This window comes from Nicotiana attenuata, unplaced genomic scaffold (assembly GCF_001879085.1).
Source record: "Nicotiana attenuata strain UT unplaced genomic scaffold, NIATTr2, whole genome shotgun sequence".
NCBI classification, from domain to species: domain Eukaryota; kingdom Viridiplantae; phylum Streptophyta; class Magnoliopsida; order Solanales; family Solanaceae; genus Nicotiana; species Nicotiana attenuata.
In genome coordinates, this window is record NW_017671283.1 from 228,612 (window position 1) to 300,700 (window position 72,089).

The following is a 72,089-nucleotide window of genomic DNA, read 5'->3' on the forward strand; positions in this document are numbered from 1 at the left end:
GAAATGGAGGAGTTTCCAGGGATCGCAGGTGCGAGGTGAATTCCGCATCTGCGATGTCCACAGATGCGCTAGAATGTTCGCAGAAGCGGTAAAGGACTGCAGAAGCGGGAGAGTTTCCAGAGGTGCGCACGTGCAGGTGCGGCCACCCTATTGCAGATGTGGGACTTGAGGACTTAAGTGATTTTTGCACCTGCGATGGTTTTCTCCCAGGTGCGGTTGAAGGCTCGCAGAAGCGAGTTCGCTGGGCAGAAAAGAGAGGATTTCGAGGGTTTTTGTCATTCTTCACCATTTGAGTTTGAGAGCTCGGATTTAGGTGATAATTTGAAGAATTTTTAGAGGAAGTTATTGGGTAATGATTCTTAACTCGTTTTTGGTTGTATTCCATTAATCCATTATTGATTTCACCATTTAATTAGGGATTTGAGTTGGAAAATTGGAGAAAATTTGAAAAAAGTCCTTAGGCCGAATGTTGGGGTTATGATCGAGATTTTGGTATTGGATTTGAGTAAATTTGGTATGGTTAGACTCGTGAGTGAATGCGTGTTCATATTTGGTGACTTTTGACGTGGGCCCGTGAGGCTTTTGGGCCATTTTTCCAATTTTTGCGTTAGCTTTGATTTCATTAGCTAGATTAATTTCTTGAAGTTATATTTATGTTATGTAATTGATTTAGGCTAGATTTGAACCACCCGGAGCCGGATATTCGTGGGAAAGGTATTGTGACTGATTGATTGAGCTTTGTTCGAGGTAAGTGGCTTGTCTAACCTTGTGTGAGGGAACTCCCCTTAGGATTTGGTACTTTTTTGATATGTGAGCGCCGTGTACATGAGGTGACGAGTACCTACACGGGCTATTTGTTGTAAAACTCCATTTTTCACTAAGTAATAGCCTATTTCTCCTTATTTGAGCTACACTAGCATATGTAACTATCATGTTTAGTTTAGAATAGTATGCCTACGTGTCTTAACTGCCTATCTGAACTCTGTGCAGCATGTTTAGTGAAATTCCTGCTTTTTCCTTAACTTGAACTTAGTCTAAATTATAGGTTTTCTTGTTGTAATTGTTATTTTTGTTGGTTGAGCTGCATATTAACTTTGGGACTACGGAACGGAATTTTGGGAGATCCCCATGTACTGCATATTTACTTTGGGACTATGAAACGGTATTCCGGGAGATCCCCCTGTTCTACATATTTACTTTGGGACTACAGAACGGTATTTCGGGAGATCCCCCTGCACATTTACGTTTGGGACTACAAGACGGTATCTCGGGAGATCCCCGGTTGTTATCTCTGTACTCTTGTTGAATTTTAGTCTTTATTTTATTGCGGTATTTTATTCTATCTTGCTTTATTATATATATACCAGTTGGGCCCTAACCTGGCCTCATCACTACTCGACCGAGGTTAGGCTTGGCACTTACTGGGTACCGTTGTGGTGTACTCATGCCCTTCCCTACATATATTTTTCGTGTGCAGATCCAGGTACCGTTTATCAACTGCATTATCAGTAAGGTGAGACAGCTTTAGAGACTTCAAGGTATATCTGGCGCGTCCATGGACCTCGGAGTCCCTTTCTACTCTTCCTCCTGTCAGATACTTCTTGTATTTCATTTTGCTAGACTCTGGAGTATAGAAATACTATTTTCTTTATGTAGTTTGTGACTTGCGATATTTTGGGTTTTGGGAGAGTTTGTGTACATTTCGAGAGTGATCATTTTATATGCCAAGCTGCATCATAGTTTCTTATTTACAATTTCTTGTTAATTGTTAGTTTATACGTTTTTATTTCATTTTCCGCAAATGTTAGGCTTACCTAGTCGTAGAGACTAGGTGCCATCACGACAGTTCACGGAGGGAGAACGAGGGTCATTACAAGTTGGTATCAGAGCTCTAGGTTCATAGGAACGTGAGTCACAAGTCGGTTTATTAGAGTCTCGCGGATCGGTACAGAGACGTCTGTACTTATCTTCGGTAGGCTATGGAGCTGTTAGGAAAATTTCACATTATTTGATTACTTGTCGTGCAAAATTATTGACTTCGACATTCTAAACTTTTGTCTTCTATTCTCTCATTGATGGTGAGGACATCTGCAGCCGGAGACGACTAGGCACCCGCGCCCCCTGCTAGAGCCGCCCGAGGTCGGGGCCGGGGTAGGGGCCGAGGACGCCCATGTGGTGCAGCCAGAGCACCCGAGCGAGCTACCATAGAGGAGGCACTTGTAGCTTCAGTCGGAGCGTAGGCACCTGAGACGCCTACTACTACTACACCAGCTCTTCAGGAGACCCTTGCACAGTTCCTAAGCATGTTTGGTACTCTAGCTTAGGCAGGGTTGATTTCCCTTGTTCCAGCCAAATCTCAGGCCGGGGAAAGAGCACAGACTCCTGTCGCCCGCACCCTAGAGCAGCGGGTTCAGGTTGATCAGATTCCAAAGGTTACACCGGTACCACCTGTAGCCCCAGTTCAGCTCGAGGGTAGGGCGGCAGTTTCAAAGGAGGAGCAGCGTAGGCTCGAGAGGTACAAGAAGTATGACCCTTGGTCTAGCGTCAGAGGATGCTCAGGGTTTTCTAGAGGGGTGCCACCGTATCCGTACTATGGGCATAGTAGAGTCGAGTGGGGTTTTTTTCACTGCTTTTCAGCTTTAAGGAGCAGCCTATCAGTGGTGGCGTACTTATGAGTTGGACAGTCCGGGTGAGGTAGCTTCCCTTACATGGACTCAGTTCTCGGACATGCTTTTGAGAGAGTATGTCCCTCAAAGCCTTAGGGACGTATGACGCGTGGAGTTCGAGCAGCTGCGCTAGGGTGCTATAACTGTTTTAGAGTATGCAGTCCGTTTCAGTGACTTGGCTAGACATGCACCGGCCTTGGTTTCTACAGTTCGAGAGAGGGTCCATCGGTTTATTGAGGGACATCATCCCAGCATCAGGACTAGCATGGCCCCAGAGTTAGATATGGGTATCTCATATCAGCAGGTTATGAGTATTGCCTGGAGAGTGGAGGGCATGCTTGCTCGGGATAAGGAAGAGAGAGAGGCCAAGAGGTCTCGAGAGTCCGGCCATTATTTTGGTGCCCGTGCCCCAGCTGTAGTTCGTCATGGTAGGGATTATGTGAGTCACCCCATTCATTCAGCTCTTCCAGCCGCCAGTGGTATTCCAGCTCCTCCTAGACCTCAGGAGCCTTATTATGCACCTCCAGTATCTAGTGTGTCTCCTTTATGTGGTGCTTTTAGCGGTCAGTCTAGCAGACCTGGCTCGAGCTAGCCACCACGCCCTCCCAGAGCTTGTTTTGAGTGTGGCGATACTCGCCATATGGTGAGGGATTGCCCCTGGCTTAGGTGGGGTGCACCTCTACTAATTACTTATCCACAACGTGCTCCAAAGGGTTCCCAGGCTATGATTACGGCACCAGCTGCCACTCCACCTACTCAACCAGCTCAAAGTGGAGGTCAGGGAGGTAGTGGTCGCCATAGAGGGGGAGGTCAGGCCAGATACTAAGCCATTCCTGCTCGTACAGAGGTTCTTACTTCCGATTCTGTCATTACAAATAATGTTCCGGTCTGACATAGAGATGCATCGATTATATTCGATCCAGGCTCCACTTATTCCTATGTGTCCTCTTATTTTGCCCTGCATTTGGGCGTATCTCGGGATTCTTTGAGTTGCCCCGTTTATGTGTGTAATCCTATGGGAGATTCTCGTGGACCGCGTGTATCGGTCGTGTTTGATTACTCTTAGTGGTTTTGAGACCAGAGCCGATTTATTATTGCTCAGCATGGTAGATTTTGATGTTTTCTTGGGCATGGACTGGTTGTCGCCCCATTATGCTATTCTTGATTGTCACGCCAAGACCGTGATGTTGGCTATGCCAGATATACCGCGACTAAAATGGAGGGGTACCTTATGTTACACTCCCGGCAGAGTTATTTTATTTATTAAAGCTCAACGAATTGTTGAGAAGGGGTGTGACGCGTTTCTAGCCTATGTGAGAGATGTCAGTATTGATACCCCTACAGTTGAGTCAGTCCCAATAGTGAGGGATTTCCTTGATGTGTTTCCAGCTGATCTTCCGGGCATGTCGCCGGCAAAGATATTGATTTTGGCATTGATTTGTTGCGAGGCACTCAACCCATCTCTATTCCTCCTTATCGTATGGCCCCTCCTGAGTTGAAGGAGTTGAAGGAACAGTTACAGGAATTGCTTGATAAGGGCTTCATTCGGCCCAGTGTGTCATCTTGGGGTGCTCTTGTCTTGTTTGTGAAGAAAATGAATGGTTCTATGCGTATATGCATTGACTATCGGAAGTTGAACAAAGTCGCAGTGAAGAATAAGTATCCTTTGCCTCGTATTAATGACCTATTCGATCAGTTATAGGGTGCCAGAGTATTTTCCAAGATTGACTTGCGTTCAGGTTATTATCAGTTGAAGATTCGGGGGCCAGATATCCCGAATACTGCTTTCAGGACTCGGTATGGTCATTACGAGTTCCTTGTGATATCATTTGGCCGGACAAACGCCCCAGCAGCATTTATGTATTTGATGCATAGTGTATTTCAACCTTATCTTGACTCATTCATCATTGTCTTTATTCACGACATTCTGGTGTACTCCCGGAGTCAGGAAGATCATGAGCAGCATCTGAGGACTGTGCTTCAAACCTTGAGAGAGAAGAAATTTTATGTAAAGTTCTCAAAATGTGAGTTCTAGTTGGATTCAGTGGCATTTTTGGGTCACGTAGTGTCGAGTGAAGGGATCAAGGTGGATCCGAAGGAGGTGGAGGCAGTACAGAGTTGGCCTAGACCGTCCTCAGCTACAGAGATTTGTAGCTTTCTTAGTTTGGCGGGTTATTACCGTCTATTTGTTGAGGTATTTTCATCTATTGCACTACCTATGACCAGGCTGACCCAGAAGGGTGCTCCATTCAGGTGGACAGAGGAGTGTGAGGAGAGCTTTCAAAAGCTCAAGACAGCCTTGATTACAGCCCCAGTATTGGTATTGCCTATAGGTTCGGGGTCTCATATTGTTTATTGTGATGCGTTGCGAGTTGGTCTTGGCGCGATGTTGATACAGGACCGTAGGGTGATTGCCTATGCGTCCAGACAGTTGAAGGTGCATGGAAAGAACTATCTTGTCTACGACCTTGAGTTAGAAACTATTGTTCATGCCTTGAAGATTTTGAGGCATTATTTGTACGGTGTCCCTTGTGCGATCTACACTGATCACCGGAGTTTGCAGCATCTGTTCAAGCAGAAGGACCTTAACTTGTGCTAGCAGAGGTGGTTAGAGCTACTTAAGGATTATGATGTCACTATTCTGTACCATCCCGGAAAGCCCAATGTGGTGGGCGATGCTTTGAGTCGTCGGGCAAAGAGTTTGTGGAATTTAGCATATCTACCAGCAGCAGAGAGGCCCATGGCGTTGATGTTCAGCCCTTAGCCAGCCAATTTGTGAGATTAGATATTTCTGAGCCAATTCGAGTATTGGCTTTTGTGGTCTTTCGGTCTTCTCTTTATGATCGTATCAAGGAGCGTCAGTATGATGACCCCCATCTTATCTTCTTGTCCTTAAGGACACGGTTTAGCAAGGTGATGCTAAGGAGGTCACTATTGGGGATGATGGTGCATTGAGGATGCAGGGCAGGCTATGTGTGCCCAATGTAGATGGATTGCGTGAGTTGATTCGTAGGAGGCTCACAGCTCGCGGTAATCCATTCATTCGGGTGCCATGAAGATGTATCAGGACTTGAGGCAGCATTATTGGTGGCGTAGAATGAAGAAGGACATAGTGGAATATGTAGCCCGGTGTCTAAATTGTCAACAGGTGAAGTATGAGCATTAGCGGCCGGGTGGATTGCTTTAGAAGTTAGAGATTCGGGAGTGGAAATGGGAGTGGATAACTTTGGATTTCGTTGTTGGACTCCCATGGACTCAGCGGAAGTTTGATGCAGTTTAGGTGATTATGGATAGACTGACCAAGTCAGCTCATTTCCTTCTTGTAATGACTACCTATTCTTTCGAGTAGCTAGCTCGAGTTTATATCCGCGAGATCGTCAGGCTTTATGGCGTACCGATATCTATCATCTCTGACCGGGGTACGCAGTTTACATCATTGTTCTGGAGAGTCGTACATCAAGAGTTGGATACTCGAGTGGAGTTGAGCACAGCATTTCACCCTCAGACAGACGCAGAGTCCAAGCACACTATTTAGATTCTAAAGGATATGCTCCATGTGTGTGTGTGTGTGATGGAGTTTGGAGGTTCTTGGGATAAGTTCTTGCCCCTTGCGGAATTTGCCTACAACAACAGTTATCAATCCAGCATTCAGATGGCACCGTATGAGGCTCTGTATGGTAGGCGGTGTCAGTCCCCAGTGGGTTGGTTCGAGCAGGGCGAGGCCAGATTATTGGGTATGGACTTGGTTCAGGATGCCTTGGAGAAGGTTAAGGTGATTCAGGATAGGCTTTGCATAGCCCAGTCTAGACAGAAGAGTTATGCGGGCCGGAAGGTTCGCGATGTTGTATTCATGGTTGGATAGCGGGTCTTGCTCCAGGTTTCACCCATGAAGGGCGTCATGAGGTTCGCATAGAAGGGCAAGCTGAGCCCAAGATTCATTGTTCCATTTGAGGTGTTGCGGCGAGTTGGGGAGGTTTCTTATGAGCTTGCCATACCTCCCAGTCTAGCAGGAGTTCATCCGGTATTCCATGTTTCTATGCTCTGGAAGTATCAGGATGATCCGTCTCACGTGTTGGATTTCAGCTCAGTCCATTTGGACAAGGATCTATCTTATGTTGAGGAGCCATCGGCTATTTTGGACAGGCAGGTTCGAAATTTAGGGAAAATTTGAGAAAAGTTTATAGGCCAAATTTTGGGATTTTGATCGAGATTTTGGTATTGGATTTGAGTAAATTTGGTATGGTTAGATTAGTGAGAGAATGGGTGTTCATATTTGGTGACTTTTACCCGATTCCGAGACATGGGCTCGGGGAGGCTTTTGGCGATTTTTCCAATTTCTTGCATTAGCTTTGATTTCATTAGCTAGATTAGTTTCTTGAAGTTATATTTATGTTATGTAATTGATTTTGGCTATATTTGGCCACTCGGAGTTGGATATTCGTGGGAAAGGCATTGTTACTGATTGATTGAGCTTGGTTCGAGGTAAGTGGCTTGCCTAACCTTGTGTGCGGGAACTCCCCTTAGGATTTGTTATTGTTTTGATAAGTGAGCGCCGTGTACACGGGCTATTTGTAGTAAAACTTCATTTTTCACTAAGTAATATCCTATTTCTCCTTATTTGAGCTACACTAGCATATGTAACTATCTTGTTTAGTTTAGAATAGCATGCCTACGTGTCTTAACTACCTATCTGAACTCTCTGCAGCATGTTAAGTGAAATTCCTGCTTTTTCCATAACTTGAACTTAGTCTAAATTGTAGGTTTTCTTGCTGTAATTGTTATTTCTGTTGGTTGAGCTGCATATTTACTTTGGGACTACGGAACGGTATTCTGGGAGATTCCCTTGTACTGTATATTTACTTTGGGACTACGGAACGGTATTCCGAGAGATCCCCCTATTCTGCATATTTACTTTGGGACTACGGAACGATATTCCGGGAGATCCCCCTACACATTTACGTTTGGGACTACGAGACGGTATCTCGGGAGATCCCCTGATGTTATTTCTATGTACTTAGTTGTTGCCTTCTATTGTTTTATTCTTGTTTAATTTCAGTCTTTATTTTACTAAGGTTTTTCATTCTATCTTGTTTTATTATATATATACCAGTAGGGCCCTGACCTGGCCTCGTCACTACTCGACCGAGATTAGGCTTGGCACTTACTAGGTACCGTTGTGGTGTACTCATGCCATTCCTTGCATATGTTTTTCGTTTGCAGATCTAGCTTATCAGCCGCATTATCAGTGAGGTGAGACATCTTTAGAGACTTCAAGGTATATCTGGCGCGTCCGCAGACCTCGGAGTCCCTTTCTACTCTTCCCCCTGTGAGACACTTCTTGTATTTCCTTTTGTTCTTTCTGTAGTTTGTGACTTGCGATATTCCGGGTTTTGGGAGAGTTTGTGTACATTTCGAGAGTGATCATTATATATGCCGAGCGACATCTTAGTTTCTTATTTAAAATTTCTTGTTAGTTGTTAGTTTTTACGTTTTCATTTCATTTTCCGCAAATGTTAGGCTTACCTTGTCGTAAAGACTAGGTGCCATCACGACAGTTCATGGATGGAGAACTTGGGTCGTGAGAAGTACCTAGTTATAGCCGACGATGTACATTGTTCCATGTATATTATTTCTTTAAAATTATGCCTTTAAGTTCTTGTTAGAATAATTATGTTGCTAAATATGTTTATGGTAGGTGATAAAATTCTATACTATCCTTTTTCTAATTTTATTTACAGTAAGTACTAATATTTTTAATGACCCGATTGGTCGTTTTGAGCTTTAGCGTCTCATTCTGTGGTTTGAGACTTTGAGTAGCTTCATATGATGTATTATGACTTGAGTGTATGGTTGATTTCGGTTTTTGAGTGGTAGATTGATTTGGAAGAATAACTCTTGATTTGGAAGCTTTCTAAGAGGTTGGAGTTGGCATTGGAAGAAAATGCTAAGCATAGGGAAGATAATGATGAACTAAGGAAGGAATCCAAGCAACTCATGGAGGAGTTGAGGAAGGACAAAGAAGCTCATGCTCAGCATATTTGTCACGACTCAAAATACGTTAAAGGTCGTGATGGCGCCGGACACCACCGTCAGCTAGCCAACACTAAATAGTTAATTAAATTCTCATTTTAATATTTTTGAAACCATAAATTTCCTTCGATTTAACTAGTAAAAGATAAACTTTATAGAATAATAATAATGTATTCCAATTTATAACACCGAATATCCCATAATCATCCCAGAACCCGGTGTCACAAATGCATGGGCATTTACTAGAAAACAAAATAAAATACAATAACTGTCCGGAATATAAATTTGGACAGAAAAGTAAATACAAATACTCTGAAGGAGACCCTGCTGGCTGCAGATCGTAACATAAGATGCAGCTCACCTAAGTCCTCGTATCAACCACGCCGCTGCGCCCACAAGGCCACTAGACATACATGTGCATGTACAACATAATGTACATCAAGTGTAGTATGAGTACGAAAACAAAGCATACCCAGTAAGTATCCGGTCTAATCTCGATGAAATAGTGACGAGAGGTTGACTCTGACAATTACTATGGCCAACAATAATATACCGATAATATGTTTAATCATGGATTTAATATAACGACTGTAAACTCAATAACATGAAGCGGGTAAACAGTTCTTTTGTTAACAGGAGAGTTCCAAATTTATTTTTATCTTTTAACAATTTATATCTCCGGCAAATGAGGCCACATCAATTATCAATAATTCTAAAACAATCAATTAAGTCACGCATAAATCATGTCGAGGTCGTACGGCCCGATCCAACATAATATTTAAATTGTGCACGACTGAGGGTCGAACGCCGTGAACCATAGATGCATCTATTAACCTGCCGAGGCGATCGGCCCGCTCCCGTGAGAGTAGTAGAAGTAATTACCCTGCATGCGTATCATACATCCGACATGGTCAAATATAAATTTATCAATAAATCATAACCCTTTCTTGATTCTTTTCGAAATAAGACAATTCAACTTGAAGCTTTTTAAGTCCTTAAAAATCCTCAACTTAGTTCCATTTGATACAATTAACAAATATAATCAAGTAACGGTGTCCACAAAGCATGGTATAAACCTAAAACTACCCGGACATAAACGAATAGTAGCTACGTATGGATTCTCGTCACTTCGTGCATACGTAGCCCCCACAAATAGAAGCACACAATAATTTAGTTCACTTATGGGGTTGATTCCCTCTTACAAGGTCAGAAAGGAGACTTATCTCGCTCCGAAGTTCCATAACCGGCTCCAACACCACTCTAACACCTCAAAACCGATGCACAACGCTCCAAAACTAGTCAAAGAATGCGCAAACCAACGAAAATATACTCTAATACTCATAACAATTCAATTTACAAAAATTCTCAACTCCGCTCGGAAAGTCGATAAAATCACCCTCGGGCCCACGTGCCCGGATTCCGAAATTTTTCGAAGATAAACATTACCCATAACATTACAAACTCAAATATATGGTTTATTCTCAATTTCATGGCCCAAATTCGTGGTCAAAAATACAAAAATAGAAATTTCTAGGTTTTTCTTCAAAACCCCAAATTCTACTAATTTTCATGCTTGAATCCATATAAAATCCTTGTATTTAACTCACAATAGGTACGGATCACTTACCTTGAATTGTTTGATGAAAATCTCCCCTTGAAGCTCTCCAAAATTGCCCAAAGTAAATGAAAATGGGAGAAAAATGGGCCAAGTCCCGTTTTAAGGAAACCTCACTGCCCAGGGACTTCTCGGACCTACGGTCACTTGACCGCTTCTGGTGGTTCCGCAGATGCGACCAATCTTCCGCTTCGGCGGTCATCCCCCAGCTTCCCACTTTCGCCTCCGCACCTTCTCTTCCGCAGGTGCGGTCTCACTTTGGCGGCAAGGTGACCATATCTGCTGTCTCAGCACTTTCCCACAAAATCGCACATGCGCCCCTCTTGTCCGCTTCTGCGGCTCCGCACTTGCGGCCCAAACCTCGCAGGTGCGGTTACACCACAAGGCAACTGTTTCAGCCCTTCTTCAAGTCCAAACTCGATCCATTTACCATCCGGATTCCACCCGATGCCCTCAGGACCCTAACCAATTATTGTAACGCGTCCCAAAACACATTACAAACTTAGTCGAGCCTTCAAATCACAACAAACAACATCAAAATAACAAATCGCAACTCAATTCAAGCTTAATGAATATTAGACCTTCAAACTTCTATATTCAATGATGAAACCTATCAAATCACGTCCGGTTGACCTCAAGTTTCGCACACAAGTCACATTTGACATTACGGACATACTCCAACTTCCGGAATCGAGATTCTACCCCGATATAAAAAAATCCACTTTCAGACGCGACCCCAATTCTAGAATCACCATACGGAGCTATTCCCAAACTCATAATCCTAAACGGACATCGATAACATAAAATACACCTCCACCCCAAATTCATGAAACCCTTCTAAAAATGCAAACTTCCACAATAGGCGCCAAAATGCTCCCGGGTCATCCAGAACTCTATCCGAACAAATGCCCAAGTCCGAAATCATCATACGAACCTGCTGGAACCTTCAAACACCAATTCCGAGGTCGTTTACTCAAAAGCTCCATCTTAGTCAATTCTTCTAACTTATAGCTTTCGAAATGAGAATTTTCTTTCCAAATCATCTCCGAACTTCCCGAATTTCAATTCCGACCACGTGTACAAGTCATAATACCTGAAGTGAAGCTACTCATGGCCCCAAACTGCCGAACGCTGCGCTAGAGCTCAAAATGACCGTCAGGTCTTTACATTCTCTCCCACTTAAACATATGTTCGTCCTCGAACGTGCTAAGAACTGCGGTGGAGTTATCTCAATCACTGGTTAACACCTCGTGCACCCACCCATGCTATCACAACTTAATTGAGCACATTAAGCTAATCTGAAGATAATGGGCTTTAGAGCACAATTCCAACATCCGAGGTTCTCTGACAGACCTGTTTCCATCATACGAACACTGTATCAATCTCCATGCGATGTACCAATACATGATTGCATACCTTTGCTGAGCCCACACTATGCACTTGTAATGACCCGACAGGTCATCTTATGAATTAAAACCATATTCTGTGTTCCCATACCTTACAAACCTCATTTCCGGAAAGCTTTTATGTTGAAAGTTGATAAAAAAATAAGAATTTTTGATTAAAAACTTCATTTGATTTGACTTCGGTCAATATTTTTGGTAAAATGACTCAGATTCGTGTTTTAACAGTCTCGTTGGGTCTGTATTAAATATGGGACCTAGGCATATGCCCGGAATCGGAATCGGATGTCCCTAGCTCGACTTATGAATTTTTGTTGAAAATTGAGAGCTTGAAAATTTAATGGTTTTAGGAAAATTCTTAATGTTTTATCTTGTTGGTATCGGGTCTATATTTTGGTTCTAGAGCTCGGTACAGGTGCAATATAATATTAAACACTTGTTTGTGAAATTTGATGAAAAACGGAATTGGTTTGATGTGATTCGAACGTCCGGATGAGAAAATAGAAATTTCAAAGTGTTCTTGAGAATTTCATTTGATTTGGTGTTAAATTCGTAGTTCTAGGTGTTATTTTGGCGATTCGATCGCGCGAGCAAGTTTGTATGATGTTTTAAGACTTGTGTGCATGTTTGGTTTGGAGCCCCGAGGGCTCGGGTGAGTTTTGGATAGGCTACAGAGTGAAAGTAGGACTTAGAACACTGTTGGTTTTTGTTACAGGCCTCAGACCTCGCAAATGCGAGGTCAATCATCACATTTGTGATCCCTGGAGAGTTCGCATTTGCGAGCTTCTCATAGCAAATGCGAAGAGAAGCTGGGCCAGCTCATGTTCGCAAATGCGAACATTCCTTCGCATTTGCGGTGGGGACAGGGGGAGGCAACCTTCGCAATTCCGATCCTTTGATGGCATTTGTGACCAGCTTAGTTCGCTTTGCAAACTTTTATTTGCATTGCGAAGAAAGCAGGACTGTGGGAGTCTTTGCAAATGTGATGGATTTCTCGCATTTGCGGGCTTCGCATTTGCGAAGCCCAGGTCGCATTTGCGAAGCCCAGGTCGCATTTGCGACATCTGCAGCTAGGTAAATGAGACTTGGACGGAATTTTTCATCCATTCTTCAAATTTTCAAAACCTAGAACACAAGAGGCGATTTTCCAAAGACTTCTTCTTCCCCAAATCATAGGTAAGTGATTCTTAACTAGTTTCTTTCAATCTTTCACTTCATGATTTCAACCTAGAATCTAAGGTTTTCATGGTGGAATTGGGGATTTTTGGGTAGAAATTAGGGATTTCGAAATTTGGGGATTTAGACCTCAAATTAAGGTCGGATTCCAAAATCAATTGTATCTGGACTCGGGGGGAATGGGTAATCGGGTTTTGGTCCAAATTTCGGGTTTGGACCAAGTGGGCTCGGGTGTTGACTTTTGTTGACTTTTTTAATAATGACCTAAATTGAGTCCTTTGTTATCGTAGGTGATTCCTAAGGCTTATTTTGAAATGTTTGGTTAGTAGTTTGCTAGATATAGTTGGTTCGGAGGCGCGTTTGAAAGGCAAAACTGTGATTGAGCTTGAGTGGCCTTTAGTTTGAGGAAAGTGGCTTGCCTAACCTTATGTGGGGGAACACCCTTTAGGATTTGGTGTTGTTTGATATATGGCCCATGTACGTGAGGTGACGAGTGCGTACACGGACTATTTGTTGAAAAACCCCGTTTTCCTTAAGCAAATATGTGTTTTTCCTTTAATTGAGCAACACTAGTATATGTAAATATCCTGTTAGTTTAGGAAAGCATGCCTATGTGCCTTAATTGTCTTAACTGCCTATCTGAACTCTATGCAGCATGTTTTAGTTAAATTTCTTGTTCTTCCTTGACTCGGACTTAGCCTAAATTGTGGTTTCTTGCTGTAACTGTTATCTCTATTTTGGTTGAGCTGCATATTAACTTTGGGACTACGGAACGGTGTTCCGGGAGACCCCCTTGTACTACACATTTACTTTGGGACTACGGAATGGTATTCCGGGAGATCCCCCAACAATGCATTTTACTTTGGGACTACAGAACGATATTCCGGGAGATCCCCTTGCACATTTACGTTTGGGACTACGGGACGGTATCCCGGGAGATCCCCTATTGCTATTACTGTGTTCTGAGCTGTTGGTTTCCATTGAGCTCTATTCCTGTTAGATTTTCATATTTATTTTTACTGTAATATTCTTTCTGTCTTATTTTATTATACTTATACCAGCAGGGCCCTGATCACGCCCAACTATTCCTTATAAAAAGGACTCAGCGGTCGTTGCAAATATAATCCGATTTATAAGTCCGGAGCCGAATCCTATAGAGAACTAAGGCTTAGCTACAACTGTTCAATATCACCAAGAAGACAAACTTGAACAATTCCTAACTTATAGATATTAAGATTCTTATGTTTAACTAATTAACTAACAAATTAAAATAGTAAATTAAAAACTGAAGATACTAAGGGTTAGAGACAAGATTAAGGAGGTCTAGAGTTATGATTTACCCAATTGTCGGAATCCTTCCCCCTACGTTTCCTATAAATTTGCGTAAGTCTTCTCTATCGATCATGAGCACTCTGATTGTCGTAACTCTCTCCCGAGTAATTACAATAATATACTAGACATATTCTCCCGAATTACGCTACCTAGCCTTAGGTACAGCTCACTTAGATTGCACCCAAGGTTTCGTTATCCCTAATCCCACCTTTAAACCCTTCGTATTGATCCCTCATATACGTTAGGAGTGATGTTGTTCAACAACTACCTAAATATCCACTCTCTCCCGAGTAATACACACTAAATAGGCACAGTCGATTGAGAGCTCTTCAACCAACCACAATAATAACGTAGTTGGACAAATAGAGAACATACTACAGCAAATCTATATTAATGTAACAGGAAAATTATCCTCCAATAGGTTCCATCAAAACCCTAGATAAAAAATTAGCAATTCATAATAGTATGCATAACTACAATACTAGAATTCATAACCAATAATGAAACTAGGAAGAAAGAAGTGAAAAACTCGTAGAAGAATTCTCCGCCTTGCTCCTAGTGTGTTCTTTCCTCCTTAGGTCGAATCCCCGGCCTCCACGGTGGCTCCGTGCTCTCCCTATGTCTAAAGTCTGTCCAAAGTATGTCCGCTCCCTCAAAATATCGTTTTTACATATATTTATACCAAGTAGGGTCGGGCCCAGACAAAACACCTTTTCCTACGAGAAATAGGATTTTGGCTCTGTAAAATTTGCACAGGTGTGCGACATTGGGCGACGCACCACGCAGTGTGCTTGTGGGGAAGTTCAGAGAGCTGATTCTGACAGGCTACATGAATTTTCCACAGGGCCTCACCATGTGCCGTGGTAGTGGGAATTCGCGAAAATGCGAAACATAAAAGTTGTAGTCCTTTCAAATAGCTTTTCGAACGATATATTTTGGAGCCCAAACGGAGTTTTGAGCGAAAAGTTATGTGCATTTTACTAGACCGTCGTATGCCCGCTCGATTCTTCGTTTCGTTCTTAACTATCATCTGTTGATCCCCGAACATGATCCCGACTTAATTCCTTGGGATTTTACTCAGACATAAAAGCTCCAAATCACATGAATTCATTCTATAATATCTACATAGCTCGGAATCACTCCTACAAGGCATAAAATACACAATTAGTGCAGAACACTAGCGATTAAAGCTCAAACTCAATTAAAGTGTAGAAAATTAGAGTGTGATATGAGATTAAAATACGCAATTATAACCTATCATCAACACCCCACACTTAAACCATTGCTCGTCCTCGAGCAATCAAACTACACTTTATATTGACACGATATTTTTAAACAATTCTTCTGACTAACCACACAAAGAATATTCAAAATAGACTATGCACAAAAGTGTAACATCTTCACCTCAGGAATTGACTCACAAGTACCACGCATTGTTCACAACTTACTCACTTACTCTAACATAGAGGTCCACAATATTGCCTTTCCTTCATGAATCAAGTGCCCTCACACAACAAAAGAGAGTAGTCCACACACCATAGAAGTTAAGAACAATTAGGAACTCAAGATAGAAAGAATTCACTCACTCTCAGAAATAACATTCATATGCCACAAAGGATGCAACATAGGCTTGCCCGTAGTGTACTACTCTACTAATCGATCTCATTCATTCTAGGATCAAGTAGGACTTTATTTGGTTGTAATGTAGGCTGCGGGCCGGGTAGGATACATTTAGATATAAGAGTGACTACACCTCCCTAAGCACTTTAATACATATACTTTAACATCCAAGCCCATACTTATGTCAAACCATAACTCCACCTTCACATCAATACATATTAACTCCATACTTCTTCAAGCACAATTACATCAAGAGTCACCACTTAGCAAGGAATATCTGCACACAATACAACTATTTCTTTTCATTTCTTTTCTTTTTCAATTCAAGTGGCTCTTGCTATTTCAAATCAGTGCACCTTTCTCTTTATTTCTTTAGTTCCACTAAAAAGCCGAACCAACCACCCCTCACTTTAACTTTTACAAAGTTCATAACAATTCAAGTGCTCATGAGAGGTGAAAAGGTTCAAATAGATTGTTAATTCAAACAAATGAGTAAGGCTTATAATATGGTTGCCAAAGAAACAGGATTACATGCTCAAAGTGGTTAACTACGATACATAACAATTAGGCGGGTAAAATATATATGGCTCAACAAAGAAACACCTATATCACTTCCAAGACTGAAAAAAACTACTATTTCGCTTTGCAAACACACAGGGCAAGTTCTAGACATCAAATGCAATGCATAGAATAACACAAAATCTTACACACACATGGCACATAACTCACTCAGGATTGGACTCATCAAGACACTCTAGTCAAAGCAGTTAAGCAAAGATAAGATCATAAAATTTAAGGTACTTACACTAGAGTCAAAAACTGAGCCTAAGCATCACAACCAAAGTACTCACTATTCTCAAGGCATAACAAAGTTAAGAGATATTGCTTCAATTCAATTCATCTCACACTGGCTCCTACTCCTAAAAAAATAAAACTAACTACATCCAGTTCAAATAAAACACTTGGAAAAGAACCACGACATAAAGAAAAACCAAGGGGGAATTATTACACAACCTAAAAAGAAAATCTTTTTGTCCTTTTTCTTTAGACTTAAGTCCTTCAAGAAAATTGTCTAGGATATCCATCGTCGGGAAAAGTCTAATATTTTTCTTTTTTTCTGAAAAAAACATTATTCGATTAAACTAACACAAGTAAAATAGCATAGAAAGTCACCCAGACAATCTCCTCACCCCACACTTAAAATTGTGCATTGTCCCCAATGCACACTGTAACTAATAAGAGGGTAAAAGAAACTCCCTGGTAGGCCAAAGGCCGAAGCGCTAGCAGCTCATGGGGTACTCAGACTTCTCTCAGGCTTGGTCCTTTGTGCGGGTACCTCACACTTAGTTCCAACCATCTGGTTTGTTGTTGCATCCTTCCAATAGCTTTGTTTTCCATGCTCCTAGAAAATTAAAAATCGACACTACAAAAATAATACAATTAATAAAATAAAATAAATAAAATAAAATAAAGCAGTAAAGCTGGATTGCCTCCCGACAAGTGCTTGATTTAACGTCGCGGCACGACGAGAATCACTTTCTGCCTCCACTTCAAACTATGAATTGGACCCCAAATTTGGCATCACGTTTTCGGTTGTGCTCCAAGGGTGGAGGAACAAATCTAACTGGCCAAAGCAACCAATGTAGCATTCTGCACTTCTTGGCCTTTACATGAGGTGTGTATTCCTGATTTTCTGGCAAGAAAAATTCCAGAATATAGGCACCTTGTTTCTCATCCCTTGACTCCTCAAGTGGCTCGGACGACTCTATTCCATATCATCATCCAAACACAATGTGGAAAAAAGCTTGGAGTGTTGACCAATGCGCTCAACTACATGAACATTTGGATTGTCAACATCCTCAGTATCAACGACACTAGATTCAACTAAATATGTATCCTCAATATCCTTGGTTTACTCTAGTATCTCTTCTACGACATCAGCATCCTCAAAATCTAGTTCGATTGATTGTTGGTGTTCTACTCTGGCCTTCTCCTCTAGCTCCTCCCCATATTTTTTTAAATCCTCCAGTATAATGGTAATTTCTGCAGCCAATTCATGCTCATATTGGCTACTATCCACAATGTCAACTTGTTGCGCTTTACAAGGTTCAATTAATTTATTCGCTTGAGCCTCCAAGTTGTGAATAGTTGCCTCTTGCCTTTGTATCTGCCGTGGTTTCTCATCATATTGTTCCACATGGCTCTTTAATATATCTTTGATCTCCTTTAGGTCAGCTTCCCTAGGTTCTTTGTTCCTGTTATCCTCACAAGAAAAAGTAGAACCATCATAGTAAGGGGTTGGGGGAAGATAAGAAATATAAGCACAACCATGAAAGTGACCATCTTGGCCACCACACATATCACACACATTCCACACATAAGATTGAGTTGGTGCACAAAACTCGCTCACGGGAATATTTTGATAATTTTGCCATGGGTGGTTTCCTCCACAATATGCATAAGGAGGATCAAAAGTAGAATCACCAATCAAAACTCTCATAATTCAAAGATGCCATGTTCTCAAATAAAATTTCAACCTTGAAACCTTGCAATATGTACACCTACAACTACACCGTTGGTTCCCCGACAACGACGCCAAAATTTGATCACGCCCAACTATGCCATATAAAAAGCACTAAGCGGTCGTTGCAAATATAATTCGATTTACAAGTTCGGAGTCGAACCCCACAGAGAACTAAGGCTTAGCTACAGCTGTTCAATATCACCAAGAAGACAAGCTTGAACAATTCCTCACTTATAGATATTAAGATTCTTGTGTTTAACACTAACAAATTAAAATAGTAAATTAACAACTAAAGATACTAAGGGTTAGAGAAAGATTAAGGAGGTCTAGAGTTATGATTTCTTCAATTGTCGGAATCCTTGCCCCTACGTTTCCTATAAATTTTCCTAAGTCTTCTCTATCGATCATGAGCACTCTGAATGTAGTAAATCTCTCCCGAGTAATTACAACAATATACTAGACATATTCTCCCGAATTACGCTACCTAGCCTTAAGTACAGCTCACTTAGATCGCACCCAAGGTTTAGTTATCCCTAATCTCACCTTTAAACCCTTCGTATTGATCCCTCATATACGTTAGGAGTGATGTTGTTAAACAACTACCTAAATATGCACTCTCTTCCGAGTAATACACACTAAATAGGCATGGCCGATTGAGAGCTCTTCAACCAACCACAATAATAACGTAGTTGGACAAATAGAGAAAATACTACAGCAAATCTATATTAACGTAACAGGAAAATCATCCTCCAATAGGTTCCATCAAAACCCTAAATAACAAATTTATTATTCATAATAGAATGCATAACTACAATACTAGAATTCATAACCAATAATGAAAATAGGAAGAAAAAAGTGAAAAACTCGTAGAAGAATTCTCCGCCTTGCTCCTAGTGTGTTCTTGCCTCCTTAGGTCGAATCCCCGGCTTACACGGTGGCTCCGTGCTCTCCCTAGGTCTAAAGTCTGTCCAAAGTATGTCCGCTCCCTCAAAATAGCATTTTTATATGTATTTACACCAAGTAGGGTAGGGCCCAGACGAAACACCTTTTCTTGCGCAAAATAGGACTTTGGCTCTGTAAAATTTGCACAGGCGCGCCGCATTGGGCGACGCGCCATGCGTTGTGCTTGTGGGGAAGTTCAGAGAGCTGATTCTGACAGGGTGCAGGAATTTTCCACAGGCGCGGAGCGCGCCGGGCCGCACTACGCGCCGCGATAGTGGGAATTCACGAAAATGCAAAACATAAAAGTTGTAGCCCTTTCAAATAGCTTACCAACGATATATTGGGGAGCCCAAACGGAGTTTTGAGAAAAAGTTATGTGTATTTTACTAGACCGCTGTATGCCCGCTCGATTCTTCGTTTCGTTCTTAACTATCATCCGTTGATCCCCGAACATGATCCCGACTTAATTCCTTGGGCTTTTACTCAGACTTCAAAGCTCCAAATCACTTGAATTCATTCCATAATATCTACATAGCTCGGAATCACTCCTACAAGGCATAAAATACACAATTAATGCAAAACACTAGCGATTAAAGCTCAAACTCAATTAAAGTACAGTAGATTCGAGTGTAATAAGCGATTAAAATATGCAATTATAGCCTATCATATGGCCCTTACCTAATCTCGCCACTACTCGATCGAGGTTAGGCTTGGCACTTACTGGGTACCGTTGTGGTGTACTTATGCCCTTTCCTGCACATGTTTTCCATGTGCAGATCTAGGTACTAGCTATCAGCCTCGAGTCTAGCTGTGTGGTTGCTGCTTCAGGAGACTTTAAGGTACATCTGTCGCGTCCGTAGACCTCAGTGTCTCCTTCTATGCCCTATGTTCATTTTTCTTTTCCTTAGAGATGATGTATAGAACAGTTAGGACTTCTTGGAAGCTTGTGACATTGCAACATCCCGGGTTTTGGGAAAAGTGATTATTGTATATGCCAAGCAGCATCGTTTCTGCTTATTTACTATATTCGTTAGTTGTTTATCTTTGTGTTTTTATATCATTTATACAATATTAGGCTTACCTAGTCGTAGAGACTAGGTGCCGTCACGACAGTTCACGGAGGGGGAATCTTGGGTCGTTACAGCACTGCATAACTTACATGTCCATAATAACATCCCCTGATAACAATAGCCGAAATTTCACGAATCCGCTGCTCACAATGCACCTCATGGCATATATAAGCCTTGTTCCAACTCTTGCAATACCACCACGACGAAGAGATGTGTAGAAATTCATAACCAACTGTCGAGTCAACAATCATTGAATCTCTTCTCTTGATTAGAATCATCACCTCATTATGAACCAAAAAATGGTGTTTTCTCTTTAATATACTTCATATAATCCGATCGCACTGAATCCAAATCCAATAATCCCGTCTCACCCAGTATAAGTTGTTCAGGCAATAAGCCACCCCACACACGACCAAGAGTCTTATATGATGCCACAATGTGCAAATAAGCTACCAACTTGAATGTGATACATAAGGAAAACGAACTCTGGAAAGGACTACTCAACCCACGTCATAGACAACCTAAATGGTGTTATGAACCTTCCTCAGAAAATAAGAAGCAAAACACACAAGAATAGATATGGGAAACTGTACTCAACTTCACACTATTGCAGTGTGCAACCCGATCCACACATAATAATCTATTAAGGAGATACTTACCAAGCTAAAATGCCCATACCTATGAAACACCCGAATATCAACACAAGCACGTGAAGTGCACAATACAATTCATGGGGAGACAGATAGCGCATACGCTACGAAACTCAAGCACGACTAAGGTGTGATATATGATTTGAATCTCGAGAGCCATCCTGCTCACATAACACCATCGCAACGCGGACCCTCAACACATATGAATTTAATCAAGTTGTTCACAACTCACACGGCACAATATAGTATTACATGAAATAGCCACAACGAAATAGCATCCAATATACGAATACTCCTCCATAAGGAACGCTATGCTGAAGTGAACACATCCAGCCCGATATAGAGCCCACATTCATATTTAGATCCATCCACGGACCTCAAGCCGATTCTGATCGTACCCCACTAGGCTAATATCATTTCAAGGATCCACAATAACCCCTTTTTCCCATTGCACACAAGAGCAGTTGTCAAATCCGGAACAACCTTCCACAACTCACAACCAAATGAACCGAGCGTCCTTCAGGCATCAATTCTCAAATTAGCGATAGTACCGCAATCTCCACACTTGGCTTAAATCTTCAATCAATCAAGTGACTACATGTCAAACTTATACAATATTCCACTGGGACACGCTCTCATGACCCTCCGCACCAGCTAACAAGTCTGCACATCTATACCACCGGCCACACTAATGTTGTAAAGCGGAGTGAGGATCCACATGCCAATACACAAAGCCTCTTACTCATGAAACCGATCTCAGGTGACCTGAAGATAATACCAGCTTGGTAATACTAATGCTCGTCCGAGCTGGTGACATTCTTGTCGACACCAAGCTGCAACCTTGATCCTCAACTTCCAAATCCCATGCTACTCGAGGAACTTAATCATGCCAATACGCAAGAGTACAAGAATTTCATCATAACTCCTGAACCACTAATAGGGTAAAAACTTCATCATGTAGAAACCTTTTACTTAGCTCATTTCAAGAGAACTATAGCAACACGTGATTGGATTCTCATATCCGCAGAAAATACCAACCTCAAGTCGTGGTCTAAGCCACCATAACTCTTCCGGGATACATCTACACATAACATGACGCAATACTTGAATTCTTCCAAATAAAATCAACTATGGCGGCCGTCAAGCCTCGCACCTACCGCCACAATTCGCATGTATAACTTAACACGCTGAAGGAACTGATCATTGCCACCATCATGCCAATTCAACCATTGCTAACTGATCCGACTTCTTCTAATTTACCTTAGACTTGTCTTAGGAATAATGATAGCTTCGTTCACACATAACGAACTCAATCTGCACTCATCCTGAGTGACCCCATTTCACGAGACCATATTGTCTCCAAAACCCACGAACCATCCCATACTCTCCATGTGCGCACATTCGCATCTTCAACTAGTACACCCATTTTGATAATTCTTCTATAAATCCAAAGTTATTTCCTCCCATTCCTCTCATACTACAGTGCAGACCAAAGATAATACAGAACACTCCAAGCCACTTTCATAATTCGCTACAAAAGGTCGATAGTCAACCATACTACGGACTCGAAATCCTTAGGCGCCACACTTTGACTTTTGAATCCACTGGACCGTTGCTGAGAGTAGCCAACTCTAACTTGGTCCTAAATATAATCAACTCCAAGGCTCTGCTAGCACATGAACACTCTCTCAAGGAAGCACCCGGCTGTATCACCTTTCTTGTGAATCACCACTGCACGAAGCATAAATCCCGAGTCTTCCCAAAGCCTGAACATGAATCGTTAATGCCAATTAATGCACGCAACTCTCAAATCCTTTGCTCAAATCACCACTGATGTTTTTTCCCCTAGTCGTAATAACCCATCAATATGCTAATAACCAGAAACCTCACAAGTAGATAACCATACAATCCAATCGTAGGCGGTGGGGATCTCCCACTTAGCTTGAAGCCACCTATTACATAACTCTGGAGACCACTAAGATTCTTTATCCCCCATTGACATGGTCTTGCACAATCAACCCGCCAATTTCCACAAAATCCTTCTGCTAATATTTCACGAACACTATGAATCACTAGCCACATTTACATATTCGACCTCTTACCGGATGGCTAGTAGAATTCTTTGTAGAAGCTTCGTCAACAGCGCGCGACCATTAGCCTGCTCACAGGAGATAACCCACCTGTGGAAATTACACGCCGACATCTTCCAATGTCGCTGCACTAGGTACAATTACTACAAGATCGGTAACCCATCCTGAGCTCGTGCTCATTCACCAGCTATACAAGTCCATTCACTCCTCATGGACGTCAACTAAAGGTGCGATTTACGTTCCAATCCAAGGTCATGTTGCATCCTTCTTCATCTCAAGCAACTTCTCCCCGTCGCATCCAATCTCCCCCGTATAATAGCCAATATTCCAAATTAAGTCCGTTGACCTAGTCACTGTCCACCATAAATCCCAAATCGCTCTGAACTTTTCTTAAGGCGTGTAACTATCCTATCACAGAAACCACATGCTACTTTGCCGCTCTCCCACTTTGGTTAAACCCTCTCCTTTAAGCAACTACTTGACTTCTGCTTCTTCCACCTGGCCTTATAGAAATTTAACCACCGCAAGACATCTCCCACATGTCTTTCCTCATCCTTCGCCACACAGTTATTGCCTTAAATCAAAATCTATCTCTGTAGCACTTGAACCAATAGATCGCTACAAACTTTAAACCTTTCTAATAATCATCTTTCTCGAGCCATCAACACTAGGAACGCCGATTCGATCTGAACCATCGCACACCGCAATCTCTAATAGCCCTTCCTCCAGCACTATTTCACGTTTCGCCGCCCCGAGGGAGATTTGACGAAGACCATAACACCGGCAAACCTAAAACATTCGATCAAGGGCGACGTCACCACATTACTGATGAAAAATTCTCCACGCTCGAGAATACCAAGTCTAGTCACTCCGTCAACCCAAACCTGAACATTCATAGTCCGGTTGTCTTTCCTCCGCCGGAAATAAAATACAGAATCTCTGAATCATGCACTGAGCAAACCTCTTTCAAAGTTATTCACTGCTACGTCACATAGACAAGCATCCTACCATCACATCAGTACTGTGCGATAACCACTCATGAGCATCATAGCAACCTATGTATAGCCTCAAAGCTCTCAGAAGTACAATTACTGAGCTAAAATGACAGAATATCCTTCCGCAAGGCGACGACAATAGTCCAATCAACTACGAAGGGAGAAACATCCCGCACTGCATCTTTAGCCCCCACAAATAGAAACACACAATAATTTAGTTCACTTAAGGGGTTAATTCCCTCTTAAAAGGTTAGAAAGGAGACTTACCTCACTCCGAAGTTCCATAACCGGCTCCAACGCCACTCTAACACCTCAAATCGATGCCCAACTCTCCAAAACTAGTCAAAAATGCACAAACCAATGAAAATATACTCTAATACTCATAACAATTCAATTTATAAAAATTCCCAATTTCGCTTGGTAAGTCGATAAAATTACCCTCGGGCCTACGTGCTCGGATTCCAAAATTTTTGAAGATAAATATTACCCATAATATTACAAGTTAAAATATATAGTTTATTCTCAATTTCATGCCCAAATTCGTGGTCAAAAATCCAATAGGTTTTTCTTCAAAACCCCAAATTCTACTAATTTTAATGCTGGAATCCATATAAAATCCTTGTATTTAACTCACAATAGGTAGGGATCACTTACCTTGAGTTGGTTGATAAAAATCACCCATTGAAGCTCTCCAAAATCGCCCAAACCAAATGAAAATGGGAGAAAAATGGGCCACGTCCCATTTTAAAGAAACCTCACTGCCCAGCGACTTCTCGCACCTGCGGTCACTTGGCCACTTCTGCGGTTCCGCAGGTGCAGAAAATGTTCCACTTCTACGGTCATCCCCCAACTGCCCACTACCGCTTCTGCGCTTTCTCTTTTGCAGGTGCGGTCTCGCTTCTGTGGCGAGGTGGTGACCGCATCTGCGGTCTCAGCACTTCCCCACAAAATTGCATATGTGCCCTTCTTAGCAGCTTCTGCGGCTCCGCACCTGCGGCCCAAACCTCACAGGTGCGGTTACACCAGAAGGCAGCTACTTCAACCCTTCTTCCAACTCCAAACTCAATCCGTTTACCATCCGGATTCCACCCGAGGCTCTCGGGACCGCAACCAATTATACCAACGTGTCCCAAAATACAGTACCAACTTAGTCGAGCCTTCAAATCACATCAAAAAACATTGAAATAACGAATCACAACTCAATTCAAGCTTAATGAACTTTAGAACTTCAAACTTCTATATTCAATGTCGAAACCTATCAAATCACTTCCGGTTGACCTCAAATTTTGCACACAAGTCACATTTGACATTATGGACCTACTCCAATTTTCGGAATCAGAATCTGACCCTGATATCAAAAAGTCCACTTTCGGTCAAACTCCTCAAAAACCTTCAAATTTCTAACTTTAGCCAAATGACCTACGGGCCTCCAAATCCACTTCTGGATGCGCTCCCAATTCTAGAATCGCCATATAAAGCTATTTCCAGACTTGGAATCCCAAATGGACATTGATAACATAAAATACACCTCCACACCAAATTTATGAAATTCTTCCAAAAATGCTAACTTTCCCAATAAGTGCCGAAATGCTCTCGGGTCATCCAAAACCCGATCCGAACATACTCCCAAGTCCGAAATCATCATGCGAACCTGCTGGAGCCTTCAAATTCTAATTGTGAGGTTGTTTACTCAAAAATCCATCTTAGTCAATTCTTCCAACTTAAGGCTTCCGAAATGAGAATTTTCTTTCCAAATCATCTCCGACTTCCTGAATTTGAATTCCGACAATGTGTACAAGTCGTAATACCTTAAGTGAAGCTACTCATGGCCTCAAACCGCTGAATGACACGCTAGAGGTCAAAACGGCTGGTCGGGTCGTTACAAAATTACAACTCGTGTGAAAGCCTTGACCCCGTCTATCTCTCGCCCCTGAACATGGTCTTTATCCCCCTTTTAGTTGTTTCAGTCTAGTGTTCCCGGTGGTGTTCTATCTTTTCCATTTGTGTTAAGTTCTAATTAGTAAGCAGGAATATCTAAATTTTTTTATTTTAATGCTTTTTTTATCAAGGCCCTTGGCTTAAATTGGCACTTCTAATGCATATTCTTATGTTATTCTCCTGCTTCTGACATGGCTAATATCATCAGAATAGTTCATTTTGTCATGATTTCTTTTGTGCTTGCTGTGTAGCCCCAATGGCCATGAATCTTGTATTATGTGTGATTGCTTAGTTTATCTCATAGATATCCAGCTTTCAATGATGCCAAAAGGGGGAAGATATAGTAGGGGGAGGGGGGAGGTTCACATGTCAGTTCACCCATTCTTAATATTTGATGATTGATGTTTTCTTTGATATTGATACTTGACAGTTCTCAGTTCTCTCCTGGTTCATAGGCGTAGTGTTTGTCATCATAAAAAAAGAAAAATTTGTTGAGTTATGTGTTTTTATGACTAACAAGTATGTGCAATAAACATATGCTAAGAACCAGGTTCTCACAATATCTGCTGAAGGTCCTTACAGGGAGTAACTTTTTCTGCAAAAGTTACTACACTGTGATATTTGTAGAAGGTATTCTATTTAGATAAAGGATGCTTCCTAAAAATATCTGCAAATATGAGTCATGAAACTTAAGGAGTCCTTATGATCTTAGGACTTGTAAGTGGATTAGAGTTTGACTATGTCTAGGACTCCCAAAGATCTAGGATCTGTTGCGACTTAAATACTTTGCCCAAGGACTGTTGAAGATCATCCTTTTACACATCTACTGAGCACAAGAAGCATAACATTTTCCAATTCACAATACGCTTGAAGTTTCTGACCAAGACTGTTCGTAAAGTCAGTTTATTTTTTACTTGAGTCAGTCTAGTTCATGTGTATTAGGGAATTGAGTTGTATTTATGTTTTCATTCAAACAATGTTAGTTGAATTATTGCCTAAGTTCGCAAGTTAGAGTAACTTGTAGTTTTCATACAATAAGCAAAAGAAGTCGAAGTGTAGAGGTATATTAGGTTACAAGAGTTGTAATTTGCACATTTGGCTCATTTGTTCTAGTAAAGTTGAAGTTAAATCCTACGTGGTATGTCGTGGTTTTTGCATCTTTGAGCCGGGTAATTTTTCACGTTGAATTGTTGTTCTTTACTTTTCTGTTGATATTTTTTAAGCACAAGGAGTAGGGTAAAGAACCAAGTTCTTTAGTTATTTAGGAATGCACTCAAACTAACATCATGAATTTCTTCGTTACTAGGTGGTTCTAAATCAAGCAACTTTCCCCTCTTCTCAAAATTTTTTTTTTCTCCTGTAAACTCGATGGTTGTTCAACAATTCTAGTCCGCCACATATTTAAATCGAGCCAATGTAATCAACAAATGAAATACTGGCAATGACCAAAGGTTTCTAAATTGTACCATAACAAGAATCAAATGAATAGTGAAAGCATCAGTGATTTTACCAAGAAATAGTACAAACAAATTTGTTTCCTCCAAAGACAACCACAGTTAAAATCAAAAGCATGAGAAGAGAACTTCAGCATACTTTTTGGTATTTCTCCCAAAAGTATACATATCAAATCATCATGACCAAGGGGCGGACTCACCCCTTTAGAAAGGGGTGGCCTGGCACCCGCTAAGATGATAAAAATTTTATATACTTATGTTGTAATTTCTTAAATTAGGTTAAATATTTGATCTTACCACCCGCAGTCATAAACTAGACGAAGGTGTCATAGCTGGTAGAAGATGATCAAAAAAATATTCTACTAGGGGTCCTTAATTTTGACAAGAAATTTGTTGATTTTTGTAGTTACGGAAGTAGAGAAACCATGTAGTATGTGTGTGTATGTGTGTGCGTATACCACCAATAATCTTTATCTATATATTATTAAAAGAAGAGAAAAAAGCCTTCACATTAAGCCAAGTGGTACCTCACAGCAGGCCACTTGGCAATTTAGGACAAAGTTAGTTAGTTTATGTAATAATTTATTTATTTTTAAATTTAAATTTAAAAAAAGTTAAATTATACGATATGTGTTATTCATAATTAGTTACTCTATTTGAATTAACAAATGTGAAGTTTTAAAATTATTTTAAACTAAAAAACAAAAAAAAAAAAAGAAGAAAATTACCAATTCAAATTGGGAATAGTTTCTTCCTAATATGGTAGTATATATCTATAAAAAAAAAATTGCCAATATTTTTTTTTGATAAAGTAAATAATTTGATTTTTAATTTCAGAAAAATATTATTTCGAATTTATAGATAAAAATATTTGAGTTGAGACAAAATAGAAGTTCATATGTTTATGGCAAACAATGCCAACATAGCAATATTTAAGAATATCAATAGACTTGCAACAAAATAGTAAAATTATATGTTTTAAAAAAATCAAAATTATAATTTGATTTTAATATGATCGTATTTCAATTATAAGTAAAATTCAAAATAAATAAAACTAATTACAATATTACAATAAAAAAAATGTACAAAGATAAAACTAGAGATGATATGAGGATATTTTAACATTGAATTAATTTAGAAAAATAAAATAAATTAAGTAAATAATACACAAAGATATAATTGAAACTTTTATCTTTAAATTCGAATTCAAATTATTTTCTTTATCAGAAAATATTGGCAGTTTGAATTGGGAATCTTTTATAGATATAGATTATCACAGAGGGAAGAAACTATTTCCGAGCCTGATTCCACTATCAAGCCTAATTCCACTATTGACCTCTAAATCAAAATCTGGACATGCTCCTAAGTCCAATATCACCTAACGAAGCTAACGGAACCATCAAATTCAAATCTGATGTCGTTTACACATAAGTCAACATCCGTCCAACTTTTCCAACTTAAGCTTTCATTTAAGCCACCAATAGTGCTGCCTCAGGTCCTGGTACATCTTTGCGGCACCCGGATGGATGAAATACCGCGAACTATGGGCCTCCTCAAGAATCAACTTCCGTAGCACATCTACATTGGGCACACATATCCGGCCCTGCATCCTCAACACCCCATTGTCTCCAATAGTCACATCTCTGGTATCACCGTGCTGAACCTTGTCCTTGAGGACAAGCAAATGAGGATCATCATACTGGCGCTCTCTGATGCGATCAAAAAAGGAAGACCGAGAAACCACACTGGCTAGAACTTGACTGGGCTCCAAAAATCTAATCTCACGAACTGGTTGGCCAAGGCTTGAACATCAATGCAAGAGGTCTCTCACCAATAGGAATTAATACAAGACTACCCATACTCACTGCCTTTCTACTCAAGGCATCAGCCACCACATTGGCCTTCCCCTGATGATACAGAATAGTAATATCATAGTCTTTTAGCAGCTTCAACCATATCCGCTGCCTCAAATTGAGATGCTTCTGTTTGAACAAGTGCTGGAGGCTCCGATGATCTGTAAATACCTCACAAGACACACCATAGAGATAGTGCCTCCAAATCTTCAACGTTGAACAATGGCAGCCAACTCCAAATCATGAACAGGGTAGTTCTCCTCATGAGGCTTCAACTGCGTGAAGCATAAGCAATCACTCTACCCTCTTGCATCAAAACACACCCAATACCGATCCGAGAAGCATCACAGTATACTGTATAAGAACCAGAAGCTGATGGTACAACTAGAACTGGAGTTGTGGTCAAGGCTATCTTGAGCTTCTAAAAGCTCTCCTTACACTCATCCGACCACCTGAAAGGAGCACCCTTTTGGGTCAATTTGGTCAAGGGTGATGCAAAATAGACGAGAAACCCTACACGAAGCGACGGTAATAACTAGCCACCCCTAGAAAGCTCCGAATCTCCATAGTTGAGGACGGTCTGGGCCAACTCTGAACCGCCTCTATCTTCTTCGGATCCACCTGAATACCCTCACTGGACACCACGTTCCCCAAGAACGCCATTGAACTGAGCCAAAACACACGCTTGGAGAACTTGGCACAAAGCTTCTCCTCCCTCAATCGCTGCAACACAATCCTCAAATGCTGGGCATGCTCCTCCTGGCTACGAGAGTGCGCCAGGATATCATCAATGAACTCAATAACAAATGTGTCGAGATAAGGCTTAAACACACTATTCATCAGATACATGAACGTTGTTGGAGCTATGGTCAGCCCAAAAGATATCACACAGAACTCATAATAACCATAACAGGTCCTTGATAACTATGAATTTTAGCCTATCTTATGCTCTCTTTTGCTTAGGTTTTGGATAAAAAATGTATAAAAGTATTCCCAAAAACTGACTTATTGTGCTTGTCTGCAAGGTTTAGTCAAAATGAGGCAAGAAAGCCATAATCAACTCATGAAAGAGTTAAGGTTCAGAGAAGATCCGCCACTGAAGCGGCCTCAATTACGTGGTCCGCGGAATTGAGGTTCAGAGAAGGTGTTTTGAGTGCAATAGAAACCGCTGACCACGATGAAAAAGGGCGGCCGCGGAATACCTGACGCGGCCGCGGTAGTATTTCTACTAAGAGCGGCGATCACGGTTCAGAAACCCTGCAAAGTGAGCCTAACTGAGGAGCGCGGTCCGCGTTCAAATTGCGCGGCCGCGGTTGAGGCCGGCGCTGAGGCAGTATCTTTTACGCTATCCGCAAAATCAATTCCAAACCAAGAACAAAAGTGAAGAAATGTGGTCCGCGCTTGTTTTGTGCAGCCGCAGAAGTCCTTACACTGAAGCGCTCATTATTTCGCTAAAAGCGGAACCTCCGTAGGGGTATTTTTGTCCAGTAATTTTAGCTATGTATAAATAGTTCTTTTTCATATTTTTAGGTCATCTTTTGTTTGAGGAGCTCATGAACAGTTGCATCTTACTACTTAGAGTAATTTTAGAGCAGCTTTAGCTATTAATCTTAGATTTTGTTCTTGTAATCAACTTTTATGGCATATATTTCATCTCCATCTTTGATTTGTACCTTGATTATGAGTAGCTAAACCTATTAGCTAGGGTTGTGACCCAACCCTAGTGTGGGTATTTAATGGGTCTTCAATTTTAGGGCTTAATTGTTTATGGGTTAATGATATATATTTAGCTTGATTCATGCTTTAATTGTTGAATTGGTGGTTGCAAACACTGATTCGTGCCTTTATGACTTAGACTCTTCTTGAGAAAGAGGGACTAAGTCTAGGAAATTCAGGCTAACAAGAAATTGGGGTGCGTTCAAGAGATTGATAGCCCCAATTAAAGGGTTAAACCTAGAGATAGTAACACCCGACTTGAGCCAATTTTACTTGCATTGTTTGAACACCCAATTGGGCTGGAGAAAGCCAATTAGGGAAAAGTTACTTAAACTACCGAGAGGTATAGAGCTAGTAACTATGTGTAAAGGTTATATCATGACCCCAAACATAACAAGTTTAGCCTAAATTCTAGACCCCATTAGATACTCACCTAGGTGTAAGTCACTTCCCTAGTGCTTTTTATCAATTGAGAAAAATCCTACAAAAACATTGTACTTAGATTATTTTCAGCAATCAGTAGCATTAAAAGTAGAATAGAAACCAAACATGGTTAGAAGTGCAATTAAGAGCAACACATATAGCTAGATTGGATAGAAACCCAACTCCCAACCAATGTTAGCTCCTTGTGGATATCGATCCCGACCTTTCGGGTAAAAGCTGCATCGACCACTCTATTCCATTTTATAGTGGTATAGGGTTGGAGCCGATCACTTTTTGGCGCCGTTGCCGGGGAGCTAAACGGTTTTGGCTATCTATCTGACTAGTTGTGTGTCTTGTTTTTCTTTCCTTCTATTTTACTAACTTGTGTGAGTTAATTGATTCAGGTACAACATGGCAAATAATGATCCTATTGGAAATGTTCTCCTGGGGGAGGAGGTAGATGATAATGCTGAAGATGAGGTGCCTCTAGTACCTCAAGCTAAAAGAAGAGGCCGCCAGGATAATGACAGCATTCCAGACCCTCCCCCAGCTCCTCCGTGAGTAGCTCCTCGGATGCTTCCAAATGAAGGTTACACAAGTGCAATTATCCCACCACAAATCCGGACGGGCAATTTCCAAATTACAAATGTTATATTGACCTTATTGGAGCAAAGAGGGTACTTCACAGGCGCTCCCCATCAGAATGCATATAAACGTCTAAAGGGTTTTGTGGATACCTGTTGGGGAACTAAATAGACAAATGTGTCGGAGGATGCATTGAGACTGAGATTATTCCCTTTTTCACTTAGATGGAAAGCTTTGGACTAGCTCGAAAGACTTCCCAACCATTCCATCACTACGTGGGATGAGTTGGCCGATAAGTTTATAGCCAAGTTTTTCTCGCCGGGGCATATGGTTATATTGAGAGATGAGATCCTAGCCTTCAAATAGGAACCTAATGAACCACTTCATGAGATCTGGGAAAGGTATCGGACGATGGTGAAAGAATGTCCGAACAATGACATGACCGAAGCAATGATCCAACAAACATTCTACCATGGCATCAACACCACCAATCAGTGTGTAGTGAACCAGCTAACAGGGGGAAACTGTATGAACACACCTTATGTTGAGGCATGTGATATACTTGATGAGATGGCAGATACTTCCTCGGCGTGGCAAAATCGAGCTAATGTACCACAAGGTGATCCCACTGTCATTCACCGGCACAAAGAGCTCCATGACCACGGCCAAGCAATAGCAGAGTTGACTACAACAATGAACCAGTTGGCCAGAGCTCAATTGCAGCAAGTTCAAGCGCTAAGACAAGTGAACGCCATGGAAGGGGTAAATATGATGCTCAATAAGAGGCGACAAAGAGGTCAACAAAGTCAAGGAAATCTGGATCAATATGAGCAGGGCAGTAGTGGTTTCAACCAAGATGATGGGTATGATTATCAAAGTGAAGAAGTTCAGTATATGAACAACTACCAAGGACAACGGGGCAATGCTCCGAATCAACAACAACAGTGGAGATCCCACGGAAATTGGGAGAATCAAAACCAACAAGGAAATTGGAACAGTGGTAACAACAACAACCAAAACAACTGGGGGAACAACAATCAGGACTGGGGAAACCAGGGCAACTGGGGAGGAAACAACAACCAAGGGGGTTGGAATAAGGGTAATCAAGGGAATCGGGGGCCGGGCTTTCAAAGGCCTCTGATGTATCAACAACCAAACATACCGCCTCCATTTCTGTCTCAAGGTCCTAGCTCGTCAAACAATGAGATGGGAAGGATTGAGTAGATGTTTGAGCAAATGATGAAGAAGAACACTGACTCTGATGCCCAGTTGGCATCCCATAATACTTCTATCCAAAACCTGGAGGTTCAACTTGGTCAGATATTGCAATCTTTTAACACTCGCCCTAAGGGGGCGCTACCTAGTGACATGGTAATAAACCCGAAGGGTGGGAACAATACCGGCCATGCAATGGCGGTGACCACAAAGAGCGGTAGAGGTGGTGAAGTAAGTGCCTCCAAGCAAAAGGAAGTTGTGATTGATGAGGTTGAAGTACAAAATGATGATGTTCCAATAGTTGATGAGCAAGTGAGTGAAGAGAATTTGAATGCTGAAGTGAGAATTGATATTCATGACAATTAGGTGGAGACTCAAAATGATGTGAACCCGTCTAGGGAACACGTGATAGATATACCGGAAAAGGTAGTGCCCAAGGCTAAGGCTTCGTTGCCAAGTCCTTCTCCACCTTACCCTCAAAGACTTGCAAAGCAAAGGAATGAAAACCAATTCAAGAAGTTTATTGAGATGATGAAAAGCTTGTCGATCAATGTGCCCTTAGTGGAAGCTCTTGAGCAAATGCCGAGATACGCTAAGTTTATGAAAGACTTGGTGACTAAAATGAGATCTATGGATTGTGAGACCATCAAAATAACTCATCAAGTGAGTGCAATTGTGCACTCGATGACTCTAAAGCTTGAAGATCATGGCACAGTTACTATTCCATATACCATTGGGAGTGCGGATTTTGCAAAGGCCTTGTGTGATTTAGGAGCAAGTATAAATTTGATGCCTTAATCTGTATTCAAAACTTTGGGTATTGATCAACCGAGAGCTACTTCAATGAGATTGCAAATGGTGGATTGAACAATAAAGAGGCCGCTTGGTATTATTGATGATGTTCTGGTCCGGGTTGACAAGTTTATTTTTCCTGCGGATTTTGTGATTCTTGACTGTGAAGTCGACTATGGGGTGCCTATAATATTGGGAAGGCCATTCCTAGCAACAGGGAAGGCATTGGTTGATGTGGAAGCAGGGGAGCTCACCTTCCGGGTGGGTGATGAAAAAGTTGTCTTCCACGTTTGCAAATCGATGAGGCAACCGAATAGTACTAAAGTTTGCTCTTTTGTGGATCTTGTGACGAAGGTGATAGTTGATGACACTAGTGGCATGATCTATGTGGAGGATCCTTTGGAAGCTGTATTGTTGAACCATGATGTGACTGAGGATGAAGGCTTGGTAGAGTATGTCAATGCTTTGTAAGGAATGGGTTCTTACTCCTATGAGCCCCGTAAACTTTCCTTCGATCTTAAGAATAGAAAGACTCCACCAACAAAGCCCTCAATCGAGGAACCTCCGGTATTGGAGTTGAAGCCTTTGCCTTCACACCTCAAGTATGAATTCTTGGGCCCTAGTTCAACTTTACCTGTTATTTTTTCTTTGTGCTTAACTAACGTGCAGGTAGATGCCACCCTGGAGGTGCTCCATAGAAGGAAGAAGGCAATTGGATGGACCCTAGCTGATATTCGGGGGATAAGCCCCGCCTTTTGCATGCACAAGATTATACTTGAGGATGATGCCAAACCCTCCATGGAAGATCAAAGGAGGTTGAATGAGGCTATGCAAGAGGTCGTCAAGAAGGAAGTTATCAAGTGGCTAGATGTAGGGGTTGTGTACCCCATCTCGGATAGTTCATGGACTTCACCAGTACAATGTGTGCCGAAAAAATGGGGTATGACTGTGGTCACAAATGACCAAAATGAGTCGATCCCTACTAGGACTATCACCGGATGGAGGGTATGCATGAACTACCGGAAGCTAAATAAAGTGACCCGCAAAGATCATTTTCCATTGCCCTTTCTTGACCAAATGTTGGATAGACTTGCCGGGCGTGCTTACTATTGCTTTTTGGATGGGTACTCAGGTTATAACCAGATTTTGATTGCATCGGAGGACCAAGAGAAAACCACCTTCACATGCCCATCTGGGACCTTTGCATTTTCACGGATGCTATTTGGTTTGTGTAATGCACTGGCTACCTTCCATCGCTGTATGATGGCTATCTTTACGGACATGGTGGAGGACTTCTTGGAAGTGTTCATGGATGATTTAGTGTTGTAGGTAACTCCTTTGAAGAATGCTTGAAGAATCTTGACAAGGTGCTATCCCGATGTAAAGAGACAAATCTTGTGCTTAACTGGGAAAAGTGCCACTTTACGGTCGAGGAGTGCATTATCCTCGGCCATAAGATCTCAAAGAATGGCATTGAGGTGGACAAGGCGAATATTGAAGTGATTTCAAAACTTCCTCCTCCTACTTCCGCAAGGGGCTTAGGAGCTTTCTTGGGCATGCGGGGTTCTACCGAAGGTTCATCAAGGACTTTTCAAAGGTGGTGAATCCTCTGTGCAAATTGTTGGAAAAGGATGCGAGGTTTGTGTTTAATGAAGAATGCATGAAAGATTTTGAACTTCTTAAGGACAAACTGACAACCACTCCGATTATTACCGCACCCAATTGGAGCTTACCCTTTGAGCTTATATGCGACGCAAGTGATGTTGCGATAGGAGCGGTCTTGGGGCAAAGGGTGAACAAGATGTTTCACCCGGTGTATTATGCAAGAAAAACTATGAATGATGCCCAGGTTAATTATACGGTGACAGAAAAAAGTTGCTAGCCATAGTGTTTGCCACGGAAAAGTTTCGGCCTTATCGTATGGGTGCCAAGGTGATTGTTCATATTGATCACGCAGCACTCCGTTACTTGATGACAAAGAAGGACTCTAAGGCTTGGTTGATGAGATGGGTTCTATTGCTTCAAGATTTTGACCTTGAAATTGTTGATCGAAAAGGGTGTGAAAACCAAGTGGCACACCACTTGTCCCGCTTGGAGGAAGAGGGGAGACCCCATGATGGCCTCAAAATTAATAATTCATTCCCGGATGAACAACTCCTCTCCGTATCTTTGAATAGTATGCCTTGGTTCGTCGATGTTGCTAACTTTCTTGTGACCGGCATTGTCCCGTGTGAGCTCTCTTCTAACCAAAGGAAAAAGCTTGAACGGGATAGCTTGGATTACTACTGGGACAAGCCTTATCTATTCAAGATTTGTAATGATGGTATGATCCGAAGATGTGTTCCGAAAGAGGAGCAAATGAGTATTCTTGATGCTTGTCATTCCTCGCCCTACGGTAGTCATCATGGAGGGGCGAGAACTGCTTCAAAGGTGCTCAGCTGTGGTTTTTATTGGCCTACACTGTATAAAGATGCTAGTGAGCTTCTGAATAGATGTGATGAGTGTCAAAAGAGCTGGTGGAATTGCCAAGAAGGATGAAATACCTCTCACCACTATTCTTGAGGTTGACATTTGATGTGTGGGGCATTGACTTCATGGGACCTTTTGTGAGTTCATGTGGTATGTCATGGGCGGCTTTCCAGCCATGCCCCATGACCCCTTGGTCGCGCCCCGTGGAGTCCTAGCAAACCTCCCAATGCCTAGCGCCGCGGACGGCCCCGTGGTCCTGGCCGCGCCAAGTGACAAGCGCGCAGGTGCCTCTGTCGCCCCACCGATATCCCTCGCGAGCGCCAAGCCGCAGGCAGAAGCCAACAGCGCCGCGCGCACAGACAACGCCGCGCGCGCAGACCGTGATGCCAAAGACACTGCTGCTGACAACGGACCTGCTGCTGCCTTATAGAAAACTAAGTCATTTTCATTGTAAATATAGAGTAGTTTTATTTCATGTACTTCCATTATGTTTCTCTAGCTTAGTCAAGTCTAGTCTTGTAGCTTTGGATTATTTTTTTTAAGTATTATTAGGGGGGATCAAGCAATCAAAACTTTCTAGCAAGCAAGCAATTCTCTGTACTGGTGTCTCTCCCCCTCGACACCGCGTTGCTTTTCTGTAATAGCTTTCATTAATGCAATCAAGCTTTCTTTCATTCTGAATTCTCATTTCTGTTCTCTCAATTGCTCTTGACATTGATTTTCCCGTACGGCACTGACAATCTCGTCTAGCGTACGGAGGGGACCTCAGTTGGCGGACAGCAACTGCACTGACATTAGTTGCCTAGCCTTACGTCGCCCTTCCAAGGAATCTCAGGAAGGCGCCGCGTAACAGTGCTTACATCGGCAGGACATTCAAATGCCTATAAAAGGTGCCTGCATTTTGATTTGCAGATCATCCATCAACTTCTTCTTTCTCTTCAATTAATAAAGAGTTATTCTTTGTGTGGCCGTGGAGTAGGCAAAATTTGCCGAACCACGTAAATCTTGTCTTGTCTTGTCTTGTTCAATTTATTACTTTTCTCTTTTAAATATTTTTTCCTTCTATTAGCCTGACACGCTTCCCAACAATATATTCATATGAATATCAAATTTTGGTGTAAATATCAGAATATCCCATACAGTTCTAAAGTGTTGATAAGCTTTATTCTCGACTGATAAATTTTGTATATAGTCTTCCACTAGAAAGTGACACTAAACTAGATATTTGGGAAGCATGTCAGGCTAATAGAATGGAAAAATATTTAAAAGAGAAAAGCAATAAATTGCACAAGACAAGATTTACGTGGTTCAGCAATTTTTGCCTACTCCACGACCACACAAAGAATAGCTCTTTATTATTGAAGAGAAAGAAGAAGTTGAGGGATGATCAGCAAACAAAAATGCAGACCCCTTTTATAGGCATTTGAATGCCCTGCCGACGTAAGCACTTACGTTATAAGAAAAGAATCAATCTGCCGACGTAAGCGCTTATGTCATAAGAAAATAATTCAAAGATGAATTCTTCTGCCTATCATTTTTCTTCTCTCTTTGACTTTTCTTTCTTTTGTTTTGTCTACTTTTCTTTCTTTCACATACAATAATAGGTTTGCTCCTATCAATCTCCCCCTCAAACCTATGTCACATCAAGAAAGAAAATTAAAAAAAAGGATTTGCTATTCTCTGATGGAGCTTTCACGCTGTCAGTCTTGAAGGCTAACTGAGGCAGTGCACAGGCTCAGTTTGTCAATACCAACAACTTTGGTCAACATGTCTGACGGGTTCTTTGATCCTGGTATTTTCTGCAGGGAAAGAGTTACTTCACTTATCAACTCTCGGATATGATGATACCTCAATTGGATATGTACTTTGATCTTGCATGAAATATTGGATTCTTGGCAAGATGAATTGCATTCTAGCTAACGCTGAAAAGCTCACAATTGTCCTGCTCTTTACCTAGCTCTTTAAGAAAATTCTTGAGCCAAATCATCTCTTTTCCAGCTTCTGAGATTACCATGTACTCTGCTTCAGTGGTAGATAGAGCAACACTTTTCTGAAGTCTGGACATCCAGCTAACAACAGTACCACCGAAGGTGAACACGTAGCATGTGGTACTTTTTCGACTATCCAGATCGCCGTCTAAATTTGCATCAGCAAAACCTTGTAAGATAATATTGTTCTTTTTAAAACGAAGTGTCATACCTGAGGTGCCTTTGAGATATCACAATATCCATTTTACTCCTTCCCAATGCTCCTTTCCTGGATCTAACATGTATCTACTGACAACTCCAACTGCATGGGTTATGTCAGGTCTAGTGCAAACCATATCATACATCAAACTTCCTACTGCTAAAGCATATGGAACTTTGGACATGTACTTCCTTTCTTCATTTGTCTTAGGTGATTGGTCCTTCCATAGATTAAGATGGCTTCCGAGTGGAGTGCTTCTGGTCTTTGCATCATGAAGACTGAACCTTCTTAGTACCTTTTGTATGTACTTTTCTTGAGACAATTTTAAGGTTCCTTCACACCTGTTTCTGTTAATCCTCATCCCAAGCATTTGCTTGGCTGTTTCTAAGTCTTTCATTTCAAACTCCTCCGCCGGTTGTTGCTTAACCATGTTGATCTCATTTATGTTAGATCTTGCAATTGGCATATCATCAACGTACAACAGTAAAATGATATAGGATTCATCAAAAATATTGATATAACAACAATGGTCCATCTCACATCGTGTGAAACCATTGTTATGTATGAATCCATCAAATTTCTTGTACCATTATCGGGAAGCTTGTTTCAAATCATACAAACTATTCTTCAACTTATACGCAAGGTTTTCTTTACCAGAAACTTGAAAACCTTCAGGTTGCTTCATGTAGATGTCTTCTTCAAGGTCACCATGCAAGAAAGCAATTTTAACATCTAGCTGCTCCAAATATAAATTTTCAGCAGCTACGATACTTAGCACTAACCTGATAGTAGTTAATTTGACTACAGGAGAGAAGATCTCGGTGTAGTCAATTCCTTCCTTCTGTTGAAAGCCTTTTACTACTAATCGTGCTTTGTATCTCTTCTTACCATCATGCTCTTCCTTGACTCTGTACACCCACTTGTTCTGCAATGCCTTCTTTCCTTTTGGTAAACTCTGTGAGTATCCATGTTTTATTCTTTTGAAGAGAATTCATCTCTTCTTTCATGGCTAGCTTCCACTTATCAGAGTCTATCACCTGTATTGCTTCAACAAAATACTCTGGCTCACCAGCATCAGTCAGAAGTAAATAGTGAAGAGAGAGAGAGTTAACCTATCTGGAGCATTCGTGACTCTTTTAGATCTCCTTAATGTAGGTTCAAGGGTAACTGATCCCGAATTTGATTCAAGTCCTGACTCCAGATTTGGTTCTGCATTTGATTCTATCTCTAGTTCCGGTTCTGGTTCTGATCCAAATTCGGTTTCTGGTTCTTCATCTTCAATTTCAGAATCAGTTGTAAACCCTTTAGCCACTTCATTTTCTGAGATTTCTTCTAACTCAACTGTTTCAGATGTATGTTTGCTGGTGCTGGTTGGTTCTACTTCAAACTTGTCCTTGTACATCACATTTTCATTAAATGTGACATTCCTGTGCCTTAGGATTTTTCTATTCTGATCATCCCAAAATCGAAAACCAAAATTATCATCACCATAGCCATTAAAGAAACTTATCTTGGCTTTAGGATCAAGCTTATCTCTATCATTAGAGTTTACATGCACATAAGCAACACAACCAAAAAATTTCAGATGTGAGAGAGTTACCTCCTTTCCTGTCCATACCTCCTCAGGAATTTCAAAATTCAGCGGTACAGAGGGTCCCCTGTTTATGAGGTAAGCTGCCGTGTTAACAGCCTCGGCCCAAAATACTTCGGCAATCCAGAATGTATTCTCATACTTCTGGCTCGTTCATTCAGGGTTCTGTTCATCCTCTCAGCAACGCCATTTTGTTCTGGTATTCCATGAACTATCTTGATCATTCTGATCTCATTCTTAGAGCAAAATGCTTTAAACTCTTGACTATCATACTCTCCTCCATTGTCAGACTTCAGACATTTTAACTTTAGACTTATCTAATTTTCAACTTCAGCTTTCCATCTTTTAAAGGTAACAAACACATCGGATGTATTTTTGAGAAAATAGACCCATACCTTTCTTGTGGAATCATCAATGAAGGTGACATAATAGCGTGGGCCTCCCCGAGAAGTTACAGAAGCTGGTCCCCACACATCTGTATGCACTAGTTCCAACTTCTCTTTCTTTGGCGTCCTTCCCGCCTTTGAGAAACTAACTCTCTTTTGTTTCCCGTAAATGCAATCTTCGCACAAACCTAATTCAACATGTTTTAGGTTTGACAACTTTTCTTGGATGCCAACAACTTCATTCCTTTCTCACTCATATGCCCGAGCTTCCGGTGCCACAATGTTGTATCACGACCATGATCAACTGTTGCTATAGTATCTCTCTGTATTGCAGTTGCATACAGTGTTCCCTTCTTGAAGCCTCATGCCACAACCAAATTTCCTTTGGTTATCTTCCATGATCCGTTACCGAATGTTGTTGTATATCATTCAGTGTCAATCTGACCCATAGATATCAGATTTTTCTTGAGGCCAGGAACATGTCGGACATTTTGCAATTTCCATAGCGTGCCTTGTGAAGTCTTTATATGAACTTCACCTTTCCCGACAATGTCCAGAGGCTCCCCGTCTGCTAGATAAACTTTCCCGAATTTTCCAGCAATATAATATGCAATAATTCTTTACATGCTGTAGAGTGAAAGGATGCACCTGAGTCCAGAATCCAAGATTCGACTGGATTGTCTGCACAACAAATTAGTGCATCACTGACTTGTTCAGCAATCACATTTGCTGAATTTTCTTCCTTCTTCTTCTTTGGTTCTTTGCATTGACTACTGTAGTGACCCTTTTTATCGCAATTCCAACAAGTAATGTCCTTGTGATTTTTGGATTTCCCTCTTCTCCTTGACTTTGATTTGCCACGACCATGACTTTGTCCTCTTTGATTGCTTATCCCCTTGCTTTCGGTATTAAATGGAGATCACAGGGAATCACTTGATTCTCTTCGGCGAATATCTTCGCTTAGAACCAAGTCTCTATCATTCAATTTAAGTTTGGTACTTCCCGATGAACTGCTAACTATAGTTACCGTTGCAGACCAACTCTCCGGTACAGATGATAGTAGAATCAATGCCCTGACTTCGTCATCGAATGTTATATTAACAAAACTCGATTGAGTTAATATTATATTAAACTCATTGATTGTTCCGTGACAGATCCACCTTCTGTCATCTTTAAGCTGAATAATCGACGCATCAAATAGACTTTATTTGAAGCAGATGGCTTCTCGTACATATTTAATAATGCTTTCATCAGGCCTGCAGTGGTCTTCTCGGTGGTCTTCTCATTAATAATGTTAAACGTTGCATTTCGTGTTAGCGTCAAACGAATCACTCCAAGAGCTTGGCGATCTAATAGATCCAAATCAGCTTTGGCCATATTCTCTGGTTTTACCTCGATCAGAGGTAAGTATAATTTTTTCTGGTACAAGTAATCCTCTATTTGCATTTTCCAGAATCCAAAATCTTTGCCATTGAACTTGTCAATCTTAAGCTTCCCTTCTTCCGAAGCAATTTTTCACAAAAAAAAAAAAAAATTATATGAATAATACGTGTGAATAGTAACGACGAATACTATTTCGTGTAAGAAAAAATATCCCAACCGTATAAGGTAGACAACAATCACTATTGGTGAATGTACTATTACTATTAATGAATAGTATTCGCAATGATGATCAATAGTGTCGCACTATTCTTGTGAATAGTACATGCACTAATACGTACTTTTCCACCAGAATTACACTGTGTGTGCTCTTATACCAGTTGTTGGGAAGCGTGTGAGGTTGATAGAAGGAAAAATTATTTAAAAGAGAAAAGCAATAAATTGCACAAGACAAGACAAGACAAGATTTACGTGGTTCAGCAATTTTTGCCTACTCCATGGCCACACAAAGAATAGCTCTTTATTAATTGAAGAAAAAGAAGAAGTTGAGGGATGATCTGCAAATGAAAATGCAGGCCTCTTTTATAGGCATTTGAATGCCCTGCCGACGTAAGCACTTACGTCATAAGAAAATAATTCAACCTGCCAACGTAAGCGCTTACGTCATAAGAAAAGAATTCAAAGATGAATTCTTCCACCTATCATTTTTCTTCTCTCTTTGACTTTTCTTTCTTTCACATACAACAACAGGTTTGCTCCTATCAAGATAGTGAGAATAATATAAATAAAATAGCAGCAAATAACTCTAATGAAAAGGAAAACTATTAAGGCAGGATAGAATGGGATAGCATATGTACTGGGATTTTGCCCAAATAATTTCAAAGGACCAGTGGACGGTGGTCATCAAAAGAGAGGTCATTAAAGATCCATTGAAATGCATTCATTGAATGTCTTCCCTCACTGAGGTGCTCTTCTACTATTTTCTGATTACAAGCAGCATGATCATTAAAAAATCAAGATCATTCAGAAACTCACCTATAGCTTCAACCAATCGCAGAACCATTTGTCCTGTGTGAATTCCTTTGACACAGCTGCTCCAATAAACTTTGTAAGCATCAAAGATGTAGACACAACCCTACAAAAGGGAATTTAACTGTATAAACAACTCACAGAACGCGTAAAAATGGCATTATCTCCTTTCCTGATGATTATATGTATTAAAATGAAGAATAAGATGCAAATTAGCAAGGATTAAGCGTATGAACCAAAACCAATGTTTTATGCGTTAAAACACTAGAGAAAGGCTTTTATTAACGAACATACCTAAATAAATAATTGGTCGAGGATAACTATATTGCACTTAAGTAAACTATAGTCAGAGAGTTAACTGATTGTAGAGGTTAAGATAGAGTTGCCCAACAGATGAAGGATAAACAGTACTCCCTCCGTTCCAGTTTACGTGAACCTATTTCCTTTTTGGCCCGTTCCTAAAAGAATGAACCCTTTCTAAATTTGGTAACAATTTAGCTTAAACTTACAACTATACCCTTAATGAGAAGCTTTTATAACCACACAAATACTCTGGGCCCCATTTGGACTTGTTTAGGACCACAAATTCCAAAAGTCTTCATTTTTTCCTTAAACTCCGTGCCCAGTCAAACAGGTTCACATAAATTGGAACGGAGGGAGTATACTATATCTGCAACTTCATTATTTGATATATTGGTGCTATAAGCTAGTGAAAGACTACAAATTTTTGAAATGCAGCAGAAATGAGCACGAATAGGACTTCGGAAATGGATTAGGAATAACAGACTCCTGTAGATACTATGTTTTCTATCGATGCAAGTGTATGATAACTGATCAAGAATTACAAGTATTAATGTTAGTCTGATTCTCAACAAGCCATTTCATCAAGAAGTTTCACATACCCAATCACCCTTTAGCATGTAAAGACCAAATAAAATCTATGAACCAACATCTTGTCAGTTTATAGATTACATATTTTCTAGAAACAACAAGTGCACTAAAGTAATCAAGTTCATGCCTTAAAAAGAAGTCTTGCCGTCATAAATTTAACCAGGAAACACAAAGATATAAACTTTAAACACCTATAGCAGATGATATCCATATATTTTCGTACTTCACATTGAAAAAAATAAGGGAATGCTTGAAGAAGGAATTACATTGAGGAAGCAGAGCAGAGAACCAGACAATGAACCTCCGATAGCAAGGAGTGCGAGAAAACGGAAGTCAAATATCGCCTGCCCAAATACAGATACGCAGTGAGCAATAGATAATATGAAGCATACATCAGTTTTCCACTCATATTAAACAGATGTCAACATTAGAATTCAACTCAGTACCAATTCCTGATACCGCCCCAAAGGATAGACAAACCATATCACTCTCCAAAGCCCAAACCTCAAGAATGAGCTTCTGGTTGACACACTAATATGCTTCGAAAGCCCGGTCACCAACTCAAGCAAACTAGTATTGATTCTGTCTTTGAGCGAATAGACTTAAAACCTCATAATAATACTATAACTCTGTATTAATTCTTTAGACTACCCAAAAAGAATTAAAAACCACAGCATCCTCTAATCATCGAGAATTAGACAGCAAATAAACAAACAAATATTAGTAATAAGTACTATCAAGAAGATCAAATTTGTACCCTTTCAATAGTTGATTCAGTGTGCTGAACAAATCTAACAACTGGGTTTCCATTAGGATTTGCCAAAGCATAGTTGAACCCGTTATCCGGGGTTTTAGAAGACTCAACAAAGGGCACTTTTGGTGGAGAATTAGTTGAGGATAATACATTCCCACTTTGTGTGGATGAAGATGATTCGTGAGAAGGCGTAGCTGATGATGATGCAAAGAAAGTAGGTAAACGTCTGTAATTTCTTGGAACTTGAAGGTTAGAGATAGAAAATGATACGTGCGCTACTGAAACTGAACTTAATGAAGCCATTGAAGCTGATCACAGAGATAATAAAATTGAGATATTTTTGTGAAGAAGAGTTGGAACCCCGTTTCTCAATCAGGCTTTGGCGCGTTGTTGTAAGAGTAAGCCACTTGGTTTGTATTTCTTTGTTGGACCACGTTTCTCAATGAGGCTTTGGCGCTTATATCTCTCAAAAAAAGACAATATCAACCCATCTCAGGTATATATAATGTACCATGTGAATACCGTTCCTAGTTGTTTCTCTTTATCGTGTTTTGTTTTAGTGCTACATTTACTCATTTAGAATTCCTTAACATAGACACCTATGTCTAATACAATACCTTGTTGTGAACTCAACGTCTAACCAACATGGCATACATCATTCAATCATATGATATTTTTCTGAACTTTTAAGGCAACTGAACCTACATTCTGGGTTTGTGGACAATTCTGTACATATTATTAATTAACAACAAAATGCTTTGACATCAATAAGCGTTTGTAGTCCAACGGTTAGGATAATTGCCTTCCAAGCAATAGATCCGGGTTCGACTCCCGGCAGACGCAATTTATAAAGTCTTTTGATAAGTTTCGCAATTCTTCCTTTTTGCTTTCCAATAAACTGTAAATTTTGTAACTCGCGTCCATGTGGAATGTAGTTGCATACAAATTTGTAACCGTGAATTCTTTTGGCCAAATGAAGAAAATGGTGTCTAATTGAAAAATGTTGCCCAAAAAAAATATGTTCATTACAGGTTAATAACTTTATATGGGCGATTTTCCCTGTCTTGGAGGGTGGACAGTGAATTACAATAGTTTACCATGTAAGTTTTCCTTCTTATTCTTTGCCAACTAATTTTTGCAATAGGCTATTCAGCACACTGGTTAATCAAAAGGTCCCTGTATTTGAATACCAATACGGCAATACCTCGTTGACACAGTAGAGGAAAGTGTCGCAACAATACTGTATTATACATGCTTCCTTCTTGTTGGATGTAGGAAGCTGTTTATTTTGTTCTTTTTTTAATCTATGGTAAATGTTAGATGCTGGAATAACTTTTAGTGAACACTGTCGAGCTATATTAGAGGAAGAGAGAAGCATTCTGTAATAAATTTAATGCTAGCTTAAAATTATTGATTACTTGGCTATACATGTATCATCGTACGGTACATGTTAAGTATTACTCCTTGTGCAGATTATGGAGAATATACAAGGAAGCAGAAGACAAGAAGATACACACTGAGTAGCTCAACAGATCAGTACCAGTGGCTATAGTCACCATCTTGCTCCTCTCGAACATCTTGACAAGAAGGATCATGACAATTACATGTCCCACTTTGGTTTTTAGTTCATCGAGCGAACTGATCTTCATCCATTTTGGCCTCTCCTACATGGCAACATCAACTGATTGAAACAGGAGAACACTCTATACCTACAAGCGCACATGTTTCGTGGTTGATGTATGCAAGATGCATCCGTCTTATTTTAGTCTTTTGGGAGATATTCAGAATTTATTGTAGTCCTGAGAGTACCACAATCTTCAGCAGACTGCTAGCAGGGTTAGATGATACAATGAAACTTTAGAAGTTTCATTTGGCTATACTATAGGAGCCTATAAGAGTGGAAAATGATCTAAGAGATTCATTGGCATCTATCCCATCAGAACTCTGGGATTCATTGATATGTGAAGCTAAGTACAGATAAACTATTTTGTTGTAGAATCAAGGCTTCTCTGGGCATTGCTGCTATATTAAGAGTAAAATCTTGTTTGTAAACACATTATGGTCGAAAAATACACGATATTAGATCATGTGAACTGAATGCAATTCCAGCTTAGATAACTCTCTTCTAAATAAAGTAATTTTCCTTTTGAAAGATCACCATCATTTTTGGCATCTACAATTTCCATTCTCAAGTAATCAAACAGGAATGAATAGTTGAATCCACTTAAGAAAGCAACAATGTATAGTGGAAGTATAAGATTGGCAAACAGAAATATGGTATATAAGTGAAGAAGATCCAGAGTGCGACTACCTTCAGAGCAAACATCCCAAACAAGGAAGAGTGCTTGAGGGCACGGTCAGAAGTTGGATCAACATTAGCAGAGGAATTAGTGATAAACAATCCGTACAAGCCCATCCCAAATATGAACATCACAGTCCCAGCAAGATAAACATCTGCATTACAAGGATAATAAACTCAGAAACACAAAACGAAGATATTAAAACATTTAGATGTTGGTATTATATCACCCAAAATGACATTTTAGTCAGAAATTTTCTGAGGTGCTCTTCTGCAATTTCTGATTAGAAGCATGATGATCTTTAGATCATGCAGAAACTCACCTATAGCTTCAACCAATCGCAGAACCATTTGTCCTGTGTGAATTCCCTTGACACAGCTCGTCCAATAAACCTTGTAAGCGTCAATAATGTAGACACAACCCTACAAAAGAGAATTTAACTGCTAAAACAACTGATAGAACCCGTAAAAATGGTATTACCTCTTATGTGATGATTATACTATGTATTAAAAGGATTAAGTGCATGAACCAAAATCAATATTTTATGCCTTAACGCACTAGAGAAAGACTTTGCCTAAAATAATATAATGTACCTAAACAAATAACTGGCCGAGGATAACTATATTGCACCTAGTAAACTATAGACAGAGAATTAACTGATACTGTAGAGGTTAAGATAGAGTCGCACACCAGATGAAGGATACAGTTTATTGTATCTGCAACTTGTTATTTGATGAATTGGTATTATGAGCTAGTGATAGACTAAGATTTGAAATGCAAGAGAATGAGCACGTATAGGATTTCAGCAGGAAAACTCCCGTAGATACTATGTTTTGTATCAATGCAAGTGTATGATAACTTATCAAGAATTACAATGGATTAATGTTAGTCTGATTCTCAATAGGCCATAAGAATTCCCGAAGTTGCTCAAAGCAATAAGTTTCACATATCCAATCACCCTAAAGCATGTGAAATCATATAAGATCTATGAACCAACATCTTGCCGGTCTAAGTCTGTAGATCATATATGGTCTAAAAAATAGCTAGTGCAATAAAGTAATCAAGTTTCTGTCTTCGTACAGACTTAAACACAAGTCTTGCCGTCATAAATTTCCCCCGGAAGTAGTATAACAACAACAACAACAAACCCAATGTAATCCTACAGGTAGGGTCTGGGGAGGGTAGTGCGTACGCAGACCTTACCCCCACCCTGTGAAGGTACTAAGATATAAAATATAACCACATATAGTATATATATGATAACAATATATTTTCATACATCACATTGAAAAATAAGGTTTGCTTGAAAAAGAAATTACATTGAGGAAGCAGAGCAGCGAACCAGCCAATGAACCTCCGATAGCAAGGAATGCCAGAAAACGGAAGTCAAATATTGCCTGCTCAAAAATAAGTAAGCAGTGAGCAACAGATATGTGCAGCATATATCAATTTATTCATATTGAGCAGATATCAATATTAGAACTCAGTGTCAATTCTTGGTAGCACCCAAAAGATTGAAGAAACCATATCCGTCTCCAATTCTCAAGAATTAACTGCTGCTTAACACTAACATGCTTGGAATCCGGTTCAAGCCATCTTGTAGTGATTCTATGTTTTGTGCATAGAGACTTAAAACCTCATATTAATTCTATAACCTCCGTATTAATTCTTCATACAACCAAAAAAAAGAGCTTAAAATCACAACATCCTCTAATCCTCAAGAAGTAGATAGCAAATAAACAAAGAAATAATAAAAATAATAAGTAGTATCAAGAAAGAGCAAAAGAAGTCAAATTTGTACCCTCTCAATAGTTGATTCAGTGTGCTGAACAAGTCTAACAACAGGGTTTCCATTAGGATTAGCCAAAGCAAAGTTGAAACCATTTTCGGGGATTTCAGAGGACTCAACAAAGGGCACTTTTGGTGGAGAATTAGTTGAGGATAATATACTCCCACTTTGTGTGGATGAAGATGATTCGTGGGAAGGTGTAGCTGATGCTGATGCAAATAAAGTAGGCAAACGTCTGTAGTTTCTTGGGATTTGAGGGTTAGATATGGAAAATGATACGTGCGCTACTGAAACTGAACTTAATGCAGCCATTGAAGCTTGATCAAAGATATGAATTTGAGATATTTTTTGTGAAGCAGAGCAGGGAACTACTATAATAAGAGCAAGAGCCAATTGGTTTGTAGTCCCGTTTTGTTTCTTTGTTGGACCACGTCTCTCAATCAGTTTTTTGGCGCTAGCCCTATGAAGACAATAATTCTACTAGCATTTTTTTTTCATTTCTTCTTTAGATATATACCATGTGAATCCCGTTCCTAGCTGTTTCTCTTTTTTCTGTTTTATTTGTTTTAGTTTTACTAGTTTTAGAATACGCGCGTTGCGCATATACCCATATCAAGGAGTATAAATTTTTTAAAAATTATAAATATCAATAGGAAACAATATTGTTTTCTTACTGGCCAAAAAAAATATTGACTTCATATAAATACTTATGAAATTTTTTATATTTTATTTTTACGACTTAATATTGAATTTGCAATGATCGAATAATTTTTATATATTTTTATCACGATTCTTTATATATTTTTAAAAAAGACACAAATAAGAAGTTAAGTCTTTTGGTCTTCTACAAGTTCTGTGAATGAAGGGGTTAGTACTATAGATTCTAAAAAAATTCATAGGTGATAGTGTAAAGTCTACATATGACTAATATTGAGTTAATATTCTACAATAAAAAAAAATTAATATTTAAAAAATAATAAAAACCATTCGTTGGAATGATGAAAAATGAAAGAAAGATAAACAATCACAACTCATTTAGGATATGTTTTGTCTGTTATTATTTTACCCTCCTTCATTCAAGTTTTCTTTTTAACCAATTTAACTCTTAATGCTATATTTATGACCGATTTTGCTATATTTCTTAATTTCATTCACTGTCAATTCTCTTCTTATATAAAAAAGTTCATGTACTCAAAGATTTTGTCAACTTGAAAGTTCTTTTACTTGTATAACGAAATTGAAAATTTTCGGATATGATTCTTTTGCTAGATATTTAATTTAAAGGCTTATTAATCATGTGTTCTCAACACTAAAAAGGGTAGTTTAAATTTTGTTGACTCAAATTCTTACTATGAGTTTATTCCAAATTTTAAATATTTAACTTTAATTATAATTTTATCTAATCAAAATTCTATTTTCAAATGATAATATTTGATCAACATTTTATTTATTGGATCTTTCTATTTGCATATTTGTTATTATTATTGACTTTCGCACCATATTTATATAAAAAAGTATTAAATCATAAAACAACTCCCCATAAAGAGGAACTTTACTATTAATCTATATTATTATAAAAGCATGAATACAATGTCGGTTTACAAAAATAACCTTATAATATTAAGCATAAATAACTCATAATAAAAAGACATAACAGGAATTCTAGATATTAGCCTTATAATCCTATTAGGTTTAGGATATAATACTACGCGTTAGGAATCCTACATGATTACCTTTAGTAATCCTATTAGTATAATTATTCTCGGGCTGTCTAACTCATATAAAATTGAACAAGTAAATATCTTTAGTCATGTAATCCTATTATTTTTCGGATATACTTCTTAAGAAATTCTATTACTAATTTAATTTGAAAACGTATTATAATGTCCTATTACTAATTTAATTTGATAATGTATTATGTTGTCCAAATCCATTTAGAAAAATGAGAGCCTATATTATTATAGAATCATAAACACAATATTAATATATCAAAATAGCCCTAAAATATTAAACGAAAGAACTCATAGGGAAAGGACATAACTGCTATAACCCATTTTTTGGACTACAATACCTTCTATGCTAATTTTTAATATTTAAGATTTTAAATTAATAAAATTTTATCTATTAAATTCTCATTAAAATATGTAGGAAGGTTTAATAAAATCAATTTCATAAGAATCCTTTGTATTAGCAATCAATCACCACTACATAATGTCCAATATGAAAAAAAAATAAAAACCTAATAATTAAATGGACTAGCATAAAGAGTTGAATTGAGAAAAAAAAAATAACCCCACGGTAATATATTTTTATTTTATATTTGAACTATTTTTCTACTCAAATAATATTTTTTAATAATTTTTTCGTGTATATTAAAAAATACCCAGTCATTAAACAATAACTAAGAAAATATTTAAGAATATAAATGTGTGAGAAAAGGGAAAAAATGGTTGGTAAGAGCCAATACCACTAATGATTATACCAACATAAAGATCTAAAAGTGAAATGTCATATCAATCTTTTACTCTTTAAAATTAAATTTTATGGTGGATAAAATTATAATTAAATTAAATATTCAAAACAAGAGATGAACTAATATTAAGATCTGAATCAACATAGAATTAATTATTTTTATGTTAAAACCAAATAATTAAATTTTTAATTATTTATTTAGAAAAAGAATCCAGTCCAACTATTTCTTAGTTCATCATATGAGTAAAATTCTTATTTCAAGTTAAAAAAATCTTAGGGTATAATAATTATTCCATAAAAAGAGCGTTAAAACACAAAGTAAAAGGTTAGTATATTACTAAGAATCAAAATGCTAAACAAGTGTCTGAGGAAGCACAATCAAAGCTAAAATCCTAAACAAGAACAAGCTTTCAAGACTATATTATAAAGAGTCGACTCTGGTATAACGGGATTATTCTTTGTAGATGCCTCCGGTGGAATCGAAATAATATTTCAATGTCCTGAATTACTTGCAAATATCATATCAAGAAGCATGACACTGTTAGCAATAATAGCAAGTGGTTTACCAACAACGATTTTATCGTGAGGTCACCCACTTTAGATTTGATATGCCTCTTCAAACAACTAAAATAACCATCACAAATATATCAAATTAGAGCAATGATGCTAAATTAATAAGGAAAGCACTTATAATTTATAATATGGGATGAATCACTTATGGCTAAGTGTCAAATGATCGAAATAATTGCTCGGAGTTCTAGAGATATATTGGATATTAATGAAGCGTTTGGTGAAAAAATAATGGTTTGGGAGGTGATTTCTGTCAAGTAGTACCAGGAGTTCCAAAATCGATAAAAGCTGAGACCGTAAAAGCTAGCTTGCCAAAGTTATACTTCTGGCCTCAAACGAAAAAGATTCAACTGACAAGAAATATAAAGTAAGAACATATCTAATATTCTTGCTTCGTGTCAGAAACGAAGAAAAGCATCCAATAAAATATTATTTGGTTCTTCATGAATACTTGGTTATCAATCCCAATGGTAATAGTAGTGCATTTAATAAGAGAAATATTTCTGTCATTAGATTTTGTGCAAATCGCATGATAGAATTAAAAAGATATATTAGCTAGCAGAAACGAATATGTTGATCAACTAAATAAAAGGTTGGTTGCAAAATTTTATAGTAAAAATAAAATATTTTTCAGTATTTGACTCAGCAGAAAATGATACCAATAATTACTACCAAGAAGAATACTTAAATACTTTAATACCAAATGGTCTTCTACCATATATGTTTGTTGTCAAGTTTCTTATTTCTTACGTATGTTAGTGTCACCGTATATATAATATACTAAGTTAAAATTGATCTTCCATTGTATATAGGTTAATTTTGAAGAAAAAATATGCCCGTCATGCTACTGAAAAACTTAGATACGCCGAATAGCTTATGTAATAGCACACATGGTATATAAAATTTTTGACAATAACGTAATAGATGCAATAATTATGATACTGGTTAGTGTGCTTCTAAGTATATTCTTATCCATGAATTTAACTTTCGTCTTCCGAAACTAAGGAATATCCATTTAAATTTGTGTGTAAATAATTTTTAGTATGTTTATGTTTTGCACTAATAAATAAAGCATAAGGACAAACATCTTAAATATTGGACTATATTTACCGTAATATGTTTTCTTGCACGTACAACTGTATGTTGCACTTTCAAGAGGGATATCAAGATCGACAACAAGAGTTCTGGTTAAGGCAGAGCAACCAACGCATTAAGAGGAAACATACAAAAAAAAATATTGTCCACAAAGAAGTGTTCGTTAAGATACCATCATACTAAATGCTTTTAAACTATAATATATAATTATCTAACTAACATGACAAGATTGATCGTTTCTGTTAGTTTTGATGATGTGCTTTTATTTTAAATTCATGTATTATGCTAATGTAATATTTTTCGGCATTTAGATGATTGTTGTATTATTATACATAAAATTTCTCTCATTAATTAAATTTTATTGTTCCTTCATATAAATAAATATTTAAATCATCACATATCATTATTAACGTGCAGCGCACGTTCATAGATACTAGTAAAACTTAAATACTTATACTGAGAGATTAATAATCAACATTGTTGTAGATTAAACCACTTAATAATATCACACCTTATGTGCGAAAATCCTACGTATATCATGAGTTTTTTTTAATTATTCTAGGCAAAAGTAATTCTGATTGGACTAAGATACATTTGTGATGAAGAATGTTTTAAGAATATAAAAGACGATAAAGTTATATTAAATGAAGTGTATTATGATTTATGAACGTACTTTAGTCTTCTTTTTCCCTTTTTAAAATTTATTTTTTTTTGTTTAAAATGGTAAAAGGTGTATATATTTCTTATTATCCAAATAAGGAAAAATTTTATATGGTAAAATAATTGATTTTATATTTCTAAATATTGATAAGACTTTTCAAATAAGGAAAGATTTCATAACCAAAATTTCAGCTCATTTTGAAGTTTTATATATTAGGAAAATGGTTAATTACACTTTTATCCCATGTGATATCTATTTTTAAAGGGTAAAAAAGGCGAACGACATTTTGCTAAGGGCCTTCATGCTTTTAATATAATATAGATTTGGCTTTAATATAACCATTAGTTTGATGATATCTGTATGGTCTAAATTTGGTGACCTCGTAACAGCAGATAAACAAGATCGAGGACGAGGTCGACCACGGCACAATAATGGGAGGCCGTCCTCTGGAAGGTTATTGTCAGGGACGAGTAGCTGGAATAAAGAGATAACGGAAAGATAGATTAGAAATAGGCATAAGGAATATTCCTTTAGATATTTCTTATTTTGTACTTTTTAGGGTTTCTTGGAAATACCCCTTATAAATAGGAAGAGAGAAAGAACCACTACTAGAAATCCGAAAAAAACGACCAAAATTTGGCGACCAAAATTGGTCTGTCAACAAAAGCGACCAACGTTGGTCGCTAAACTGGAGAAAATAATTAAATAATTATTCTATATACATTAGCGACCAATGTTGGTCGCTTTTTGGTCACTAATTTGGTCAAAATGTTGACCGGACTGGTCAGACTTGCTTGGTCAAACAAATACTGAAATTAGCGACCAACGTTGGTCGCTAAAGTGGGATCCACTTATAAAATTTTAATAACTTTATTATTATTTAAAAAAATTTATAAAATATAAATAAATATAATTTAAAATTAGCGACCAAAGTTGGTCGCTAACGAAAGGGGAAGCAGATAGAGACCAACTTTGGTCGCTAATCTGGGACACAGTTATAAAATTTTAATAGTTATATTATTATTTTAAAAAAATTATAAAATATAAATAAATATAATTCAAAGTTAGCGACCAACATTGGTCGCTCACTAAAGGGGAAGCAGATAGAGACCAACTTTGGTCGCTAATATGGGACCCAGTTCTAACGTTTAACAATTATATTACTATTTTAAATATTATATAAAATATAAATAAATCTGATTTAAATTGAGCCAACGTTGGTCGCCAATTTTAGTTTCTAGATATTAGCGACCAACTTTGGTCGCTAATTTGAATTTCTGGATAATTAGCGTCCAAAGTTGGTCTCTTTCCAGGTCAACATTGGTATTAAAAATCACTTTTGTATTTACTATCTAAATAATATAAATGTAATCCGTTAACACTTTTGTAATACAAGGGATGAATACACTAAATTATACTCTAACATGCTATATCTTTTGTAATACAAGCGTGTTATACATACATACATACATACATACATATATATATATATATATATATATATATATATATATATATTGTCACGATCCGGATTTTCCACCATCGGGAGTCGTGATGGCGGCTACTATTGGGAGCTAGGCAAGCCAACCTTACCTAATTACTACACTTTCATATCTGTTCTTTTTAACAAATACCAGGCGATAATATGATAACAACGGAATTTTTAATAATTAAGCGGATGGTAACAATAAAATATCTGAAATCAACATCTATTACAACTTCTAAAAACTCAAATACCCAAAATCTGGTGTCACAGTGTCACAGACTGTCTAAGAGTCACTACATACAAGGTCTGAAGAAAATACAATAAACTGTTTCTGAACAAAAGAGAATGAAACAGGGAATAGAGATAGAGGGAGACGCCAGGGCCCGCGGACGCCTGCAGGTCTACCTTGGGTCTCCGGGTGGACTGAAGGAAGCCCTCCAACTACTGTCCGAAAGCAGCTCCGGGATCTGCACACAGTGCAGAGTGTAGTATCAGCACAACCGACCCCATGTGCTGGTAAGTGCCTAGCCTAACCTCGGCGAAGTAGTGACGAGGCTAGGACCAGAATACCAAATAAACCTGTGCAGTTTAAATATATACAGCGGAAAAAGAAATACAGAGATAACCAGTCAATGTGGGAAGGGGAAACATGTTGCGGGGGAGATAACAGTTCCGAATAGAAAGCATCAAGTAAGGAAAGAAACAACATAACTAGAATATCAACAAGAATCAGAAATCAACAATTTGCACGGCATCACCCCTCGTGCTTTTACTCTCGTCCTCACCAAATCAATCATATAATAACAATGTGCACGGCATCACCCTTCGTGCTTTTACACTCTTCCCTCACCATGTAATCAATGAAAATCGGTACGGAATGGTACATCGTACGGCACGGCATCACCCTTCGTGCTTTACACTCTTTCCTCACAATAGCAAACAATGCACGGCATCACCCTTCGTGTTTTAACACTCTTCCTCACCCAAACAACAATCACAAACAAAGGGGCAAGGAATTAAAAATAATGACAGAAATCCCGGCAAGGGAACACAATTAACAATTAAATCCCGTCAAGGGAACAACATCAATAATCTCAACATCCCGGCAAGGGAGATAATCAACAAAGTAACAATATCCCGGCAAGGGAACGATTTAATAACTCTTTCTCTTTCTTTCACTTTTATTTTATAACTCACTTTACCACTTGAGCCAGTGCTCCAAAGGGGTTCAATCATCTCATATACTTTCACAATTTATAATATAACTTGAGCCAATGCTCCTCGATATTCAAAGGTCACAATTTCCTTCCACAAGCTTTTCACAACAAATAGAAATCATCACCAAGGCATGAAAGATACAACGAAATCAAGATATTCACAATTTAAGGACTCACGGTCATGCTGGACACCAACGTTTAGATACTCGTCACCATGCCTATACGTCATACTCAACAATTACCACATAGCAAATAGGACTCAACTCCTAATCCCTCAAGCTAAGGTTAGACCAAACACTTACCTCGATGCCATGAACACAATTCAAGTTTCAATTATAGCTTTACCCCTTGATTCCACCGCCAATTCGCTCGTATCTAATCACAAATTACTTAATTACATCAATAAACGCTAAATGAATCAACCCCAATGCATGAAAAAGAGTTTTCCAAAGTTTTACCCAAAGAGTCAAAAATCGCCCCCAGGCCCACGTGATCAAAACCCGAGGTTCGAACCAAAAACCGATTACCCATTCCCCCACGAACTCAAATATATAATTTATTTTGAAATCGGACCTCAAATTGAGGTCTAAATCCCCAATTTTTGAAAAACCTAGGTTCTACCCAAAACACCCAATTTCCTCCATGAAAATCTTTGATTTTAGGTTGAAATCATGTTAAAAGATGTTAATGATTGAAGGAAATGAGTAAAAACTAACTTACAATCGATTTGGAAGAAGACTTGTTCTTGGAAAATCGCCCAAAGGAGTTTGTGTTTGAAAAAGATGTGAAAAATGACTTAAAATCGGCTAAGTATAGAAAAATGCAGGTCTCAGTTATGGGAAATGCAAACAGGGGTTCGCAATTGCGAACCCCGACCTCTGCAGATGTGGGAAATGCGAAACAGGAATCGCATTTGCGAACCCTTTGAAAATCCCCGACTTTCGCAATTGCGATAAGAACGTCGCATTTGCGACTGGCCGTCCTTCGCATTTGCGGACCAATGGGTCGCATTTGCGATCAGGCGTGCACAGTCCACTTCTCGCATTTGCGATGCATGGCTCGCATTTGCGAGTCTGGCTTCGCAAATGCAAAGCTTGCAGATCAGAAATACCAGCTATTTTTTTAAAGTCATGCACCCGTGGCCTATCCAAAACTCACCCGAGCCCTCGGGGCTCCAAACCAAATATACACACAACCTCAAAAACATCCTACAGACTTATTCGTGCGATCAAATCGCCAAAATAACATCATAAACATCGGATTAAACCTCAAAATCCATGAATTCTTTCAAACTTCTTAAAACATCAAATTTTCCAATTTAGGTCCGAATCACGTCAAGCGACATCCGTTTTTCACAAAATTTCATAGAAACGTCTTAAATCATATATAAGACCTGTACCGGGCGCCGGAACCAAGATACAGGCCCGGTACCATCAGGTTCTAATCAAATTTCATTTCAAAACCTAATAAACAATTTAAGAAAATAATTTCTTTCAAAAATTCATTTCTCGGGCTTGGGACCTCGGAATTCGATTCCGGGCATACGCCCAAGTCCCATATTTTCCTACGGACCCTCCGGGACTGTCAAATCACGGGTCCGGGTCCGGGTCAGTTTACCCAAAACGTTGACCAAGGTCAAATTAATTCATTTTAAAGTCAAAACTTATCATTTTTCACACAGTTTCTCATTTAAGCTTTTCGGCTACGCGCCCGGAGTGCGCACGCAAATTGAGGTGACTCTAAATGAGGTTTTCAAGGCCTCGGAGTCATAGAATTTAATTTAAAACAAGTGATGACCGTTTGGGTCATCACATTCTCCACCTCTAAAACAACCGTTCGTCCTCGAATGGACAAAAGAAGGAAGTACCTGAGTCGGGGAAAAGATGGGGATAATGGCTCCGCATATCAGACTCGGACTCCCAGGTCGATGCCTCAGGAGGCTGACCTCTCCACTGAACACGAACAGAAGGAAAACTCTTCGATATCAACTGATGAATCTCCGGTCTAGAATAGCTACCGGCTCCTCCTCATAAGACAAGTCCTTGTCCAACTGGACAGTGCTGAAATCTAACACGTGGGATGGATCGCCGTGATATCTCCGAAGCATGGACACATGAAACACTAGATGTACAGCTGATAAGCTCGGTGGCAATGCAAGTCTATAAGCCACCTCTCCCACTCTATCAAGAATCTCAAACGGACCAATGAATCTAGGGCTAAGCTTGCCCTTCTTCCCAAATCTCATCACGCCCTTCATAGGCGACACTCGGAGCAATACCCGCTCACCGAACATAAAAGCCATATCTCGAACCTTGCGGTCCGCATAACTCTTTTGCCTGGACTGAGCTGAACGAAGCCTATCCTGAATGATCCTGACCTTGTCCAAGGCCTCCTGAACCAGATCCGTACCCAACAATCGAGCCTCTCCTGGCTCAAACCATCCAATCGGAGACCGACACCGCCTACCATATAAAGCCTCATAAGGAGACATCTGGATGCTCGACTGGTAGCTGTTGTTGTAGGCAAACTCCGCTAAAGGCAAGAACTGATCCCACGAACCTCCAAAGTCAATGACACAAGCTCGGAGCATATCCTCCAAAATCTGAATAGTCCGCTCGGACTGTCCGTCCGTCTGGGGATGAAATGTTGTACTCAACTCCACCCGTGTGCCCAACTCTCGCTGAACTGCTCTCCAGAAATGCGAGGTAAACTGCGTACCCCGGTCCGAAATGATCGATACGGGCACACCATAAAGGCGAACAACCTCCCGAATATAGATCTCAGCTAACCTCTCAGAAGAATGGGAGACTGCCACATGAATGAAATGTGCTGACTTGGTCAGCCTATCAACAATGACCCATACTGCGTCGAACTTCTTCCGAGTCCAGTAACAAAGTCCATGGTGATCCGCTCCCACTTCCACTCGGGAAGCTCAACCCTCTGAAATAAACCACCAGGCCTCTGATGCTCGTACGTAACCTGCTGACAATTCAAACAACGAGCCACATATGCTACGATATCCTTCTTCATTCTATGCCACCAATAATGCTGCCGCAAATCCTGATACATCTTCGCAGTGCCCGGATCAATAGAGTACCGGGAGCTATGGGACTCCTCCAAAATCAACTCTCGGAGCCCATCCACATTAGGCACACATACTCGACCCTGCAATCTCAAAACTCCATCATCATCTAAGGTAACCTGCCTGGCATTTCCGCGCTGCACCGTGTCTCCGAGGACACACAAATGGGGATCATCATACTGCCGATCACGGATACGCTCCAATAATGAAGAACGAGCGACCGTGCAAGCTAACACACGACTGGGCTCAGAAACATCCAGTCTTACAAACTACTCAGATGCATGTATATATATATTAAAAACAAAACGTCTCAACTTATATCAATTAATATGTTATAATTGATTCATCGACTTATAACCTAGTGATGAATGAATGTAATTAGTTAACTCTGTTACAATAAGTCGATGAATCAATTATAACATATTAATTGATATAAGTCGAGATGTTTTGTTTTTATATATATATATATATATATATATATATATATATATTAAAATCCTAAATTTTAATATTCAATATTTAAATATCGAATATATATATAAACTTATATATACTACATACTTTATTATACTATATATATACTATTGAATATCAATTATATCGAATATAGATTTTTTATATATATATATATATATATATATATATATATATATATATATTAAGCTATATTCGATATAATTAAATATCGATATATATATAAAAGTAACTTAATTTTTAAAATTGAATTAAAAGTAATTAATTTTTTAAAAATTGGATTAAAAGTAATTTTTTTTTTAGAAATAGCGACCAACTTTGATCGCTATTTGGTCAAACGGTCAAAAAATATCGACAACTCTTGGTCGTATTTTGGTCAAAGTCAAAACTTAATTTTGCTACCAAATAGCGGACCAAAATTGGTCGCTATTTCTAATTCCAGTGTCAATCGGTTTCCCCTCCATTCTCTTATTTTCTTCAAAAAATTTCCCCAAACTTCTCTCTCAACACATTCCCCTCCCCTTCTCTATTTCCCTCACACAAATCAATCCCCCCCACCCCTTGCCACCACTGTGACCGTGCGCCACCACCGCCGGAGCCGCTGCGAAATCTGTCCGCCGGAGCCGCTGCAGCACTGTCCGCTGCTTAGCACCGTCCGTCGGAGCCGCTGCAGTACCACCACTTGCTTTTTAATCCTCCTTTTGACCTACCAAGGTTTAGTAATCTACCTTATTAGCTTTTTTAATTTTTGCTATATAATTTTATGTAAATTTTTTAGAGTTTTTGTCTATTTAGTATTAGGGTTTTTGGTTGAATTATATTAGATTTATGAACTTAAGGTAGAAATTATGAACTTTTATTCTTGTTATCAATTTATATTGAGTTCAATTGCGAAATGAAACAATTCATATATTAGCAATACCTAAATAAGAAACTTGTCTATTTGTATTAGGGTTTTGGTTTGAATTACATTAGATTTATGAACTTAAGGTAGAAATTATGAATACAAGAACTATGCATTATACCTTAAGTTCTTAATTGACTTAAATTCATGCTTTAAACTATGCATTATACATTTAAAAGATAAAAAAAAATATCGAAGAGCTGCTATAGATTCTATTCAATGAAGAAGAAAAAAGAATTAAAGGGAGGAGTTTATTAATGTATAAATTAGAACCTAAGGTTATATTGGACTTTTAGGATATGAATTGGACTTTTAGTTAAAACTAAAAAAAGATTAGGGTATGAATTAACAAAATTAATTTGTTCTTGTTTTATTTGTATAGATGGAATACGTACTTGGAGTGATAATAGGAATTATTCCTAATCGGCAGTGATTGCGGGAGGATTTTGTAGAAGGGGTGGATGAGTTGGAGTGAATTCCCATTCTCGCTGAAGGAGCAAATTTTCAATCAATTTAAGGTATAAATGTTCTTTTAAGCAATATAATATTTTTATATTTATATATATATATATATATATATATATACATAATTTTAAATTGTATTAAAATCCTAAATTTTAATATTCAATATTTAAATATCGAATATATATATAACTTATATACTACATACTATATTATACTATATATATATATTGAATATTCAATTATATCGAATATAGATTTTTTTTTATATATATATATATATATATATATATATATATATATATATATATATAAGCTATATTCGATATAATTAAATATTCGATATATATATAAAAGTAACTTAATTTTTAAAATTGAATTAAAAGTAATTTAATTTTTTTAAAAATTGGATTAAAAGTAATTTTTTTTTTAGAAATAGCGACCAACTTTGGTCGCTATTTTGGTCAAACGGTCAAAAAATAGCGACCAACTTGGGTCGCTATTTAGGTCAAAAAGTTAAAACTTGTTTTGCTACCAAAATAGTGACCAAAGTTGGTCGCTATTTCTAATTCCAGTGTCAAAATCGGGTTTCCCCTCCCATTCTCTTATTTTCTTCAAAAAATTTCCCCAAACTCTCTCTCAACACATTCCCCTCCCCTTCTCTATTTCCCTCACACAAATAAATCCCCCCACCCCTTGCCACCACTATGACCGCGTGCCACCACCGCCAGAGCCGCTGCGAAATCTGTCCGCCGGAGCCGCTGCAGCACTGTCCGCCGCTAGCACCGTCCGCCGGAGCCGCTGCAGTACCACCACTGCTTTTTAATCCTCCTTTTGACCTACCAAGGTTAGTAATCTACCTTATTAGCTTTTTAATTTTTGCTATATAATTTTATGTAATTTTTTAGAGTTTTTGTCTATTTAGTATTAGGGTTTTTGGTTTGAATTACATTAGATTTATGAACTTAAGGTAGAAATTATGAACTTTTAATTCTTGTATTAATTTATATTGAGTTCAATTGCGAAATGAAACAATTCATATATTAGCAATACCTAAATAAGAGTACTTGTCTATTTAGTATTAGGGTTTTTGGTTTGAATTACATTAGATTTATGAACTTAAGGTAGAAATTATGAATACAAGAACTATGCATTATACCTTAAGTTCTTAATTTGACTAAATTCATGCTTTAAACTATGCATTATACATTTAAAAGATAAAAAAAAATATCGAGAGCTGCTATAGATTCTAATTCAATGAAGAAAGAAAAAGAATTAAAGGGAGGAGTTTATTAATGTATAAATTAGGAACTTAAGGTTATATTGGACTTTTAGGATATGAATTGGACTTTTAGTTAAACTAAAAAAAGATTAGGATATGAATTAATAAAATTAATTTGTTCTTGTTTTATTTGTATAGATGGAACATCGTACTTGGATGTACAATAGGAATTATCCTAATCGGCAGGGATTGCGGGAGGATTTTGTAGAAGGGGTGGATGACTTGGAGTGAATTTCCATTCTCGTTGAAGGAGCAAATTTTCAATCAATTTAAGGTATAAATGTTCTTTTAAGCAGTATAATTATTTATATTTATGATATTTCCATATAATACTTAACTTTTGAAATACAGAGCAAGTGTGTATGGGAACACCGCTATAGCGCGGAAGTGGCTGCGAACTTTCATCTCAAAGCTCGCAAACGGTTCTCGCATTGTTTCTCCAAAGCTAGAAAGTTGAACCAGAAGCCTGACTGGTTGCTTCAGAATTTATGGGAGGATTTGCAAAGGCAATGGCTTACCGCAAAGTTCTTAGAGAAGAGCGAAAAAGGAAAGAAAGCTCGCGCATCTGAGAAGGGAGGATCCTTGCACACTGGAGGTGCGATCAGCCTAGGGACAATAAAAAGAAGAATGGTACATAATTGCTTAATTTATTTTAATTTTCAAAGTATATCTATTCTGTTTATTAACTAAAATTTATGAGTTTTCAGGAAAAGAAGTTGGGGCGTCCGATGAACCAAGATGAGCTATTCAAGGAGACTCATATTGTAAAGAAGAAGAAAGAGACGGATCAAGAAAGGTGGGTCGAGGGCCGAGCCTCGACTGTACATGTAAGTTTTCACTTTTCATTAAGTATTTTGATTTACTTTTATATAAATTTTGAAATACTAATTCAATGTAATTTTTCTTATAGGGTCGCTGAACTGCAGGAATTCATACGCAGTTAGCCACCTAATGAGTCGGGCGAGCCAATCCAACTTTCGGACGAGGATGCTGAAAGAATGTGGACGGAGGCTGCTGGCGGTCCAAAATGGGGGAAGGTATACGGGCTTCCTACTAAGAGATTCCATCGCTATAAGTGTGGAATGCAAGGAATAGAGACTTCCTCGCAAGCCGAGCTACTTGATGGGGATAGCCTCTCTGCTATGCGGGAGACTGTGACAAAGCTCACATCCGAGCTAGAATCGGCCAAGGAAAGAGAAAAGCTTAGAGATGCTCAGTACATTGGCATGCAAGAGCAGATCAAATCTCTCTTAGCTTCTGGCTCTTTTCCGATTCCCCGGTCTCGTGAGTCATCGCCAGAGGCTCGCCTTCCCCGTGCTCATTCCTCCCGTCCTCCAAGTGCTCGTTCCTCCCGTATTCCCCGTGATCATTCTTCCCATCCTCGACAAGTACACCCTTCTGGATACCGTCTTGGTGATGAAAGTTCATCAGACGGTGATGATAATGATGTACAAAACAATCCTTGACTTTTATACACATTGAACTAGACAAATACAATCGGTTTTCGAATGGGCTTGTAATAACAGTTAACTTAGTTTGGTTAGCTCAATGTGTTAGTTCTATTGAACTTTATACTTTGTTGGTTTTAATGTTGTTGTTAATGTTGTTGTGTTGTTGTTGTTGTTGTTGTTGTTTATTGTTGTTGTTGTTGTTGTTGTTGGCATAAAATGCCTGTTTAGGAATTTTGGTATGCTGGCAGGTGATGTAGCTGCCAAAACAGGCAGTTTCTGCCAAAATTATACCAAGAAAAGCGACCAACTTTGGTCGCTAGTTGGTTGCTTTTCTATTTAAAAAATAATTTTCTGGGCAATAGCGACCAAGGTTGGTCGCTAATTAACCCAGATTTCTCAAAAAGCGACCAACTTTGGTCGCTAGTCTACAAAAAATAAAATATTTTCTGGAGAATAGCGACCAACTCTGGTCGCTTATATATAAAAAATAATTAAATTCTTAAAATTAGCGACCAATGTTGGCCGCTTAAGTTTAAAAAAATTAAAAAAAATTAAAATAATAGCAACCAACTTTGGTCTCTATTTTTCAGATTTTAAAATATAATATTTTCTTTACAGACCAAAGTTGGTCGCTTTATCTTGATTAATAATAAATAAATAAATAACATAATTTAAGATTAGAGACAAACTTTGGTCGCTAAATTTATATTATTAAAATAATGAAGCGACCAAAGTCGGTCGCTATATTGTTTATCCGAAATATTTGGTCCTTTTACCTTAGAGACCAAAGTTGGTCGCTAATTACGACCAACTTTGGTCCCTAAGGTAAAGGGACCGGCATAATATCGACCAGGCCTGTTTGGTCGCTTTTTGACCTGTAAGCGACCAACTTTGGTCGCTTTTTGTGGTCGTTTTTTTTCGAATTTCTAGTAGTGAACAAAGGGGGATCTTCACTTTTTCTGATAAGAACACATTGTAAAAGGTTGACTTGAAGGAATATACAAAAGTGGTCTTGCTCATTTATTATCTTATTCAAGTGCACGCTATTTAATCTTTGTTCACAAGATCCAAAGATTTCCTAACCATCTTCACTCCTAATCTTTCCACGTTGCTGTCAGGAGAAAGAATCATCTAAATCATATAATAATTGGGTGGTAGATTCTTTCTTATTATATTTATTGCCATTATCCACATTTATTGCATGTTCTTGTTATCATATTCATTGAATACAAACATGCTATTTAATGCTACCAAACGTCGTTTATCTTACCAATTTCCTACAATATTTGATCTTGAATTTATTATTTTTAACTAAGATTCATCCTTCATTTTATTATTAATTAGTTTAACAAAAAGGCTCAACATTTTTTGGTCAAACAATTTGGCGCCGTCTGTGGGGAGTTTTTTAGTTAAATTTTTTAGTTTTTTCTAGATCATAAGGGACAACCACCTTTTTCTCGTCTGCACAAACTAACAATGGCAGGGAGAGGAGATGAAAGACAGAAAGCAATAATGGGTATCACTGCCAATATCTTAAACACCATCAACGAGGATGACAGAGGATACGAGGAGAATGAGACGCCGAGTGCTACACCCAGGCGGAGTAATTCACCTCTCCCTCATGGGAGTGTAACCGCTTCGCGCGAAAGAGGAGCTTCCACGTCCACAGCTGAGGAAGCACCACCTGCAGTGAAGAAATTACTGAAGAGTGGCTGACCAGCACTCTAAATAACATAATCAACAAACCTGCTCAGCGGGCAAATAGAGACGTCATATAGACGAATACCACAGCGAATGCCGACGAGCTACCTGCTCCTCCAACGGGTAATACTCACATTGCTATTGACGCAGGTAATGATTCACTTGCAGCCATTCTAAAGAAAATGGGAGAAATGGGAAACGAGAACAAGGAGCTCCGCGGCCAGATGAGGGAACATCAAGAAAGGGTCGATAAAATACCAGGCGCCCTAAAACTGCTACCAAAACGGGACGTCGGCCGATTCGTCGAACAACCATACAGCGAGGAGGCAGCCCCACCTGCCATACCCAAAACCTTCAAGATGCCACCATACTTGAATATGGCACGACGGATCCCGAAGATCACATCATTCACTACGTCACGGCAGTAAAGGGAAACGACCTCTCAAAGGAGCAAGTATCATCAGTGCTGCTAAAAAAGTTCGGCGAGACCTTAACCGAGGGAGCCTTAACTTGGTACTCACAATTACCAGCACCATCTATAACAACATTCGAGGAAATGGCCGACAAGTTCGTCACCGCCCACGACGGGGCTAAGAAAGCGGAAGCCAGGGTAAATGATATATTCGCCGTTAGGCAATTGCCTGGCGAGGGACTCAGGGAATTTTTAACCCGGTTTAACAGAGTAAGAATGAGCTTACCAAATGTATCGGAAGGGATGGCGGTGGCAGCTTTCCAGAAAAGGTTGAACAGGAATGGGTCAAGAGCGACAAGAAAACTATTAAGCAGACTCATGAAATACCCTCCCACCACTTGGGAAGAAATTCACAACGACTACTGCGCTGTGGTGAGAGCAGACGAAGACGACCTTAACGGTCCGATACGACGGTTAACATCGGTCCAAATAGAGCCGAGGAAAGACCGTCGCAGTGACGGTCGAAGAGATCAGTTAGGAGGCACCAACCTTATGTCAGAACAGTCGTCCCACCATCTCCTCGCCACGCGGAAGAACCATCCAAGTCGCATACAGTGACTCAGCGGAACGAAAGAGGTATGCCTGCTCTTATCTGCTCATAATTTTTGCGTTTCCCCTTCAGAGATAGTGTACGCACTAGAGAAGCTCGTCCTGAAGGTAAAGTGGTCGTAGAAGATGAAATCCGACCCAAGTACCCGAAAGTCGAACATCCTCTGTGAATTTCATCAGGAGCGAGGTCACAAAACTGAGGACTGCATAGCCCTATGGCAAGAGGTAGTGAACATGCTCCACCAAGGGCACCTAAAGGAGCTGACGAGCGACCGAGGAAGAGCCAATTTCGACCGCGAAAGAGAACAACACCAAGTCCCACCAAAGCCGCCCTCCCCTGCCCGTACCATTCAAATGATCATCGGTGGAGGAGATGAAGCAGCAATCAACCACGTGAAGTTTAACACCACACACAAACTAAAGCATTCAATCACCCACGAACGGTATGATGACCTCAGAGAAAGTATCATCTTCGATAAGTCAGATATCAACAGTTTGACTTTTCCTCACTCCGATGCTCTTGTCATTATTTTACGTATTTCAGATACTGATGTAAAAAGAATAATGGTAGACAACGGAAGCGGCACGTGTATTATTCACCCTCGATTTCTTGCGCAAATTCGACTCGAGGACAAGATAGTACCACATTGTATAACACTAAAAGGGTTTAACAATGCAGTCGGACGAACCTCAGGAGAAATAACGCTGCCCATTCTGGCCGGGGGCGTCACCCTAGAAACGACGTTCCATGTCATGAACCAGGACACAACTTACAACCCAATCATAGGACGACCATGGATACAATACACGCCATGAGGGTCATCCCGTCCAGCTTGTATCAAGTAATCAAATTCCTTACTCCGTGGGGAATATTCAGCATCCGAGGCGAACAACGCACAGCCTAAGAATGCTACCGCATCGCCCAAGATTGAACATTCACTCATTAGCTAAAAGGAACAAACTCAGAAGCATAGCAATTATCAAAGTCGGGGTCCGAACTCAATGATCAGAAAGACGTTATCAAGGACCCCGACGTCGTGGAAGCCGCGGGATCAACAATAGAAGATCTTGATCCCGTCCAATTAGACAGCAGCGAAAAGGCTTATATATAGGCCATAAGGTCCCCGAGCCAAGTAAATTTCATAAGTTTTTAATCAATAACGCCGATTTGTTTGCTTTTTCCCACACAGATATGCCAGGTATTCTGAAAGACGTTGCCACACACAAGTTGAACGTCGATCCCTTCTACCCCCCAGTACGACAAGTAAGAAGAAAATTCAACGCCACAATCAACGAGGCCGTCAGCGAGGAAGTGGATAAACTACTCGCTAACGGCTCCATCCGAGAATCGAAATATCCTCAATGGGTCGCCAATGTAGTCATGGTGAAAAAGAAAAATGGGAAGTTGCGGATGTGCGTGCATTTCACAGACCTAAACAAGGCCTGTCCGAAAGACTCTTTTCCATTGCCTCATATCGATCAGCTCATTGACGCAACAACAGGACACCACGAGTTGTTGAGCTTCTTGGACGCCTACTCAGGTTACAACCAAATCCTCATGGAGGAAGAAGACCAGGAGAATACTACTTCATCACCCATCAAGGAGCGTACTGTTATCGAGTCATGTCATTTGGGTTAAAGAACGTAGGGGCGACTTATCAAAGATTGGTAACCAAAATATTCAAGGACCAACTCGGCAAAACTATGGAAGTTTACATCGACGACATGTTGGTCAAATCGAAAAGGAATGAAGACCACATCGACCACCTGAAAGAAGCCTTCAGAATACTAAGGCAATACGGCATGAAGTTGAACCCCGAAAAAAGTGCCTTCGGCGTAACTCCAGGCAAGTTCCTCGATTTCTTGGTATCACAAAGAGGCATCGAGGTCAACCCCAACCAAATCAAGGCCATTGAGGGAATACCCGAAGTGTTAACTAGCAAGAAACAGGTGCAAAAATTGACAGGCCGCATAGTTGCCCTATCGAGGTTCATCTCCGATCCTCCGACAGATGCCACAAATTCTTTAACGTGCTCAAAAAGGACAACGGGCTCCAATTTGATGTGAATGCATCGAGGCCCCAAGAGAACTAAAGGCGTACTTGTCTTCGCCCCCGCTACTCGCCAAAGCAGTACCCGGCGAACGCCTCCTGATATACTTGGCTATATCAGAGGTCGTGGTAAGCGCAGTATTAGTCCGTGAAGATAAAGGTACGCAATCTCTGATCTATTATATTAGCAAAACTCTGGTCGACGCCGAAACGAGGTACCCTTACCTTGAAAAATTGACCTTGGCGTTGGTTATAGTTTCACGGAAGCTTAGACCCTATTTTCAATGCCACCCCATATCGGTGGTAACGACCTTTCCCCTACGAGGCATCCTGCATAAACTCGAGCTATCGGGGAGATTGGCCAAATGGGCCATAGAATTGAGCGAGCATGATATAACATATCAGCCGCGAACAGCGATAAAATCGCACGTACTTGCCGACTTCGTCGCCGATTTCAGTGCCAAAATAATGACCGAGGTCGAACAAGAAACTTCTCGTACCTCGTCCAATTTACCCGACCTATGGGCCCTATACACCGACGGTGCATCCAACGCGTCAGGATCTGGACTGGGACTCGTACTCGAGGTCCCTACAGGCAAAGTCATTCGCCAATCCATACGGTGCCCTGATATGACTAACAATGAGGCCGAGTATGAGGTCGTAATTGCAGGATTAAAGCTAGCTCTCAAATACGGAGCGCGACGAATCGTCCGTAGATGCGACTCGCAACTCGTTGTCAACCAAGTCACAGGGACTTTCCAAATCAAAGAGCAGAGGCTACAAAAGTACCAGGCAGAAATTCATAAACTGCTACCAGAATTCGACGAATGTCGACTCGATCAAATACCTCGAGCAGAAAACATCGAGGCAAATGGTCTCGCCAAGTTAGCAGCCGCCACCAAAAACATCACGAATGAAAACGTGGTCACCCTCCTGCACTCATCAATAGACCAACTCGAGGTACACTCTGTAAATTTGACTTGGGACTGGCGCAACCGTATTATAACATATTTGCAGGAAGGAGTACTCCCAACAGACAAAAAGGAAGCCAAAAAGCTTCGAATACAGGCGGCCAGGTACATCATCATAAATCACGACCTATACAAAAGAATGTTGGGGGGACCCTTGGCGAAATGTCTACGGCCGAATCAAATAAGACGCGTGCTCGAGGAAGTACACGAAGGCCACTACAGTGCCCATACCGGCAACCGGGCCCTCGTTAGATGCCTCATTCGAGCAGGTTATTATTGGCCCACAATGAAGAAGGAAGCCGCCGATTACGTCAAGAAGTGCGAACAGTGCCAGAAATATGCTCTTATAATACACCAAGGGGGCGAGCACCTCCACTCTGTTACATCGCCATGGCCATTCATCAAATGGAGAATGGACATTGTCGGACCCCTCCCAGCAGGGGCGAGGTAATATACGTTTTCTTTTGGTTTTAACTGACTTTTTTTTCAAATGGGTAGAAGCAGGTGCGTTCACCCAGATACGCGAACAGGAAGTCATCACATTCATGTGGAGAAACATCATATGTTGCTTCGGCATCCCCAAAGAAACCAGCTGTGACAATGGACCCTAATTCACCGGAAAGAAGACCGCCGAGTTCTTCGAAAAATGGCACATCAAGCGAATACTCTCCATGCCATATCACCTTGCCGGTAACGGCCAGGCTGAATCCTCCAACAAAACAATACTGAATATCTTGAAGAAAAAGCTTGAGGACGCCAAGGGACTATGGCCGGAATTACTACCAGAAGTATTGTGGGCATACCGTACCACGCCAAAAACAAGCACAAGAGAAACGCCATATTCACTAGTCTACGGGACTAACGCCATGATACCAGTCGAGGTCGGGGAACCCAGTTTGAGATACTCCAACGAAAGCGGACCAAGCAATAATGAGAACAGAAAACAAGACCTCGACAAAGCAGATGAGCGAAGAGACATGGCTTACATAGGAATGGTAGCCCAAAAGCAACAAGCAGAACGGTACTACAACAAAAAAGCCAAAGTACGACCACTCAAAGTCAGAGACTATGTACTCAAGGCCAAAACACAAGCGAGCAAATACTAGGAACCAATTGGGACGGGCCATACAAAATCACAGCAGCAGTAAACAAAGGATCATTCCAACTGGAAACAATGGAGGGAAAGCTACTACAAAATAATTGGAGTGTCGCCCATCTCAAATACTTCAACTTCTGAAAACAGACGCCCTCCACGTCATACTCTTTTTCCCTCACCCGGGTTTTGTCCCAGTTGGGTTTTCTCGGGGAGGTTTTTAATAAGGCGACAAAGGGGACGTCTCGAAGTTCAAGTATAATTCATCGCCCCGCCTGCCGACTACTTCTCCAGGCCGAACGATGAAGGGACTGGATACATGGGAACTTCTCCAATATATGTATGAAACAAACAGAAACATGTAATATTCTCCAATGAATGAAATAAAGCAGCATCTTTACTCTCCACCAAGTCTTTTTACACTTTACATTCGACCTTGCTCGAATTATTTTGCATTCGACCTCGCTCGAATTACTCTACATTTGACCTCACTCGAATTACTCTACATTCGACCTCGCTCGAATTATTTAACATTCGATCTTGCTCGAATTACTCTACATTCGATCTCGCTCGAATTATTTTACATTCGACCTCGCTCGAATTACTCTACATTCGACCTCACTCGAATTACTCTACATTCGACCTCGCTCGAAATGGGAACTTCTCCAGTATATGTATGAAATAAATAGAAACATGTAATATTCTCGAATGAATGAAATAAAGCAGCATCTTTACTCTCCACCATGTCATTTTACACTTTGCATTCGACCTCGCTCGAATTACTCTACATTCGACCTCGCTCGAATTACTCTACATTCCACCTCGCTCGAATTACTCTACATTCCACCTCGCTCGAATTACTCTACATTCGACCTCGCTCGAATTATTTTACATTCGACCTCGCTCGAATTATTTTACATTCGACCTCGCTCCAATTATTTTACATTTGACCTCGCTCGAATTACTCTACATTCTACCTCGCTCGAATTATTCTACATCCGACCTCCCTCGAATTACTCTACATCCGACCTCGATCGAACTACTCTACATCCGACCTCGCTCGAATTACTTTACATTCGACCTCGCTCGAATTACTTTACCTTCGACCCCGCTCGAACTACTTAATATTCGACCTCGTTCGAAATCTTCAATGTTCGACCGCGTCGAACGTCGATCTCATCAAAAAAATTAGGGACTTCCCCACATAGAAAAAAGAAAAGAGAACGGAAATC

General features: G+C 39.6%; 1 protein-coding gene and 1 non-coding gene across 2 annotated transcripts; one reads left to right on the top strand and one right to left on the bottom strand.

The window, feature by feature from the left end:
• Nucleotides 1–43,063: 43,063 nt before the first annotated feature.
• On the bottom strand, nt 43,064–49,341 carry LOC109207274. The gene is made up of 6 exons (XM_019370166.1): nt 48,878–49,341; nt 48,396–48,473; nt 47,399–47,498; nt 47,088–47,230; nt 44,289–44,366; nt 43,064–43,237 (listed from the first exon to the last, which is right to left on the bottom strand). Exons 1-6 carry the CDS (start codon nt 49,175–49,177, stop codon nt 43,079–43,081), a joined length of 858 nt encoding a protein of 285 aa, XP_019225711.1. The 5' UTR covers nt 49,178–49,341; the 3' UTR covers nt 43,064–43,078.
• TRNAG-UCC lies at nt 45,548–45,619 on the top strand. The gene has a single exon. It is a non-coding gene; the product is annotated as a tRNA-Gly (tRNA).
• Nucleotides 49,342–72,089: the final 22,748 nt, after the last annotated feature.

Excerpts from the sequence above, each read along its gene's own strand:
- LOC109207274 (XM_019370166.1), bottom strand. The coding sequence starts at position 49,177 with ATGGCTGCATTAAGTTCAGTTTCAGTAGCGCACGTATCATTTTCCATA. Across the intron at positions 44,367-47,087 it reads TTGGGATGTTTGCTCTGAAG|GCGATATTTGACTTCCGTTT; the intron begins GTAGTCGCACTC and ends GTATTTGGGCAG. Across the intron at positions 43,238-44,288 it reads CTCTGCTCTGCTTCCTCAAT|GGTTGTGTCTACATCTTTGA; the intron begins GTAATTCCTTCT and ends TCCCTTTTGTAG.